Source organism: Excalfactoria chinensis, chromosome 16 (genome assembly GCF_039878825.1).
Source record: "Excalfactoria chinensis isolate bCotChi1 chromosome 16, bCotChi1.hap2, whole genome shotgun sequence".
Taxonomy (NCBI): Eukaryota; Metazoa; Chordata; class Aves; order Galliformes; family Phasianidae; genus Excalfactoria; species Excalfactoria chinensis.
The window spans coordinates 492,675-562,894 of record NC_092840.1 but is presented as its reverse complement, the minus strand read 5'-3'; the positions used below and the strand labels follow the sequence as shown (position 1 = coordinate 562,894).

Sequence of the window (70,220 nt, the reverse complement as noted above, 5' to 3'; positions counted from 1 at the left end):
TACAACCTGGGTGAGTGATCCCAGCTGGTAGATAAGAATCAAACACACACAAATATGGCTCATCTTTCTTAACATATGAAAACCTGAATGGTAGAAGTAGTCTTCATCCCAAGCCCTGCTCACCTCGTCTGCCCAGATGGTGTTTCTGTCCTGGTTTAGCTGTAGTTAATAGATGGGCAGTTACCTAAACCAAACTCAACTTTTCTCTGAGTGTTGGAGTTGTAAGTCCTGGGCATTACAGGGGACTTGGATCACTGGCTGGCTATTCCCTTCTGCTGAGTTTGGGATGCAATCTTCTGGCCAACTCCAAACCACGCTGTTTTCTAGCTGCTCCTGTTTTATCTTTATGCCCCAACTCTGGTATCCAGACAGTTTTTTCCTTGAGTCCAGTAGGTCATGCTGTAAAAGGTATTTCCTCTCTGAGTCATAGAGGGATTTGCCTTTGTTTCAGCAGGTTGCCTGCACAATCAGAGCAGCACCAGAATAGTCTCAAGGCATGCATGCATCTTCCATATGTCAAAATACTTTGCCCTTTACATTAAGATGTAGAGGGGGTAGAAAAATCCCTGATGAAGGGAAAGGGGTAACAGTGTCTAATCACTGCAGAACCATCTTGAGCTAATTGAGTTTGTCTAAAATTCGTCCAGCCTTTAAGGTTTAATAGAAGATGATGGTCTTAATGCATCACATGCCTTGGAGTAAATGGATACTCTGCTTTAAAGGCCCTGTTGATGTTATGTGAAGGGGAACAACAGTTGTTATGATTCTGAAACTCAGATTGAACCCAATTAATCAATGCTGAGATGATTTGAATCATGTGGCATGCATGGTCACCTCTCTGATATTCTATCCTTATCCCTCCCTAGACTGAGACATGATTGATGTCAACTGTACACCGAATTTTCAGGGGGAAGGCTGAGCCAAGTCATTTGGACAGAGAAACAAATTAGATCAAAAGTGTGATCCGGGGAAAGAGAGATCGGTTTCAGGGCGGGAGCTTACATTTATTTTTATACCTTGGGTACTGTGTCCGGGTGCATGTGTGTCTTGGGGACTGCACAGAGCACTACAAGTGTGTGTGTGCATCAGCACCACTTCGGGCTGAGGTGTGTTGCCAGAGACAACTACACGTGCCTCTCTCGCAAAACCAAAGTGCAAATCTCACCGGGAGTCACGTTTGCAGCTTCATGCGGTTCTTAGCATAAAAATAAATCTCGCCGCCATCCTCAGGTCTTAGGTTTCAGTCAGCCGTGGTTACCTTACAACTTTTCTTCGGAGAAAGGGGATCTGGAGCGGGGTGAGGGGGGCGGAGCTGCCTTTGCCCACGAGCTCCCGGTTGTGCCCAGTTCGGCTGCGGGGAGCGGCGGCTCCGGCGGCGGCTGCTTCCCCCGGTGATGCGCTCGGAAGTTCGGATTCCACTCCTTGGGGCCGCCCCGGCCGTGTCACAGCGCGCCGGGCAGCACCACAAAACCATTGGGATTTGCAGGATGCTCGCCCCAAACCTGAGCAAGGTTTCCGAGCTGCCGCCGGTTCCTTCGCCCCTCTTCCTCCCTCATGTTTGAATCTGGGGGTCTTTTCCAACCCTAATGATTCTTTGATTCCTACCCTAAAATTAAACCCAAGCCTCCCTCGTCCTCTCCGAGCTGCTGGCGCGGCACTGAGGGGCAGCGCTAATCGGATGCTTCCCGGTCGTGCCGGGCTCCATGGAGCGGGGAAATGGCAGCAGGAGCTCCTGCGGATCCTGAAGTCATTCCTGCTACACCCCGTACCGCTTTTGGGGCGGAAGAGCTGGGATCGGGCAGCCGCTTCTGCCGGAGAGGAGCGAGGGAGTCTCGAGGCTTCCCAAAATTTCGACCCTTCCCAAAACCCCAAACCTCCCCAGCTCCTTCCTATTGCAGGATGGTCAAACCCTCCTTGCCCACCAAACTTTCGGTGTCCGTCCCAAACTCCCGGCGCTGGGAAGGAACTGGTAATGCTGAAGTTTGTTGATGCTGGGAGCCAAGTAGAGGGGGGGATAAATAAAACAAAAAACGGGAGCTTGTCTTAATTACTATTTTAAGCGATTTCGTCTAATTTTGATTAAAGTGAACGTTGTAACAGTTCAATACAACCTCGTCTCATCTCTTTAATAGCTTTCAGAGCGTCTGCGGGAGAAAGAGACCTTAAGGAAGTTAAATGATGTCAAGATTATTTTTCATTACTACAGTTTTGTTACAGTTAGAAAAGCAACAAATACTGTTAATCTGGTTCAGTGAGGGGGCAAAGCTTTTAAGTACAGATGCTTTTTTTTTTTACTCATTAACTTCATTTGTGAAAAACTCTTGAAATATAATTGCGTGTTTATATTTCCTTAGCTCGTTTTCCTTTCTTTTATTTCTTTTATATATTTATTTATTTATTTACACCGATCGAAAAAAAAAGTCACTGCTGCTGAAAAGCTCTGATTACCCTGACACGTTTCTTCTCCCCCAGTGGAAACGAGGATGTGTTGAAGCAGAGCAAATAGGAAATTCTGACGAGAGATCTATTGTTTTTAAGAAAGAGCTGAACAATATATGCCTTGTAAGGCTCTGCTTGTGTGTATGCGTTAATTAGAGGCTGTATAAATAGCCCCACACAGGTACGTAAGTAGTTTCCGCAAGTTTCCAAAGCTTTGCTATAGGCTGCACTACGAACAAAAGAAAATTGGACTTTTGGGGAGAGAGCTGAGCGCATAAAATGTTTTCGCTTTTCTCACCACCGACCCTTCAGCCCTTCCTGCCTCCTCTTCCGTCCCCTCACCGAAGAAACCAGGGAGATTTGGATAAGTGTTGCCTCTGCGACTTGGAGGTTTGGGGTTCTTCCCCTCTTCCTTCACAACAGCTTTCTGCCCCAATGCCGGGGGTGTGGGACAGAACGCACCCTGACTGCTGCCTACCCAGGCTGAGGGGGGGCGGGGGGGGCAGTTGTGGGAAAGAAGAAGGATTTGGGGGATTGAAAACGGGAAACAGCGTGGCTGGGACGTCGCATTTGTCGGGATTTTTTTTTCCCTCTCCAAAACAACCCCCCCCCCCCAACCCCCCACCCCCGCCGCTGCCCGCTCCCTCGCAGCCTGCACATTGTCAATCAGCGGCAGAGCCCCTCCGAGCTCCGCTCCTTTTGTGTCCTTTCAGCCCTCTGCCTAATTGTATTCCCAATTGCATTTGCTTTGATGGATTTACTTCCTTTTATAATTTCCCTGTTATGGACCCTGGTTTTGCCTTCCCGACACTTAATGTGGAAAAAAACGTCCCTTCTTTGCTGAGCTGGAGAAGCTCTGTGCCGGGCTCGGCAAGGCTCAGCTGGGGTTTTTCTTCTCTTTATCAGGCCTTGCTATTCACCCCTCTTCTCACGGGTTTTACAGTGTCTCCTCGCCCCCTGCTTGATGTTCTTACGCAGCTCGAAACCCTCAGAAGACAGGGAGAGAGCAAAAGCCGTGAGAGCCCTCAAGAGAAAAAAGCAAAGAGTGTATGAAGAGGAGACTGAGGAAACGCAGGAGTTATTGCAGGGCAGAAAATAGCAAAAACGGGGAGTCGGGCCGCTCAGCTCCTCCCTGCAGCTCTCCTGTAAGTGGCTGCACAGTGCTTAATGCATAAAACAGATTGTTATGCAGACTAAGGCAGATAAGGGAGGTGTGCTTGCCCTGGGCGCTTAGGGGACGCAAAAACACCGATGCAGACGGAACGAGTTTCGGAAGCAGGGAAGCAGCTGGGGCTCAGCGGAGCCGTGGGGCTGCCCGGGGCCCCCCGCCGGGTGCGGTCCCTGCGGGCGGAGTGAAGCGCTCGGGGAACCGTCGGGGCCGGGCCCAGGGCCGCAGGGTGCCGGCAGAGAGCTGGGGCCGAGGGAGAGGAGTCTCTGGGAGATGAGCAGTCTGCCTTTGGGAGATGAGTAGTCAGCTCTTGAGAGATGAGCTATCAGCCCCTGGGAGATGAGCAGTCAACCCTTGGGAGATGAGCAGTCAACCCTTGGGAGATGAGCAGTCATCCTTTGGGAGGGCATCAGACATCCTTTGGTAAAGGTATACACATCTTGTAGGAGAGTAGTCATCCTTTAAGAGAGAAGTGCCCATTCCTTGAGAGAGAACAACCATCCTTCAGGACAGGAGTACCCATCCTTTAGGAGAGAATTAACTCTCCTTTAGGAGAGGGCTACTCATCTTTTAGGAGTGGATTAACCACCGCTTAGGAGAGGGGTAATTTACCCTTTAGGAGAGCAAATGTCATCTTTTCTATGTCGAATAGTTATCCTTTAGGAAAAGACTCTCCATTGCTCAGGAGAAGTATCTCCACCTTTTAGTAGTGAAATCCCCTTTCTTTAGGAGAGGAATCCCCATCCTTTGGAAGAATCTCCACCATGGAACAGACCTGACATGGTATTATCAGGGACAACCAGGGCAGAGCGGCAGCAGAGCCCAGCCAGGGCTGCTCACCAGCCTCTGAAATCAGTTTCAAGGCTTTGGGTGCAACCTCCAGCCTGCACTGAGGAGATGGATCTACCCTAGGTTGGGTAGGGTGCTCAGTCCAGGCTGTGGGGGACTCAGCCCTTTAGATAAGGGAGCAGAGTAATAAAGGGATGCTCCCTAAACTTCATTCCTCGGGGGTGATTTTATTCATGTTTCTCGTGAAGAGAGGAGTGAGAGGACTCCCTGATCCTAAGGTAGCATTTCTTCTGCTAGTCCCTTGGTGAGGGAGCTGGGGACAGGTTTCAGGGAGCCTGCTTCCCATCACCATGCTCCTCAGGAGCTGCTTTCTTCCTGTTTTTCAAAAGCTGCCACTTCCTTCCCTGCCCAGCCCTATGTTATCATGCTTTAAAATACTTTGATGATCCCAGGTCCAAGTCTTCTCTTGGCACCAGGAGCCAACCAGGGTTGTCCCCAGCCCCACAGCCTGGCAGTGCCCACTGTGTGTCCCAGGACTGCAGGGAGCGGAGGCTCAGAGGATGCTTGGATGTGCACTGCTTTGTACTTGTAGTAGATGGGAAAGAAAAAACCAAACCCTTGGCACCCCTTTCCCAGTGAGCTGTAAGAGGTCAGACAGTGGGGGGCAAAAGGTTATTGAGGGCTGAAATAAATCCCAACACCCTGCACCCACTGTCCTTTTCACGCACCCCATGCATCAACAACAACAATAACAGTCAGGCTGACACTGCGCCCATTTGGAGAACAATCCTTTTAATCAGGGAATAATCCACAGGACACTTTAAAGAAAAGCTCGAGCATTAACCCTATGCCCCAGTATAATTCTTCCGAGAAGCATCTGGTACTTATATCACAACATGGGATTAGCTTTCTCCTCGCCAAGTATGCCAGATCAAAGGGGCTATCCACATTATACAGGGACCTTATCAAGGTGTCCCCACTCCAAGCTCATGGCAGCAGTGGTGTGGAACACATGTGGGTTCCTGCAGCCTTTTCAGAGGGTTTTGACACGAGGGAACTTCAGTGGGCCTTGCCAAGGCTTCTGCTGGGGTTGATAGGGAGGGTCTGGGTGATGAAAGGATATTGATTATTTGGGGCTTTCTTCTGTCCCCTTCTGTGCTACCAAGACTCTGTTTTGAGTATCATGTCCCAGGATGCCACATCACTAAAGAAGTAAGAAGGGGAGGCAAGAGACACTGTGCTTCTTCCATCCTCGCTCTGTCACCCATCCCACTGCAGCTCCAGTTTAGGCCTCACTGGTGTTCCTGGGTCATAAAAAGATTTACAAGACACTGTTAAACCAGCAGTAAAAACAATTAACTTTAATGGCACTTTGGTAGGATTTTTCTCTCTTCTCCTTTCCCCAAAAGCCAGAAAGCAGCACAGTATCTGCCCAAGCACCATCCCAGCCAGCATCGCCATTGGGGTGGGACAGCCTGCGCTTGGTCCATGGGGGGAAAAGATTTAAGGTCCCCTCTGGCAGCCCTAAAGGGGCTGATGAAGTGGAGGGGCCCCACGGCCAAACACCTGCAGCAGGACCTGTCCCACAGGGATGCAGTGGGAGAAACCTGCTCCTTCCTTGTGCTCTGCCCCAGGCCAGTTGGATGGCTGCACTCTGTAATGTGTCTTTCAAAAGGCACGGAGCAGCCAGTGTGCAGGAAATGCTCTGACGAGTCTTCTACATTGAGCCCTGTCTGCCATCCCGCAGTCCCACATAGGGGTATTTTCTTTAACTTGCAAGGAACTGGAATTGTCAGTGGCAGATATAAAGCTGAAGTGGCCAGAGGATGAGCATTATCCAAAGCAAAGCAATTTAGTAAAAACCATCACTGTCCCTCCATCTTCTTCCCCTCCTCCAATGAAAATCAAATTAGTAGTGCAGCAGTATAAATGATAGTGTGGCAGCAGTTGGAAGCGCTGCTTGGGGTAAGTTCATTAAACAGATGGTTTACAGAAAGACCCAGAAAAACTACAAATAAAAATTGATATTTACTTCTGGCAGTTGTCAGTGAGGGTTTTCTGCCAGCAGTATGATAGCAAGTGTATTTCTTGTAGTGACAGCAGACAGGGCCTTATTTTCTTGGAGTATTTCTATATCTGTGTTTGAACATCTGGACAGACTGTACAAAACGTTTTGTGAAAACATCATTGCTTTATTGATTTCAGGAGTTATTAAAAATAAAAGAGCAGGCAACATAAATGAATCTGCTTGGATTTCAGGCAAAATTTCCAGCCCTGAAATAGAGCCACAGTACTTTATAGAGGAAAGAGACAAACTGAAGCATCCTGCGTGAGAATTCAGCAGCCTGGAGGTTTTGGAGAAGTTTTGCTGATGAAGAAAGTCTGATGGTAAAAATGAATCCTCTAAGTGTGGCTCTTGTGTCTCAGACCCCCATGAACTGCACTGAGAGGCTTCAGCCCCATGTTCACCTGCTCAGGGTTTCCTTCATGGGGATACACACAGCACAGGGTGAGCAGAGGGGACATTGGTAATGTGTTCAGTGGTTCACTCTCTGTAGCTCATTTCTCACTCTTTCCAGTACCAAGGCATCTTGTTTGGCACAGCGATGCCACTGCACAGTTTGCTGCAGCTTTCTGCCTGGAGCTCTGCCTTTGTGCACATGTCCAGGAAAGCAGTGTAATCACAGGCTTGCTGACACAGGGCCACGCAAACACGCTGTGGCCTGCTGCCCAATCACCTCTGTCTGGGCACCTGCTCTTTCCATCTCCAATGGGAAGTCACCCAGAGCAGACCTCTCCTTTTGGAGTAGAGAAAGCTCTGGGGAGACCTCATTGTGGCCTTCCAGTACTTGAAGGGAGCATATAAACAGAAGGGGAAATGGCTGTTTATGAAGGTAGGCAGTGATAGAACAAGGGGGAATGGTTTTACACTGAGACAGGGGAGGTTTAGGTATTAGGAGTTTTTTCACTCAGAGGGTGGTGACACACTGGAGCAGGTTGCCCAAAGAGGCTGTGGATGCCCCATCCCTGGAGGCGTTCAAGGCCAGGCTGGATGTTGCTCTGGGCAGCCTGGTCTGCTGGTTGGTGACCCTGCACATAGCCTGGGGATTGAAACTAGATGAGCATTGTGGTTCCTTTCAACCCAGGCCATTCTATGATTCTGATTCTGTGACTCCTCCCTCCCTTCCTCCCTCATGGGTTTCCTCTTTCTACCCACTTAAAAAAATGCTTGAAAGGCATCTCAGTGAGCAGCATTCTGAAGCAGACAAATCAAAAGAGCTGGAAAGCAGTTTTCCTCCCTCCAGAGCAGACAAACCCTCAACCATCGTTGGTTCTGCAGGTATATAAACTTTTCTCAGAACAGGTGTTCTAACTGCTCGCTCATTTGCTTCTTTTTGCACTGGGCTCCCTTTGAGTGCTTGGCACCCTGTGTGAGTGGAGCAGAGAGCAGCTGCTGCAATCGGCTCTATCTCAAGGAACCCATTACACCCACAGAATAAAAGCACGGACAGGTAGTTGCATGCAATTAGGCTCTGTGAGCTACCGCTTATCAGCATTAACCAGCTAAGCACATGCTCTTGTCCTGCAATTTCCAGCCTTGCCAGCCCTCTAATGCTTTTTTTTTTTTGTTTTTTGTTTTTTCCATGGATCCCAGCAGTGGTTTAGCCCTGGTGACAAGCAACTTGATTTCCAGGTGCTTTTCTCAAGCCTCTTAACACCAGACTCAGACTCAGGCTGGAAGATGCTGTCCTAGCCCATTCCTGCAAAGAGTTTGCTCCAGCTATCCATGGAGAGTGCACATGCAAGACAGTTAATGTGGTTCAGCTAACGAGCAGTAACTCGTTAAGTTTCAGGGACTTAGTCCTTTATGTTCCCCTGCCTGTAATGGAGACCACACAGAAGCAGGGAGCAGCAGGCTTGTTCCTTGCCGCTGGTATCCAGAAGCAGGAGGAGGTGATAATTATTCGCTTGAGCTCTCCTGTTTTAGGAGAGTTGCCTTTTGTTTGTTTTTGGAGTGATCAGCAGCCAAGCTGTGGCTCTGTGAACTTAAAGTCAGGCTTATGAGGGAACAGGAGCTTCACCTTATAGGTCTACGAGTGGCTTTGGTGTTAGGAGCTGCAGTGGATGGATGAGTGCAATGAATGGGATGGGTGCAATGGATGAGATGAGAGTGATGGATGGGATCGATGCAGTGGTTGGGGGTGAGTGTAATGAGTGAAATGGATGGGAAGGATAGAGTGGCTGAGATGGACTGGATGGATGGGATGGATGCCATGAATGGGATAGGTGCAATGGATGAGATGGATGTGACGGATGCAAATACATGACCTCACCAGGAGTCATGTGGCAGTCATAGCAATTGTGTTGCACAAGGGGCAGTCAGCAGGCTTGAGGAGGGGGTCTCCCATGTGGGAATGGGATTAGAGGATGCCCTTCCATAATTCCACAACAGATAGCCAGAAGAAAAAGAAGTATTCTGTTTCCTCATGCCGGTTTTGTTAGAGTTTACAGTGAAAGGGAGCCCAAGCTAAGGTTTAACCCCTGAGCATGTTCTGCCACTGAGCTTAGTGCTTCACCTCCTCTGATTCCAGCTGAAGGCCCCTAGTTCTCCTCCTGCACTATATGTAGGGCTAAGCATGGGGCTGTGTGCTGTGCTGAGATGCACAGTTCCCACCCCACAGAGCATAGGCAAGCCTCTTGCAATGGGAAGCCACATCAGCTTTTTAGATATTTAGATTTCTAGATCTTCTTTGGATTTTTAGCCAAGGGCATGAGCTGTGGAGTTCACTGTCACTGTTGGTAACTGGAACCCGAACTTTCTTATCACCTCCCACGGGAAGGCAGGAGCAGTGTCACACACAGCTCCTTGAGGCAGGAGGGCAACAATGACATGCTGCTGCTTTAAAAAGCCTGTCACAGATCTGGTTCTCTGCTTTTCCTCTGCTGGTTATACAAGAGCTGCTTTAAAAAACAAAAAACAAACAACAAAAAAAAATACATGGAGGCAGACTTGAAACAACTGCACTCTGCTGGAAGGGTGTGCATGTGAGATATGGAGTAGATTACACCCTGACATGGCACATAAAAACACTCTTTCCTTTTAACACCTTTATTGCAAGATTTAAAGGGTAATCAAAATATGTTCCTAGCTGTTTGCTTATATGCTATAAAAGGACACTCATACCTGTGAAATTCCATGACCTACAAATAGTAAAATTGGTGTATTTTTTTTGTGTCCATGACCTTTTGAGCGAGGCTACATAAATAAAACAGAAGAGAAGTGTTGGAGACGCGTCAGGGAGCAGGAGGTGATGGGGACAGCGCTGCTTCTCACCAGCATGGCTGAGAAAAGTACTATGAGCATTTGCTAGAGGAAAATGACTCCGATCCTGGGCAGCATTGCTTCTTTGAAGTCAGTGGAAGGATGCCAGTTGGTATGGGGCCTTGTGGAAACACAGTGTCTGGCCTGTGGGAAGGCACCTGTGCCTACTTGTACATCCTCCCTGTGCTCAGTCCTTGGTCCTCATGTGTTTGTTCCAGGGTCTCCTCAGCTGCTTTCTTTTTCTGGAGGGTCTGGATGGGTGAGTTCAGACCTAGCAGGTTTAGAAAGGAGTAAGTGAAAGGGTAGCAATATAAAAAAGAAGAAAGGGGGGGAAGGAAATAAGCGACTAAGAGGAAGTGATGTATGCTTCTCCCACCACCACGAACCCCTGGCTGATGCTGGAGGGGGATCCCAGTGGCTGTGATCTCTCCCAGACTGCTCCCCCCACTCCCTTCATGCACCCCCATGCCCCACAGCTCACAAGGGCCATAACCTACAGCCTTTGCATTGTTCACAGTGACAACTCACAGCCACTTGCATCCCCTACAGCACTGCCAGGAGGGACGGGTAGAGAGATGACCCTCCCCACAAGATCCATCCTCTGTGCTACAATCTTTGTTTCTGATTCTTTGCATTGTTCCTTGTTTTCCCTTTCTCCTCCGCATCAAACATGATGAAGGGCTGAGAATGAAGCCAAACAAGTGAATTTTGTGGCCTTGCCCACACGAGGTCATGAGATTTTGCAACAGACCGTGGTCTGGAATACCTTGAGCCCTCATCGTCAGCGCTGCCCTTTAATTCCCCAGACATCCTGCAACCTTCATAGCAAGCAGGGAGCAGGGAGCTGATGCGGTGCTTAGGAGAAGGTGCGGGAGCAGTGGCAGCACTGGTTGGGTCAGATGGCGGCTGACTCTGTCCTTCTGTCTGGAAACGAAGCAAATGCCTCCACTCTCACTATCAGCTCCATGCATCACATGATTCATGCTCAAGGAGTCCCAGAATTACAGCTGTAAGGCACGTTGTGCTTAGGGTCACTGAAATCGTTCTGTCATAAAAGAGCCGCTGTTGTGGGTGCGATGGGTAAGAAACAGCAGAAGGGCTGGATGGGCCAGGTGCCAAGCCATCTTGTGCAAGCAGGATGCATGCAACTGTTTCCTTACTCCCAGCATGGGTCTTTCAAAGCACTGAGCTGAGAGCAGAATCCCTGACCCCCAGGAACACAAGTGCTGGGTGCCCACCTCTCCACAACACCCTGCAAGGACTGCAGCCAGCCTTCACCTTCCCTACTAAAATGCATAAACATTCATTTCCAAATTATCCCAAGCTTCCGTGACTCAATTAAAGCTGTTTGCAGTGTTTCACCTCCTCACTGCTGTTTTTCTGTGGACAGCAGGGACTGGGGCTGCAGGAAGCCCCCAGTCCATCACCCTCTTAAGTTCCTCTGGCATTTGCAGGTGTTCTCAACTCGGGCCCAACTTGGCCAAACAATTTAGTTACCAAACAAACACAATGCTTGCTGGCTTCTGTGTGTCATGGCCCGTACAGGATCCTGAAAGGCGGTCTGTGCAGCAAGGGGGAGGGAACCTCAGAAAAATTTATTGCAATCGAAAGCAGAAATAAATCCTGCTCCTCCACTTTCCCACTGCCAGGTACTCTCTGCCAGCGCCACTGGGCCAACTGCGTGAAGGGAGTGTGGGCACCAAAGGGCTGTCAATGGGACGCCTCTTTTCTCACTTTTCTGCTGAATGTATGGAAATAAGGACTTTTTTTTTCCACCTGAAGTGATTAAAAAAGGCGGACAGGTTGGTGTCAATCAGACTCTTCCCCGCAGCACATGCAGGCAATGGACACAAGCTGGGGTTGTTGGTACAGTTCTGTTTGTTATTCCACCAGGTCTAATTGCTGTTAGTCATACAGTCATTCTCACTGTTAACCACTTTCCAAATTCATCCTGGGGACACCTCTCCTAAATTATTTCCATGCTGGTCATTTGCCATTTATTTCCTTCTCCTCTGTTTTCTGTCTCAACAAGTTTTTAATCTATGACAGCACTTTATCTCCCAACCCCATGATTATAAAATTTCCTTCAGAGACTCCACTGAAGGGCTTTATCAAAAGCCCTTTGAACCTCTCCATAAATTAGAATCTCTGCTCTCCTTTTCCTACTATTTTGTTAACTCTTTCAGGGGGTCGTGGGGACAAGTAAGCTTTAATTCACCTTGAGTAGGGCTAGATTCCTCTCTCTCTTCCTGTACTCCCAGTGGTTAATCTACCTCACTCTTTCAGCATTATTCTCTTTTTATCACCCCTCTCTCATCCTCCCCAGCACATCCCAATCTCTGGCCTGGGATCGTGTGTTGGTACTCCCCAATGGGGGTATGGCCTTGATGGAGTTCACAGCTCCCCCCTTCTCTATGCAGCACCAGAAATGGATGAGGTAGAGCAGACCCTGCCAATGCCCATGGGCATGTGACACTGCGTTGGTGTGTTTTTTTCTGGAAACAGACTCCTTAGCCTCAGAAGTATTTGGCATTCTCTGATGGATGCAACAATCTTGTCTCAGTATTTCTCCACTTGCTGCTCTCTGGCTCCTTCCTAACTTCTCAGACTGACATGAGGTGGTCCTTGCACTAGGTGACAGGAACAAAGCAAAGGGGTGGGTGGCGGCAACCCTGTCTGAAGGATAGAGCGTTGCACTGGCACTCTGCAGACTCAGATTATTTCTCCCTGTTTCTGCTCTTGACCAGATAGGTAACCCAGGGTGAGTCAGTTCCATTCTCTTTAACCCTCCTATTTTCCTTCCCACACTCCTTCTATTTCAGCAGCTTAGATTTTAATATATCTAGTGCAGGAAATTGTCTCTTACTATGTGTTTGCACAGTGCCTTTTGCAATCAGATACTGGAGGAAAAATCATAAGTTAACACTGCAGTCTCTTCCTTGAATATCTGAATCTCCTTTCCTTCTTTGACTTTGACTTTCCTGTGACTTCTTCTCTGGCTGCATGTGGATAAGGCACGATCAGTCCCTTTTCTTATGACAGCTGCTAAGAAAAGGATATCTAAGTGCCTTTGGCTTGCCCCTCCCCCCCCCCTCCCCCAGTACTTCGAATAGAAGCAGTGGTTTCAGTCAAAGTTGACCAAAGGGTGGAAGTTCCCGTCTGTGAAAATTGATGACAGTAGAACAGATGAAGAACCCAGCACTGAATCCCACTAATGTGGTATTAAAGTAAGCACACATTTCTGCTCCAATGTCCAAGGATCCACATGGGGGACAGAACCCAGAAAGGGTGTCACTAGGGTCCATGTGCTATGGGATGCTGGAGAAGCTGCTCTGAGGGTCCTTCTCCCTTGCACAGAATCCTGAGTGATGCACTGTATAGTTTAAAGGGGCAATCAGCCATGGAAACCAGGCTAGGTTTGTTCTGCTCTGGTTTTCGTGGCACTGTGTGCTCCCTGTGACAGATGTGTCTGGGGGCACTCAATGTCCGCAGAGCTGTTTGGGAACACCTGTCTCCTATTCACTCATTGCCCACACACTGAGCTCTGGGGCAGAAGTGGGGGAAGACATTACTTGCTTTCAATTCCCCCTCTAGGTATCTCTTCGTTGAATGTGCAGAACGGTTGGGATTTGGGGCTCAGCAGTTGCAAACCCTGTTATCATAAGAGCATAACAAACCACCAGTTTTGGATGCCCTGATTTTCTCTGAGTGGGTGGTTTAGAAGATGAAGGAGTTGACTTTCGGAGTGCCGCAAAATCCTTCCGCCAAATATTTGGCTGCTCAGCAGTCCTGAATACTGAAACCCTCAGGGCATTTTTGGGTTGGGAGTGTGGAAAATGAGGAACCCTGAATGAACAGACTCGCGAAAATTAGAGGTTCCTCTATGCTGTGCCTCAGTTTACTCATAAGTAAATTGGGCAAAGTAACCCTTGGGTTCTTGCCTCAGGGCGCCCCGAGTCAAAATTCTTCATGCTTCAAAGTCCTTAAGGCACTTGAATGAAAGACTCTGGCCCCAGTAATTACAGAGTGTCGTGCTTCCCTATGAGATAGGGAAACGTTTGCCAGGCAAGGTTTTGAAAAGAAAATCAACGTTGCGCTGCCAAATTCTCCAAGGGAAAATGGAAGATTTACTGTGTGAGCATCAAAATGATCTGTTGTCATTTAAGGCCATTGCTAATGGATTTGTGGCCAGGCTTTATTCGCACAAACCCAGCTAGCAGCACATGGCACATGGTGTGGTTGCTGGTCGTGGGGCAGAGATTTGCATAGGGGATGGTTCCGAGGCAGTGCCTGCACAGCAGAGCCACGCTGCTCACTTCCCTAAGCTGAGTTTTTGGCTTAGTTCCTTGAAAAACATCTTCTCGGATAGAGAGAAAGGAGGTCAGCTGTGACAGAGGATGTTTTGCCTGTCTCCCTTAGGACTCAGTTATGAATTTAACACGAGATTTCCTTAAAGCTCTGGGAAAGAAGGCAAGCTCCAAATTGTAGGTCAGAGCTGTGATTCACCCCTTGGCTTCTCCTTCATTTCAGGAGGGAAGGAAGTAACTGGGGTCAGTCCTAGGCTGAGCAAGGGACGTCCCTTCTCCATGTGGCTGTAGTGTAGTGCCAGCAGGCAGGAAGGAGCGGGGCTGCCCTGTCCTACTGCTCTCCTCCTAGCTGAAGAACAAGATGTTGCCCTCGTAAGCCACTTTCACCCCCCTGTGCTGTGTCTGGTGCTGGAGACACAGCAGAGAGGAGCACAGCCCATCCAGTGCTGTCACTCTTTCTCAGTCAAAGCCATAAAACATGCCTCAGGCCCTCCCATGCGCAACTGTAGGAAAAGTTACAAGACCCCTCAATGCTAAAACCTCTTTGAGAAGTGCCACTCAGGAGCACTGTGTATCAAGGAAGGTGTCAGCACGAGATGATAAACGATGAGATGCCTGCATTGTTGCTAAAGGGCCCATTAAAAATGAGACAGCTTTGAATTCGCAGAGTAATAACAGGCATGGGATATGGGTTATTGGCCTCTTTTTCAGCAGGGAAATGATAAATGCTTCTGTAGAAAGAAGTGCCACACCTCCTCAAACAAGACACCCTTCCCTTTCCCATCAAAATTCCTAGGTCAAAGGAAAAGGTTTGATTTCACTGTTAACACTCAGCCATAAGAAGTATGTGCTAGGTGCAAAAGCCACCTGTTCTCAGTGCAAACCTGGCAGGGGAAATGCACAAAGCGCGAGGGCTGCAAGGCAGTTTGCCTGTCACTCATCCTCCTGGGAACTTGGGAGTGATGTGTGCACTCGGATGTGTGTGTGTGCAAGGCACGCACACGCCCCTGGGAAAGCTGTCACTTCAGAGGAAAGCACAGACAACTTCTTTCACTGTTTTCTTTTTTTTACAGCAAAGAAATCCAGCTACTTCACTGCAAAAAGGACAGTCAAAAAGGCAGAGGGTATTTTGTACCCATCTCACACAGAATCACGGAATGGCCTGGGTTGGAAGGGAACTCAAGGGTCATGAATCTCCAAGCCCCTGCCACAGGCAGGGCCACCAATATTTAATACTAGACCAGGCTGCCCCAGGCACCAACCAACCTCACCTTGAACACCTTCAGGGATGGGGCATCCACAGCCTCTCCGGGCAGCAGTCTCCTCATGCAGCCCTTGGAGGTCCCATTGCCAATGACTGTGCGCAGTGCTCATCTCTGCCTCTTTTGATCTTTGTACACTTAGGGCTTGACCTGAAGTCTGGAGAAATTGATGGGAACCTTTTTCTCCCTCTCACTGGGTATTAGCTTCGGGACTTATTGATTGATTTTTAGCTTTGTTGTCTGTGCCTACATCACGGACTTGAAGTACAACATGAAAATTTAATGAAATATTAAAATAGGATATTTGTTGACAAGAGTGACCCTGTGTGTCATGCAAGAAAAACTGCGCATTCTGAACTGTCTTCTGAGTGTCCTCAACTTCTTCCAAACCTGATGTTTCCCAGCCACGTGCTCCTTCTAGGGTAGTATGTTTAGGTTGTGGTTGGACTTGATGATCTTTAAGGTCTTTTCCAGCCTGAGCAATTCTATGATCGTATGATTCTGTGATCTTCAGGACTTCTTTGGCTGGATGAAGTGTCTGATCATGGCAGGTCTTGGTTAGGCATATAAAATGTCTGAGGTTTCTGAGCACACCCTTTTCCATGCTGGGAAATTATGCTTAGGTAGAGCACATCCACATCTCCCAGCAACTGAATATATGCAAACAGGCTGTGCCTTGGGAACACGCAGCACACCTACCACTGCTGGCGTGCCTCAGGTGTGCAGTGTGTGCTCTGCAATGGGGAGCAGCACTATCACAGGCAGGAGGACAGAACAGGCTCCTTTTCCCATCTGGGAAATCCATGTTGGGAAAAAGCGTGTCTCTACCAGGAGGGAAACCAAATGCAGACCTTGGTGAAGGGAGGTGGGGAGTGGGTTGTCCCACTAAGCATCTCTCACTGAACAAAGCCTGCTTCAGCAAACATCTCTGGTATGAACTCCGGCACCTCCAATCATCCCAGCACACTTGGGGATGGGATTTGTCCAAAAGGCAGCATCCACATTGTGTAAAGCAATGACATGTAATAACTACAGCTTGAGCTTGGTTTTGTGGTTGCTCTGAGATCTCCAAACACAGACATAATGTATGCACTGCCTAAAATTCCAGCAGTGATGGCTGTGTAAGTGACTGTTTGGAGAGAGGGATGCACAGCAATGCCTAACCCTGCATGGTCATGCATCTGTATGCTTCCCTTTAAACCACAGAACAGAAGCATAGAATTGTTTAAAATTGAAAGAACTCTTAAAGGCCAACACCCCTGCAATGAACAGGGACACTTACCGCTCCACCAGGTGCTCAGAGCCCCATCCATGACCCTGACCTTGAATTTCAGCCCCTCAGAGTGGCTGGAAAAGGCATGATTCGACATCATAGGATTTTATTCTATCCTCTTCTTCACCCCACCAATTCCAAAGAGCATCTTTGCCTCTCCCCTACAAGGTCTTTCCTCCACAAAGGAGTCCTGTGCAGGCTGCTGAGCCTAAGCATTCATGCTGCAGACTACAAACCAGCCACATCCCTGCTCTGCTGCCCTCTGCGCTGTTATCTGAGCATTGGCTCTCACCTTTGTTTTGTTTGTTGTGCATAGCCTGCAAAAACTGCATCCAAGAAAAAAACATAATGGAAAAATAAATATCCCACCAAACCATTTTCTGAAAGTTGCCAAAGGATATTCTTGGCCTCATTGCTTCCAGCAGTGTCTTCACTGGCAGACTCCTCCTAATAAGCCTCAGCTTCCAGAAGGTGATGCAGCAGAGAGTCAGCTCTGGTCCTTCCAGGCTACAGAGGGTTTAACTCCACCCCCTTTGCCCCTCTCCTTTCCTGATATCTTCATCCATTTTCTTCACTGAAGTGAATCTTACTGTGGAAGAGGAGATTATCTTATGATTACTGTACATTAACAATGTGCACTGCAAGTGAAATGGTGAGTTATTAACTCTTTGTGTACCCTAGAGAAGTCTTTTCACACCTCTTTCTTGGGCCAGAGAATCAAAACTCAGCTATTAAGAGAAAGCAAGCTACAAAATCTATCTCTGGGCATCTGAAGAAACCTAAAGATATTTTCAGAAGTGCCGAACCCTTAGAAGTTCCCAAAGATTTTAGAAGAATCTCGAGTTCTTGCCTCTGGCCATAACCTGAGCCCAGAGCTTAGGGCTGTGGCCATGAGCAGGGGGGACCTGTTTTCAAATCCCCATACTTGCCTCACTTGGGACATGTTTTCTAAACTTTCCTAGCCCCCGGGGAGGTGAGTCCTCCCATCAGGCATTCCCAGTCTTCTCTGTTGAAACCACTTGACTTTGTGTCATTGGGAAATCATTGGGGGGAGAAACAAGAACATTTCTCGTGTGTGTAAAGGTATCACAGCTGGAGAGATGAGGAAAATGTGGCACCTATCAAACTTGAGGTACAGGTGCCTGTTAGAGCAGCTTAGGACTTGGCAGTCACTATGTGCATGGCATCCTGTGTCTGTGCATCCCATGTCCAAGCACTATACTGCTCTGTCCTGGAGAATGTGGGCACCATGGTATCCATTGAGAGAGCTCATTCTGTGCTGCAGCAACATGCCACCTTTATATCTGGCTCATTAAGGTACCCAGACTGGAAGAGAAAACATATTGGCCCTGCTCAGCAGTGTTTGGATGATGAGATGCTGGGCACTTGCTTAAAAGATGTTTTGGGGTAGGGGCTATCAAAATTATTTCCACCTCTCTCTAAAGGAGACAGGACCCTCAATTATGTCCCCATTGCCCTCAGGCTGAGTGGTGGCAGCCAGGAGTGCTGAACATAGGGCTGAGTGGCCCCAGCTCCACCAGACACCACACTTGAGAGCTGGATTTGAGGAGGGTTTTCAGCAGACACTAGAAGGTGGCAACAGGCTCTTGGGGGGAGATGGAGAATGCAGCCTTTGTCCTCTCCGCAGATGAAGATGGCAGCCAGGTCTAGACAGATTCCAGAGGCATCTGGACAGCCTCTGTCATCGAGGTTGGATCGCTATGGGAAGCACATAAGGGCGGTTATCTCCCCTCTGCCTTCTTGCTGGGAGGGGCCAGCTGAGGTTTAGGGGAAGCTGGCGGCTGCACAGGTATAGCAGGAAGGCTGCGGGGTGGTGGTTGCAGAGCACTCATCACAACTCAAGTGCCAAGAAGTGGCTTGCAGGGACTGCTGTGATGTTTGTCTTCCTGGGAGGCTGGGAGACTGCCATCATCAGGGAGATCTCTCTCCACTTCATTCCATGCTATAAGGAAAAGGGGAAAGGGAATAAGAATCAGGAGAGGAAAAGAAAAAAAAAAGGGGGGGGGGGAGGGGGGAGGGGGAAAGAAGAATAAAATAAAAAATAAAAATAAAAATAAAAATAAAAATAAAAATAAAAATAAAAATAAAAATAAAAATAAAAATAAAAATAAAAATAAAAATAAAAATAAAAATAAAAATAAAAATAAAAATAAAAATAAAAATAAAAATAAAAATAAAAATAAAAATAAAAAATAAAAAGCAGAGTGGAACTTCTGGCTTCCCCAGACTACACGGCACCACTGGTCGTTTCTGTAGGCTACTGGGGTTGTCAGAGTAAGATGTAGGGACAGGTGTAAATCTGTCCTGTCATGCCACCCTTACAGCATCTTCTCACCTGAAGGGCTGCCATTTATTGCAGAGAGCAAGCAAATAAACCCAGACATCATTTTGACTCAGAGAGGGGCATGAAAAGATGCCGCAAAACCTCCATTCTCTGCTTCCCCCTCAGAGCAGGGCTTTTACAGCCAGCCTGAAAGCACCCCGCTCCAACTGTTTGTCAAAGCAAAGCAAATAAGAGCTGTTGTGGCTCAGACCAAAATCCACTTGTTAGCAGTTTGATTTTTAACAGTCACTCCCAGCAGAGAGGGCTGGAGGGCAGGAGGCTGGCTGCAGCCCACGGCAAAAGGGGCTGCTGATCTGCAAGGTCTCTTCCAGCATGGGGACATCTAAGAAAAAGTGGGTGTCAGGGGGGTCACAACCACCTGGATATGGTTTTTCTTCCGGCAGGTCCCTCATCTCAGCTCCTTCTTCCCTTCCTTTGCCAACTGTGCTGGGGATTTTTGTCTTCCAATCTGGAGTGAAACTTTTCTGTCCTGCTTTAAGAAGCCATCCTCAGCATCAGTCTCCCCATGGTTTTCATTAAGGAGGGGATGGTGTGTTTCACATCAAAAACAACTTTAATCTTGACTGAGTTCTGAAAGCTAAAGGTTTGCAGTTTTCTTTGGCCACCTTTGATTATTACTTCTTCTGTTTCCCAATTCGATATTATAGATCTTCCCTCCTGGCTGAAGTCCTTAATGGCCCAGTCCAGCCCTGCTCCCCCAAGTACCCATTCTGTAGATGTAGCAAACTCTAATTAATTATAACTTATCTCATGACTTGTCAGCATCACATGTTTGATCCCGTTTAGAAACCATATTCCCAGGGGATGGAAAGACTCGGGAGTAGGTTGATGCTACTCAACAGTGATTTAATGGACGCATTAATGCCGAGACAGATAACTGTGCAGCCATGTTAAGTAATACATCAAGAATCTTTCCAAAGAGTCAACTTTACAGGTCGCTGCAGAACTGCTAACTGATATTAACTCGCTTTGCATTGTGCTGCACATACAGGCACTGGGAGTTCACACACTTTCTATTGTTGTTAAGGGTTATTTTTGTTTCTTTTTCTTTTTCATCTTTTTTTTTTTTTTTTTTTTTTTTTCCTCGAGCAACCTCTTCCCATTCCCCCCCTGGAAGCGCCGGAGATATAAGACGCCTAATGACAATGTTTCACACGCGGGGGTGGGGTAAGGAGGACAGCAGGCTTGTTAACGGAGTTGATTTTAAGTCCTCCCAATTACCGGCCCAGGGCGAGCTGCTGCCCGGCCGGCCGCGGGGCTGCCCGGGGTGTCTCCGGCCGGGCAGCAGAGCCCTGGGAAAGCGGCGGATCTCCGAAGAGCGGCGTGAATACGTTCCGCTCTCTTCCCCACCAAAAAGCTGCGGGAATGGGAAGCGGAGGGTTTGTCGGTCCCGGCTTTCCGTCCTCTCGGCTGTCCCAGCACCAATTGTAAGCTGGGAGAGCCAGCCGGGGGAGTTCCCGTGGGCTGAGGGCTCCCTCTCTCTGCTCCCGGGTAACGCTTCGGGGGGGTGGGGATAGGCGCGTCCAGAGGGATGGGGTGCAGGGGGTACTTTTGGCTCTGTGCTCGAGGTGTTTCCCCCGTAAAGAATCCACCTCGGCGGCCGAGAGAAGCTGCTCCCGGCTCCCCCGTTCCTTTACGTCTCTTTTGGTTTTTTTTTTCCCCCTTCTTTTCCCTTCCTGCCAACCGAGAACCTTCAGGGCAGGCTGCGGAGAGAGGGCGGCTGCTTGGGAATTCACCTTACTGAGTACGAAGGGAAACTCCCCGCCTGCCTCCTTCCAGCAGGGCTGACAGCCCGGCAGGGCCCCGCTAACCCCCGCCCGGGGAGGCACCGGCTGGCAGAACGCGGCCGTGCAGCAGCCGCCGCCAGCCCTCTCTGTCCAAGAATGCGGGGCCCGGCTCCTGCGGGGTGGGGGTCAGCCCGAGGAGGCAGCTCGGAGACCGAGCCCTTAGCTACGAGCACGGGGAAGGCTGCGGGGGGGGCTCTTTGCCTCCCAGCCTCGGAGCGCGGCCTCCACCCACCGGGCTGGGGCCGGTTTCTTTGCATTTGGGTCCTGGACCGGCATCTCCCGGCCGCGGGGCGTGTGCGGAAAGAGGTGGGCTTCGCGCAGGTTGAGAGGGGCTGGTGGTGTGCCACCGCTGATTACACGCTCTCCCCTAAAGATGGTATCCGACATGAGATAATGAGGCTCCGTGACCGGCCCCAGGTTCCCTTTAAGTTTTCCCATGGACTCGAGCTGTCGCCAGTTCACAAAACGGCAGTGTAAGACAGCACCACGCTACTCAGATCCAATTTACGGCGCACAAAGGCTGATCCCCAAATCCCCACTAACAAACCGGGACCCGCAGACAATTCCGATAATGTTTAGTTTTTATTCATTTCTCGACTAATTAACTGGAATCCCACCTCCCCCCACACACACACACTTCACCATCCCTCGTCCCCCACCCCCCTGACCCCCCCCTTAACAGTGCCCAATTAATCTGCAATGTGTGTCAAAGGTCTGGAACCTACTGTAAACTGCTGAACCTTTGCAAAGATTTCTGTATCTCTATATTGATCTGATTAGGACCGGGGTGCTTTTCCCTCGCTCTTACTGAGTGCAAAATAATAATAATAATAATAAAAATGTGGCTTTCCTTTTTCCACCCTTTTAAAAAGCTTCGTCTTCCCGACCTCTAATAGGAATTCTCCAAGTCGCATCCAAACCTCCCTTTGGTGTTTGTGAAAAGCCTCGCTCCTTCTCTCTCTCCGTCTCTCTCTCTCTCTCCGTCTCTCTCTCTCTCTCTCTCTCTCTCTTTTTTTCCCTTGGGGACTCCAAAGGGAATCAAGTGAAATGAAGTGATCTGCGAGACAGGCGGGGAGCGCGCGTTGGAGGGGATTTAGAGCAAATCTGGATTCGCTGTGAAACGTCCCATGCTGGAAAACAAACAGCACCGGGATACAGCGCTAGGAGGCTGGGGGTGGGGGGGGATACGCAGAAGTGCCTTAGGGGAGGATTCCTGTGGCCGCCGGGCGATGGCTGCCGTTCGGGGATGGCTCCGCGCTTCGTTCCGACGCTGGGGCCGGGCAGCTCTTTTCTGATCTTCGGAGGGAGCGAATATAAAAGAGGAATTTATTAGCTTTCAGTCCATCCGAGGAATAAACATTGATTTTATTGACCTAATTATGGGCCAAATGACTCCTTCCATCGATCACGTAAAATACTTCATTTGGAGAAAAACAGGCACGGGCGCCCGGAGGCGGGGAGAGCGGGTGGATGTGCTGCGAAAGGGAAAGAAAAGCAAAAGCCAGAAAATGTATGGAGAGGTTTTAATGCAGTTAACGTGCCCGTCGCGCAGCAGCCGGAGTCCTGTCTCCCAGACGTTGCAGCGCGGACGTTCTGCAAACTTAAAGCTTTTATGTCGAATTCTAATCCGGCCAGTCAATTTGGCTAAAATAGCATTAAACAAATGGACAGCGGTTTATTTATATTCCGTCCACTGTATTTTATAGACAGAGATGAGTTATTCGAAATGTATTTTACAAGCACAGGATAACACGTCGTTTCAGACCGAGAGCAGCGATTTCTCGTAATTAGAGTAGACTCAACACTAATAAAGCAGCAAACAGGCTTTTCTCTGGGCTTAAACCCTGCTACTGTCCTTAGCGCTTTCCCGCGGGCTGGGATTGCAGATTCGTTGGAGAGGGAGAGAGGACACATGAAGGCACCTGTCCGGGGCTTTGGGCTGCTTCCCTGCTCTTGCCGGAGCGGGCAGCGCTCATGAAAAGCGAGTCTTTAATTTTTCCTTGCTGGCCGGTGACAGCGAGACCTGGCTTTGGATTTATTTGTTTGGGAATTGGCGGGGGGGTGGGCGCTGTATTTTGGGGGAGGGAGCGACACAAGACAAGACGCAGTTTTGGCAGGATGTTTGTTCTCTTCTTATGTCACTTGGGATATTAGTTCTCACCTACCTTCCTCCAGCCCTAAGTGCAAGGGGCTCTGGCAGATACTTTCAGCCCAGCTGTTCCACAAAGATCGATCTTTCCCTTTCCAGCCTTTAAACTCAGCTCTGCGTTTCTCTCTCCCCAACACGTTACTACTCCCTCGAGACGAGCTTCGGAGCTCAGGGGCTTCCTCCCTACCCCTGCAGCAAAGCGTGACGGCCACACTCCTAACTCTACGAGTCCCTCGGTCCCATAACCCGGTGCAAAAACACCGGGGCCGGGTCGGTGTTGCGCCGTGCCCGTACCAACCTCTGCTACCCCGACAGAGCTTGGGAGGGCCCGGGGCCACCCACAGGTGAACGCAGGTCCCGCAGGTGACAGCGGGCGGTGGCTGCGCCATCCGGTGGCCGCAGTCCCGAGCAGCCCCGGGCAGCCCCCGGCACCCGCTCCCGGAGCTCGTTTCTGCCGGGCGCGCTCCCTCCTCCCTACAGATAGGACTTTATGCAGAACATCTGGAAGGGAAGGCGAAATAAACGACAACGCTTTTACACCACTTCCTACTTAACTTTTCTTTTTATGTGGCTGCTCTGGATTTTCCGACGCTTTGTACCGCTCCAATCTTGTTTGGATGTTTGTACATGTAATACTCTGCCCACTTCAGCTCTTTGGGACAAGCTTTTCTTCTGTTTTCTTCCTTCCACCCCCCTCTAGACCCCTCTCCACATCCCAGTGCGCACGGTCTTTCGCAATCCGCTCTGCTCACTTCGCTGCCGGGTACGGACGGTCAGGAGCTGTGCGGACTGTGCCTCCCATAACCTGCCCCGGGGCAGAGCGAGCGGCTCCGCGAGCGGCGGGCACCAACCGCGCCCGTGTTTTTCAAGAGGTGAGCTGCCTGCATGGCGCTCCCACCGATTCGCTCCCTAAGCCCCCCATTCTCCTGCCACCTTGTCAGTCTCTTGTCTCCACCGAGCAGAATTTTTCTCTGACCTCGGATCGACACAATTGTCCTAATGGTATATAAAGAAACCGTGGAGTAAGCATACGTGAATGCTTTCTCCGTTATTTAAACTGGATCCTCCAAAGCGAGCGTGCCCGGTCTCGCTAACGAGGCTAGAGTTGTTCGGGGGGCCGCTCCTACAGCCCCCAATATGCTTCGTGAACCCGAATGCTCACGGCAAACTGGGAAATGTATTCCCAGCTGCATTTGAGCTCCCAGATCCCCCTAAATCCGGCATCAAAGTTGTGAGAAAGCACTTTTTCCAAGCAGGAGAGTGTACCCAGCAGCCCGTGGTGATGCCCACTGTTCCCGCGTGTCGTGCCACCCCACCTCCTGTGTCACCGCAACACTTTACACCGCCGCCGCTTTCCTAGACCGGAGCTATTGAATTTTCCTTTTTAATCCCTGCCTTTACGGAAGCGGCTGCGGCAACAGGTGAGCGGAGGGGAGGAGATTCGGGGCCGGGGGCTGCAGGAACAGAGCCGCCCGAGTGCGCACTGAGCGATATGGGGAGCCCAGCGAGGCGGCAAATAGGGTCCGAAGCGAGAAGCGGCCCCTTCCCCTCTCCTCCCTGCGGGATACAGCGAGGGGAAGGATCCGCTCCGGGATGAGGAGCGAGAGCTGCACAAATATTGTTTACACCTGCGACGCGAAGCTGGCTGCTCTCGGCTTTAATTGGAAATCTTTTCCGTATGCCCCAACTCTCAGATCATCTGGGTTTAATAAGTGTTCACAACACCCCCGCTGCTCCGGAGAAACGCCGTGGTAGGAGTCGGCCGTGCCCGTGCTTCTGGATCCCGGCAGTGGACACAGCGGTGGGAGAGCGTGGCCTGCAACGTGCTGCGGGTCCGGGGAGGAGGGTGGGGTGACGGGGAGAGCCATCAGGTGAGGGCTGCGAAACAGACGTATATCCGCACACACCTACAGAAAAGCGAGGAGCAAGCGCGAGATCGAAAACAGAGCCTCTCTTTCCTGCAACCACGTGTGCCATTAAAAGCAAATCATTCATAGTATTTTAAACTATAAAAGCATGAGATCTTTCCCCTTATGATACTTTTCTTTTCTTTTGGAAGGGGGTAGAGATCCCGTCTCCTTCTCGCGGGTGATCTCGAAGGACCAGTTTTTTCACTTTCCCATGTGAGCGCATTCACGCTTTCCAAATATCAATCTAAAGTTTGTTCAAAATTCTAAACTAAAATAAAACGGAGCTGCAAAAACCTCCCACGCCCTAAAGACGGAGAAGAGCCCTTTCATAAAAAACGTTCCCAGCTCGTTCTGCTCCCCACGGAGATGGTCTCTGGAGGGTTTCTCTAGATCCCATCCCTGTGCGTGCAGAGCAATGAGTTTTTTCCCGACGTGCCGAAGGGACGAGGCTGCCGGTTATACTGCCTGGAGCCCCGAAGGCACCGAGGTGCTGGGATCGGACTGCTGGCTACAGGGATTTATCCCCTGGCAGCACTGAGAGCTGGAAAGCGATGAGAGAGGATGGAAGGACTTTCCTCCTCCAATATCACTTTTTGGAGTGCCGGTGGGACACAGCCCGCATCTCCCTCTTCTTCCTTCCTCCCCTGCACGTCCTGTGTCACCTATAGGCTAGCCGCAGTGACCAAGTCGTAAGGGGAAATTCGGTACGTTTCGGTGCCTTTCGCAGTCCCCGGATAGATGCGCTGGAGCTTCGGGCAGATACCTGGGACGAAACAGAGGAGGAAAAACTGTTCCCAGCCACCTTACCCCCCTCAGCGGGGCACTGAAACTAAATGAAGTTCTTCCCTTCTCCCCTAGAAAATCGGCAGGTTTTTGAATTGTTTGTGTGTGTGTTTTCGGTGCCGAGAAGTTTGCGCTTTTAATCTCACTTGAGAGGGGACAAGTTACACGCAGTTACTGCGACGGTGTCACCCCGAGAGTCCCTTGCTCCGAGCAGCCACCCGCAGCAGCCCAGCTCGGAGCTTCTCCGTCCTGCAGGAGAGGAGAGGGGTTAAACACAATGGGAAAACGGGAGAAGGAGAATGGAGAGCGAAGGTAGATGGGGAGATGCACGGCTCCTGGGACCGTCGCACTGCGATCACCGCAGGGATCGAGCCCTACCCGGCCGGGGGAATTGGTTGGGGCACGGCGGCTGCTCAGCTTTGGTGACAAACGTGGTGTACAGACAGGATGTGTCCGATGCCTCCCCTCGCCTGTCTTTTATCTCCTGCCAGGGGGCGTGCGTCGGGGGGTTAGATCTCTCTTTAATTGAAACCTAGTAAGGAAAATAGTAATGGATACCAGGCTCCGATTGAGAATACGTGGCCGCGGCTACATGATGAGTGTTAGTTCAGCAGACTTTAAGAAGCCAATTCTTCTTCTCTGTCATTTCTCTATTGACAGTAGCCCCTATTAGATTTACCATGTCCTTTTGCAACAGCTGTTTCCACTGCCCCCACCCCCCCATTCTCCCCCGGGCCGAGGTATCAATCGATCTCCGGGTGGCTCCGTGGCACCTCGAAGAAAATGGGAGACTAGCGTGGCAGCGCCGGTGCCGGAGGCTCCCGGTTTCCCTCCGTGCTCCGCTGCAGACGGCGCCCGCCGGTGCCTCGGGGGTGCCCGGGGGGTGCCCGGGGGCGGGGATCGGAGCAGACCCCGGGGGAGGTGGGCAAGGTTCCAGCTCCGGGGCTGGGTTGTTAAAGAACACGGCCGATGGTCAAAGCAGATAAAATCGGTTTCTCTCTCCTGGTGCCTTGTTCTACTGGGTCTGCAGGGAGCAGGCGAAGGTGGGGGGGGGTTGGGGAGGAATGCCACATTTGGAGAGCTGAAGGGCTCCTTCGAGAAGCCTCGTCCTTCCTCAGGATTGTTGTTGTGTTGTGTGTGTGTGTTTAAATAATTGAATAAACGTATCCACTCGTTCCCTCTTTCTGTCTCACACGCAGACACACAAAGACAGCATTGAAAAGATAGATCTGTTTGACTGTAGGAAACGACAATTAGTTATACTTCCTGAGCGGCAAACTGTATGTATGCGCCTGGATATTAAAAAATAAATAAATGAATAAATAAAGTCTTTATCTAAATAGCGAACTCTATTTACAGCTTCTGCTTAGCCAGCAGTGGTGGGAGCAGAAGGATAGGTGTGTATGTGGGGCGGGTTGGGGTGGGGGGGGGGGGGGTGGGGAGGCGGGGAGCAGGGCTTTCATTGCGTCTCTGCTAAGAGCATACTGCAGGATCAAGGTTGGGGAAAAGGGCAGCCCGGGCTCGGGGGCGGGGGGGGGGGATTCTGGGGTGGGGATTCGCCTCCGAGTGCCCTCTGGTTTTCTTCTCCCATCCGAGGCAAAATGGATGGGGCTGGAGAGCGTCAGAGCTGTTTGGGGATGGAGACCAGGTGACAGCGGGTCTTGCCGCAGGGATATGAGTGGTTACTGAGTTTGTGAGCTGTTGTCCCAGCTGGCTGCCTTGCTGGCAGAGAGCAGGAGCCAGGCCGTATGCCAGGCCGGGAAGTGCCGAGCCGGTCCGTGCCGTGATATGCTGTGCCGGGCCGTGCCGGGACACTGCAGCCTTTCCTGAGGGAACACACCCCAGAGACGGCTGGAGGATGAGAACCTTTCTCCACCACGCTCTTCACTTGCATTTTTTCTGATGCCCCGAGGTGTGTGTAAAAGCATCTCCAGCTCCGTCCAGCCCTCTAAGTCCCAGCAAAGAGGACCGGTGACCTGGCCAGAGAGAAATGTGTGTCGGCTTGGTTTTTCTTGTTGGTTGCTTTTTTTGTTGTTGTTTTTTGTTTTTTGTGTTGTTTTTTTTTTTCCTGCTTGTATTTCCAATCTCTCGCCACCCGGGCAGGTTATTTTGCAGAGCTCTTAGGTCAGGCTTTCGCTAAAATTCAGCTGGTGACTGCAGGAAAATCTCTGCCGAAGGGAAGGCAAAGAACTGTCACGGTGACCCCCTTCCCTCCCCCGCAGCAGTTCATAAGGTTTGAGTGTACAGACTCGCCCCATAGAGACCCATTTCATTGTGCCCGAGGCCTGCAGTGCCGCTCTGGGATGGAGCAGTGCCAGCACCGGCCCCAGCTCCTGACACCTTTCTCTGGGATCGAGAACAACCCGCACAGACAGGGGAGCAGCACTCGGAATAAGCGCGTCATCGACGCACCCGAGTATTTACTGCAAAACTGCCAAAGTAAACGAGACGACTGCATTTTATTTAGGATAAACATAGCCCGGCCGCGGCTGCGTGTTGCCTTCCGAGGGCTGGGGGCCGAGCAGAGGTTGCGGCAAAATGAGATGGAGGTGCCTGGGATGCTCGGACTTGCAGTGCCATAAGAAAACACATCGAGAGAATGGAAACTCCCACTGGTGAGGTGTGCAGGACTGCAGTGTGTGCTGGCCGTGCTTCTTCCTGCACAGCACCCACTAGCACCGCTGTCAGCCCGGCACACACGGGGTGCAAGGAGACTCCCCGGCTTTAGCTGCTGGATCACGGATTTACGGTGCACTCAGTGCACAGCCCCCCCCTCCCTGGGGCGCGCACACCCACACAGCCTCCCCTGCACACGCACACGAGGCTCGCAGCACGCACACACGCCTTGGAGTGGCTCCCGCAGGGTTGGGAGAGGACGTGTGGGTTCATCAGTCGCACTGCCATTCTTTTTCTCCTGCCTTCTCCCTCCAGCTGGCTCTTCGGGACAGCGGGAGAGGCTTGCCGCATGCCCCGATCTCTAGAGCAAAAGCTAAAAAGTTGCTTAGGAGAGCGAAATCTGAGCGAGCGGAGCTCTCGCAGCCGCTCAGCAACCAGGGCAGCCCTGCTTTCCCTCCGGCCTGCATTGAACAGGGGAAAAGCAGGGATGTTGCTGGCTCGGGAAGTGGCCCGGCGAGCCGCTCCCCCAGCCCCGGCCTTTGACTCCTGCGCTCCGAGATTAGAGCCGCGGCCCGGGGAGCCAGCGGGGACCTTTAACGGCTCTTTGAAGCGCCAAGATAGTGTCGGCCTTGGTGCAGCGCGGCCTGCAGACGGGCCGGGGGCAGCCGGCTATCTCGGCATGCTATCACCCAGCCTCCTCCTGCCACAGCCCCATTCCCATTTCCACCTCTGCTCCGCTCCCGGCCCTTTTTTATTTATTTATTTATTTTCCCCCCCTCCTTACTCTTTCCTCCTCTTTCGCTCTTCGTTTTTGCGGGCTTCCTTATTTATTTATTTCCGCACGTCTCTTATTTATTTGTTTCTGGCAAAGAGGCGGCTAACAAGTAGCTGGAACCACTGGCCAATATTTAACTAAGATGGCTGGCCATCAGGTCCCCTTTTGTTTGCTTGCAAATTAATCATCCAGCGCGCAGTCGGCGCCAGGGTAGATTTATCACACACAGGAGGGGGAACGAGGCGGCCGAAGGGAGACAAAGGCTGTTCGCACCTTCCCGCTTTTGATCTTAGATTAGTGCAGCCTCCCTTCATAATACGAGTCTCCAGGGGGCTTCGTCGGGGAGGTCACTCGGAATTGGCGGAAGTTTGAACGCCATCAGCCAGACGCTGACATTGGAAATCATAAGCGGCAAACGCTTCGTTTCCCTCCGCGGGCCGCTGTGCGGGTGGGTGCCGAGCAAAGTACGGGGCGGGCGCGGAGGGCACCGGAGGCTCCGGCCTCCACCGCGGCCCCGAGGGCGAGTACCGGCGGGGCGGGCGCGGGGAGCGGGGCGAGGCGGCTCTGGGAGCGGCTGCGCTTGTCCTGCGAGAGCCTGCGGGCACCTCCCGGTCCCCGGCAGACATCTGCGGCCTGCTTGGGGCAAATTGCGGCCAAGTTTCTCTGAGCCGTTCCACCAACAAACAACAACTTCTTCGGGCGTTTGTTGGGGGTTCCATAAGGGGAAGGTTCTGGGGTACCCGTTGCGGCTGGAGGCGGGAGCCCATGCCCCGGTTCCGAGAAGGGCTCTAGAGAAATCTCACTCCCTCCACCGCGCAGCCGAGGCGAACGCTGCACGGGCAGCTAAGCTCTTAGTTCCTTGAAATACATCACGCTCCCCCCCACCCCCGCCCTTGTCTTTTCCCTACATCTTCTTTGAATGCATTACTCCCGCTTCCTTTCCTCCCTCCTCCTCCCTTCTCCCTTCCACCCCCACCCCCTACCGAAGGGGAGATATTTTGGTGAATGCAAAACGATCCTAGACGCTGGTTACTACAGGGACTTCACCAAGCTGGCGCCAAGCGCTCTTAACCATGTGCGTCAAAAATGCAATGCTAGAAGAGCTAATCACTTTAGAGGTTCCGCTCCCATCTGCGCGCAGGCAGCTCTCCCCGCTCCTCTCCCGCAGGATTATCAGCCCCTCTTTTAAGGCACGACGTGGGGAGCGGGAGTATCCCCCTGGGGGGGATCAGGCACCTCCTGGTACCGCCCGAAACGCGCGTGCCCTGCGAACCCACGCCCCCACCCGACACGCACGGCCACCCGCAGATGCGCACCCACGAACACGCACCCCCCGCACAAGCTGACACGCTGACACTCGCACGAGCCCCGTCTTGCTGCCCCTGCATTGTCACCGCCCTCCCGGGAACACGTCTCCCAAAAACTCGGCAGGCGAATCGGGGCAGACAGGGACCCACACGTACGGGCTGCCCCGCAGGGAGCGGGACCGAGAGGGGGGACCGGGCCTGACCCCCCCGCCCGCCGCTGCCCCGCACAGCGGCCCGGCCGCGGGGAAAGCCGCACTTCCCGTCTCCTCCCCGCGCACCTCATGGAAGAGGAGGGGTGTGGGAGCGTTAACCCTCTCGGCGCCGGGGCCAGCAGAGCGGCCGCACTCCTCCTATCTGTACAGAAAGAAAGAAAGAACGCTTTTTAATTTTTTTTTTTTTAATATATATATATAATTCTATTTTATTTTTTAATTTTTCAGCCCTTCCCAGTCGGGGAGTGGGGGTGGTGCTTTACCGTCCGCAGGCGATCAGCAGCCGCCAGGCTGAGCGGAGCGCGGCCCCCGGCTGCACGCAGCCATCACCCCGCGAGAACCGCGGCCGGGCCGAAGCGCACAGCCGAGCTCTCCCGGGCCGCTTCCCATCCGGGTCTCGGTCCCGGGTACGGGGAGATCGGGAGAGAAACAGCCTGAGGTCAGGCCTTGAGCTGTTTTCTGCATTAAAAGCAGCGACTTTCCGGGGCGGAGGGCGGGGGGGAGGGGGGACGACGGGGACGGACACCGAGTCAGCGGCAGAGGGGCAGCGGAAACCGGCGACAGGAGCGGCGCAGTGGGGACGGGTGTGCGGTCCGAGGGGCTCCGGAGGCCCAGGAATATTTTTTTTGTGGGGGAGTGAGGGGGAGAACACCGAGGTTACCGCGGCCGCCTCCCCCCACCGGCCACCCCCGCGGGCCAGGCCAGAGCTCCGCTCGTGGTGGCTGAGGTGTGGTGGGGGAACTCGGGGCTGGACCCCCTGTTCACCCTGCCTGGTGGCCTCCTCCATTCCACTCCCCACCCCCGCCCCGCGCCCTATCCCCCCCTTGGCTCCCGATCCGCCCCCGCCGCCTCCCCAGCTCTGCCGGGAGCCGCAGCGGCGGGAGCTCCTACCGAGCGCCGGCAGCGCCCAGCTGCCATCTCTCCGGGGCCAGGGCCGCTCTCCGGGCACGGCGGGGGGCGAGGCGGCCCCGAGAACCCCCCCTAGAGGCGGCTCCCGGCCGCCCGGCCCGGTGCCGCCTGCTCCCTCCCCTCTGATCATGTTGACATATTCACACGGCACGGAGTACTAGTGATGCTTTGCTGCAGCGTTACAGTTTCCGACACCTTCTTTTTATAACTCGGCTCTGTCCCCCTTCCACTCGACCTGTCAAAACCACGCCTATGGAGCCACACAATTGGTCCGAAAGCGTCAAAGAGCCAATCAAGGAGGCTCCAGCTCCCTTGTAACCCACAACACATCCATACAATCTGGTGCACGCAGAGCACAGACTCACAGGGAATTCTCAGAGCTGAGAGGCTCCTTCTCTCCCTCTCCTCTCTCCTTCTCTTTCTCTTTCTCCCCCCCCCCCCCTCCCCCTTCTTCTTCTTTCTCTCTCTTTCCCTCTTTCTTCCTCCCTCTCTCCTTTGCTGGAGCGGAGACAAGAGTATCATTCTTCCAGGTTTTTTTGTTGTTTTGGTTTGGTGTTTTCTTTTTTTTTTTTTTTTTTTTTTTTTTTTTTTTTTTTTTAACGCAGAGTGAAAGAGAAAGAGAAGGGGAAGGAAAAAAAAATAGGAGGAGGGTGAAAGAAAGAAGAGATCCTGATGGAAATCAGGGCACTGTGACCAGCTCCTGCTCGGAGCAAGGGAAGGCGAGGCAGAAACGAGATTTCCCTACAAGTTTTGCTGCTGCCGCTGCCTGAAGGTTGCTGAGGAGCCTTCCCCGCTCGGCGAGGGGGGGTGGGTTTGTTCGCTTCTCTCTTCTTTCCCTCCCTCCCCAGCCTCTGCTCTGCAGCCTGCCCGTACAGAGGAAAGGTGGAGGGGTGGGGGGGAGGGGGGGGACACAGCCGACCCAAAAAGCGAGCCCGGCTTCCAGCCACCACCCTCCGCGACGGAAGAAAAGAAAAGGGACTGAGAGCAAGAGAAAAAAGAAGAGGAAAAAAAGATCTCGGCTTGTCCAGCCCTTCTGTGGCAACGGGAGAACACAGCGAACCCGGTGGATTTTTTTTCTCCCCTTCCTCGGCATTGCTTTTCAAGCGCAAGGACTTCCACTCGGGGAAAAAAAAAAAAAGCCGCAGAGAAAGCACAACACAGAAAGCAAGACGAATAATGAACAGTCCTGTTACCTCGCTGTCCCGAGGGCCGAGGATGTGCCCCGGCTCGGGAAGGTGTAGGCTGTAGAAGTTCTGCCTCTCTCCCATGTACTGTGCTGTTTAGAGCTTGTTTCCCCCCCCACTTTATTTTTTATTTTTAATTTTTGTTATTATTTTTTATTTTTGGTGCTCTTTGTTATTGTTATTATCTTAATTTTTCTTCTTCATGATGTGCTGTTAGAAACCACTCCAGGACTACTCCAGCAGTAGGAAGACCGAGGAGTGGAGTGGATGAATATACCGATGAGAGATCCAGTGATCCCTGGGACAAGCATGGCTTATCATCCTTTTTTACCTCACCGGGCACCGGACTTTGCCATGAGCGCCGTGCTGGGACATCAGCCTCCCTTCTTCCCGGCCCTGGCTTTGCCCCCCAACGGGGCAGCCGCCCTCTCCCTCCCCGGGGCCCTGGCTAAGCCCATTATGGATCAGCTAGTGGGGGCTGCAGAGTCTGCTATCCCCTTTTCTTCCCTGGGCCACCAGGCAGCAGCCCATCTGAGGCCTTTAAAAACTCTGGAGCCAGAAGAAGAAGTGGAAGACGACCCGAAAGTGCACCTGGAAGCTAAAGAACTTTGGGAACAATTCCATAAAAGAGGCACGGAGATGGTGATCACCAAATCGGGAAGGTAGGTGTGGAGCGAGGGTCGTGCTTGGGTTTTCGGGCTCCCTCCCTCCCTCCTCGGTCTCCTCACCCGGTAGCCTGCTCCGATGCAAGGCTTTATCTGGCACTGCCTCCATCGAACTTATTTCATCTAGAATTAGGAAAAGCGCGAGGCAGTTGCTTAGCCCCGCTGCAGGCAGCGCACTCTGGGGAAAGGCTCAACTATTGAACCACGAACCGGCCGCTCCCGGTGCGTGCTCAGGGGGCGAGAGGGGCTTTTCATGGTTCAGCAGCTTAATACTTTCTGGGAGCAGAAAGAAAATAATTTGGGACTGGAAAAGGCGCCGGCCTGATTGCAGCCTTTGCTGTACGCGGTTTTCTTTCATGGAGAGAAGGGGAAATGTAGCAAAAAATATTTGTTGCGACGTATCTCTGCTGGTGAGGTGGTAGCTGCAGGAGGGCAGGGAGATTCTGTTTATCAGCTGCCTCGCTTGTGCCTGTGTCTCTGCCGTGATACAGGCATGCATTTCTGCTGACTAATTATGTCTGGAAATGCAGAAATAGGGGCGAAAAGCACTCGCGCTGCTGCAAGGGTTTAAAGCTCCTGCAGGAGTGTGTTGCATGTCCGTGTATTTATATAACCTTCACGTGCGAATGAATGAATGCACACAGCGCGTATCACGCTCCGCATTTTGGCATTTTATAGGTTTATACATCTGAAATCCCTCTCTATATTCGCTCCTAATTGACATCTGCGCTCTTTTACAACTCTGTCTGTTGGTTGTGATGCCACGCAGCGAGCGAACCCTTCGCGCTCAGCCGTGTTTGTAACGCACGCCCTGGGGAAGGCAGCGAACAACCGGGAAAGAGCGGCCGGGAGGGAAACCTCTCCTGAGAGCCGCCTCGGGTCGCCGTGCTGCGGCTCCAGCCCCGCACAGCGCCGGCTGCAGGCTGCTGACTTAGGGAAAGAAAGCCCCGAGAGCAGCAGAGGGAAAAAACCAAACACCTCAGCCCGCTTTCCTGCCTTCCCAAGTTTTCTCTTTTAATTGTGGTCTAAAGTTTTGCTTGAAAGCCTCGGCGAGTGTTAGGCGCTCTTACACGCTGCAAAGTCATGTGTTTCCTTTTAAGTTGGGCTTGCTGAATGCCAACCGCTCGATACAATAAACAGCAAATTTGTGGTATCCTGTTGCAGTTTGGAACCGGACTTGGGAGCAGAGGGGAGCGCGGTTCTCAGGGAGCCCTGTGCACAGAGGTGTGAGCGGCTGCTGGGATCTCGCAGCTCTCACCGTGGGCTCCTCTTCTCTTTGGTTAATTAAAAGAAAGCCCCCCTCAGCTCTCTAATAATGGAGCCAGTCTTAGAAGTGAGGAATATTTTTTAATTGGAGTGCAATCTGCTCCTATAGTTTAACAGAGGGGAAAATATATGTATATATAACGAGAGATCCGAGGGGGCTGAATGAGGCTTTGCTGTTTAGGAATGGAGAGGTGGGTGCCCACCAGGGGTATGTTCTGTGTCCCACCTGAGGGACAGCGTTCTCCTGCAACTTGGGAGCATTGGAGAAATCTTTGTGCTGGGGGCGGGGGCAGATTTCTGCTTCTGGTGGACTGAGGGTCACCAAGCTTTAGGAGCTCACTCCAGCACTATGGTTCTTATTATTTTTTCCCTTTTGTCTCGTCTTTTCTTTATCTCCTTTTCTCTGCCCATAGGAGAATGTTTCCTCCGTTTAAAGTGAGATGCACTGGACTGGATAAAAAGGCCAAGTACATTCTATTGATGGATATTGTGGCGGCTGATGACTGTAGGTACAAATTCCATAATTCCCGGTGGATGGTAGCCGGCAAAGCTGACCCTGAAATGCCAAAGAGAATGTACATCCACCCGGACAGCCCGGCCACTGGAGAACAATGGATGTCCAAAGTCGTCACCTTTCACAAGCTGAAGCTCACTAACAACATCTCCGACAAGCACGGATTTGTGAGTCTTTTTCCCCTCTTCCCAAGCAGCATTCCCCCACATTGCCCACCCCAGAGTTTTCCCAGGCACTGCAATTCAGACACCATATATGTGTGGAAAATGGGGAATAAACAGCCCCTGCATGCAGCCTGCTGGTGTGTGTATGTCCGGTTATGATGTTCCTTTCTTTTTCTGTTGCCGAGGTCAGGATTAAACCAGCAAGTTTATTCTGTAAGCTTTCCAAACACCCAATCTGTATCATTCAGGATAAACTTTAGAGATATGTTTCCAACTCAGAATATCTCAGAGCTGTGTTGGCTCAATATATATATATATATATATATATATATATGTAATATATTTTTAATAGAGACGATCACACTTTTTAAGCATAGGAAAATGATATGCACATGTGTATAAAGGGCTTAAAGGCCTAAGTATGCAAACATTTAAATATATATTAATCTGGATAATGTAAAGCAAGCCCGAGTGAAAATAAACAGGAACCAAAAGCAAAGGTCAAGTTGCCCATTCATGTCTATCCACTCCTTTACATTTACTGGGTTTGCAGAGATAAAAAAGCTCCCCCTGCGAGTGAAATCAAACAAACTGCTGATAAGCTCCCGCCTCTCCTCGCCATTTCTTTCTATTCCTGGGAAAGTCTGGAGCCGGGGCTGCAGCGGTGGCCGCGGTCGGGGAATCTCTAATGTGCCGAAGATTGCATTCGCTGCCCGTGATTTGATTAGACGATCCGCTCTTGCCTCTCGCAGGCCTTAAGTGGATTGAGGCGAGCAATTAGACCTGACCAAGGCTCTCGTGGTGGCGTTTCTATTGTAGATGCTGTCTCTGCTTTATTTTTATTTTCTTTTGGTTCGCCTTGAAATCTAAAGCCGACGCGTCCGAAACCCAAATAACCCCCGTAGAACCCCTCCCTCCCCTCCTCCCCCCGCGGGAGATCTCAGCTGGCGTCCAGCGGGAGAGTCGGAGCTGTCAGTGCTTTGTGCTGGATGCTGAGCGGCGTGTGCGTGTGTTTGCGGCGCGCTCGGGGTGCACAAATGAGGAGGAAGCGAGGGGCAGCGCGGGCGGGTGCTGCTGGCTCTCACCCTGTTCTTTTCCCCCCCACTCCAATCCCCCCGGCCGCTCCGCACCGCAGACCATTTTAAACTCCATGCATAAGTACCAGCCCCGCTTCCACATCGTCCGAGCGAACGACATTCTCAAGCTTCCCTACAGTACGTTCCGGACCTACGTGTTCCCAGAGACTGAATTCATCGCAGTGACCGCATACCAGAATGATAAGGTAAGGAGATTAAGAAAGGATTTGTTTTACGTGTTTTGGCTTTTCGGAGAGCTTTTACTCCACATTGTTCCCTTAAAAATCACTGAGTTCGTCCCTCTCCCCTCTACCCCCACTCGTTTCCCCCAGATCATCCCGCTCCGACTTTGGGACGGCCCTTGGGGGAGGGGAGAAGGCACTCTTCTGCAGCCGACCCCGGGCAGGGCAATTAAAAGGAGGGCTGTGTGCATGTGGGGGTGCTTTGGATATACATATATTTTTCTGCTTCTCAGTGTGGGGAAAAGGGGCAGGATGGGGTGGGGATCGCTGCTTTCAGTGTGGATTTAATCTAAGATGCATCAGAAAAAGAATCTGATCCGTGTGTCGAAAGACGGGGGGGCTGGGGGGGGAGAGCAGCGTGGCTGGAGATTTTGTAATTCTTCCTGGCCTTTGTGCTGTTTTAGCTCCTCTAACAGCAATTGGCAATAAGGCTGGAGCGCACGTCTGGTTCCTATTATTATTATATTATGATATTTTTTTTCATCCTGCAGTGTTTTATTATTTTTTGTGGTGCAGAAATATGCTCTGATCAGAGAGGAGTATTTCACTCGAATTGAGCTGGAAGGTCTCACAGAGACAGGGCGAGAAAGTTTGCAGCACTGCAGAGGCTGCCTTCCCATTTCTGCCACTTCATTGTCGCTCGCAATGAAGGTGGTACATTTGGGAGCCTGGCAAAAGGCAAATTTACGATAATTAAGTCAAGTGGAAGGAAGTGAAAGAGCCAAAAAGGGGCTCTTATTTTGCTGTCTATAAATTAGAACTTGGTGTGCATGTGCCTGAAGAGCAGAGCTGCACAGACACCGCTCGCTCTGTCCTTCTGTCCGCTGCCATCCCCCACAGCCCACAGCCGGGCACAAGGAGGGGCTGCACCCTTCCTTTCCCCAGATCCCCACTCTGGTGGTGCTCGGCATGCGTTGCTCTCGCTTTGCTCACCCATTTGCAAGGAAATGGAAGGTGAACGCGTGCAGAGGATACTTTGCTTTGGGAGTTACACGCGGGGCTGTCTGGCCCGTCCCGCAGCTGGAAGCACGAAGCAGCGGCTCTGGCCGAATGCTCTGATATCTCGGGGGGCGGGGGACGGGGAGTGGAGGTCAGGAGCACTGCCCAGATCGCATAGCTGAGGGTCTCGCAGCTTCTGGTGTGGGTTTTCCCTGCTCTCTCCTGTCTGTGTGCGGGGGAGGAGTTGGAAGGGGAAACCTGGAGCCGGTGCTGCTCAAGCTCCAAAGCTGTTTGCTCACCGGGTCTTGCTCTCCTCCCAAATTGGAAATTGTGGAGCGAGCCCAGATCCCATAGAATCCCCCAAACAACCACCAAAATTCCTGCCAGCCTACCCCCAGCCCGAATCAGCCTGCTCCTGGCACCCCCAGAGCCCCAACACATGCACACGCGCGGGGTATAATGCGATTATACGAAGTATTTTATTATAGCGAGGGGGTGGGTATGATTCCTTTGTGGTTTAATTATGGCATTTAAAGAGTTTAAGCACAGGCATAACTTGCATGGATCGCGTTGCACGGATAACTGAATTCCGATGCGGCGGTGGCAACGTGGGGCTCTTCCACTGCCACCACCGCCTGCCTCACCGGCCAGCCCCAGAATGCAAGGATTCACCCCCAGATCCCTCCATGTGTGCTGGGCGCTGCTGCCTGGGCAGTGGAAAGCAGGGAGGAGGAGGTCGTGTCAGTCATTCTTTTACTTTAATCTCCTTTCTGCCCCAACCCCGCTTTGGTTTTCTTTTTTTTTCTTCTCTCCCTATAGATCACTCAATTAAAAATTGACAACAACCCCTTTGCCAAAGGTTTTCGTGACACTGGGAATGGAAGGAGGGAAAAAAGGTGAGTCTGGAAACATTATATATGGGTGTCTCGTTTGGTTTTCGTGTGCAAGGCTCAGAACATGACCAGAGGTCAAAATCACCTCGCGTTTCCTCCAAACCACACTCCCCCCCGCCAAAATTAATAAGGATCTCGTCGTTAATAACGCCAAACCAATTGCATGTGAGTTCCTCCGTGCTTTCCCCGTTTACTTTTTGCATTGCACGGGAGGGCCGGTGAGAAAGCAATGGCTGCAGACGAAGGGGAAAGAGGGCGAATGCCTTTGAAGAAATGAGTTCTCCTTTAAGTTCTGGCAGGAATATCGCACCCCCACACATTGTGGCTGGGAAGGAGCAGGGAGAAGTGAGGGCAGTTCTGATCTCCCCCAGCATTTTCCCACTGGCCCTCCTGAAAAGAGTGGGGAAGAAACGTAAAAACAAACTGCATTGACAGGACCCCAGGAATATGGAAATAACACTGATAGATCACTTGGAATAGTGCACAGAATTATTTTATTTTTAAAAAAAAATTGGCCAAAATAGAGAAAGGGAGCATTTTTCAGCAACAACCCCCTGCCCCACCTCCCCCTGATGGGGAATAAGTCTTTGCTTTGTTTTGTTACGGCAGACAGGATATTTTAGCCATTTGCACTCTGTTTTAGATAATGAATAAATATGTCTGTTCCTTTTCTTTCTTAAAAAAAAAAAAAAAAAAAGAAGAGGGAGAAGGGGGGTTGTAATGTTAAACAAGAGGCCTTTCTCCATGCCCAGCAATGAACCCGGCATACCACACACGCACACACGCCAGCTCCTCTTGTCCGTCAGTGTGAAAATAAAGCCAATGCTGGAGCCACAGGACGGAAATGATTTCTAATTTCTCTCTAAATATAAATAGATTTTACTCCGGGTTAATTGTTGGTGAAAAGATTACATAAAGTGCCTAACAAAATAACCACTTCCTAGCAATCTTAGCAACCATTAAGATGGCTCGTATCTCTGGAACACCCTCGCGTTTTAAAAGCTAATCTCCAGGGAACTGTTCCTCCTGCCGCCAATCCCCCCCCCCCCCCCCCCCCCCCCCCCCCCCCACCTCCCCTCTTATTCTTTAATATCTGCCGTACACGGGATCGCTGCTAACAGCTTCCAAGAAATCTCCTCTCATTAGCAGCCAAGCTCTTGGCTCTGCTCTCAAGCAGTGCATTCCCCCAAGCCTCCAGCCCTAGTCTCCCTGCACACCCACCCATGGGCTCCCTAAGGGATATGGGATCCCCTAGAGGAGATCTCTGTGGGGTGTTGGGAGCTCGGGATGGGGGGGCAGGGTGCTGGGAGAGCAGCAGCTCCATATACCCGGCAGGAAGCAGCTGACCCTGCAGTCCATGCGAGTGTATGATGAGAGGCAGAAGAAAGAAAACCCCACTTCGGACGAATCATCCAACGAGCAGACAGCCTTCAAGTGCTTCGCGCAGTCCTCCTGCCCCGCTGTGCCCACCGTCGGCACCTCCAGCCTCAAAGGTGAGCGCTGAGCCCGGTCCCGTGGGGACAGCGGGGACAGTCAAGTTCTGCTCGGGGGCATGGAGCCCGGTGTGCATCGCTGTGCCATGGCCACAGCCCCCTTTCTGCCTCCCCTCAGTTTTCTCTTTTCTCTCCTTTCCCTCTTCTCCCTTTTCTTTATTTTCTCCCACTCCTTTCTCCCACTTTTTTTCTTTCTCTTACTTTGTCTTTCCCAGTTTCCTTTTTCTCCTCTCTCCCTCCTCCTCTCATTATTTCTCTTCTCTCCTTGCTCTTTCTCCCCTTTCCCTCTTCCCCTTTCCTCTGTCCTTCTCCCTCTTCCCCCCCCCCCCCCTTCTCCCGGCCCCTCTCCTGCTCCTTCCTCCTCTCCACGCTTCAGAAAGGAGCCAGCTCCGAGTCAAGGGAGCAAAGACAGACCACGGGGCAAAAGTTCAAAAGTGGAGTCACTCCATTAATATTCCTCCCAGAATCTGTTATTAGAGGAAGGATCTTTCCCCTGGATACAGTCCCGAACTTTGTTATAGAAAAGTCCCTCTCGCTTTCTCTCCGTGCGGGGTTGGAAGCTGTCTGCAGCTCTTTCACATGTATTAATCCATCCAGGGGCCGGGGGATGATGGGGGTGGGGGGGAAGGAAAGCGCAGAGGGAGGAGGAAACAACCTCTTTTTTTGTTGTTGCTTTACTCGTTTGTTTAAAGTCCTGCCGAGCCGAGGAGAGCTGGGAGTGGACCCGAAAAGCAAACCAGATCTTTACACCTGGGGCTCTGAAATTAGGAGATGAAGTGCAGAGGAATCCGGCAAAGCGTTTTAGGGAGGAAAACAAGGGGGGTCCTCAGCGTGTCGGAGGCCGAGGAGGGGGAAGGCTACAACCTTCGGCCGTCGAAAGGGCTCCAAAGTTTGGAAAAGTTGATAGGAGACGAACCCCGACGGGGCGGGCGAGCGGGCGGGGTTTGCTGCTCCCGCGGGGAGCGGTGCCGCAGGCCTCGGGTCCTCGGGCTGCGCGGAGTCGGTGCACTGGGACCAATGCTTACTTACCGGAGCCGGGGCGGGGGGCGGAGTGGTCCTATTCATCTCCTAAGAAGTGATCTCCAGCTTTGCCATTGGAATTACCAGGGAGTGTCCTCAGCCCGGCGGGGGTTAGGGACGCGCCGTGCCGTCTCCCAGCCCGGGGCTGCCTTTGTCTTTCAGATCTCTGTCCCAGTGAGGGTGACAGCGATGCCGACAGCAAAGACGACCCTTTGCTAGAAGCCAGCGAATCGGGCAAAATCAGCACGACCACAGCCACCACCCCCGCGCCGGCCAGCTCCGGGGCGGCTGCGAGTGACGACCCCCGGGACAAGGGGGGCAGCCCTTCCAAAAGCCACTTCTTCCCTAGCGAGTCGGCGACGAGCCGGAGCCGGGAGAGGACGGAAAAAGCCCCCCCGGACTCCCGGCACAGCCCGGCCACCATCTCCTCCAGCAGCCGAGGGGGAGGCTTGAGCGGCGAGGAACTGAAAAGCCCCCTCCGGGACGGCCCTAAAGTAGACGAGAACCGGCTGCTGGGCAAAGAGCCCTTCACCCCCCTCACGGTCCAGACCGACAGCACGGCGCACTTGAGCCAGGGACATTTACAGAACCTGGGGTTCCCCCCGGCCCTGGCCAGCCAGCAGTTCTTCAACCCGCTGGGGAATGGGCATCCGCTGCTGCTGCACCCTGGGCAGTTCGCTATGGGGGGAGCTTTCTCCGGCATGGCCGCGGGCATGGGTCCGCTGCTCGCCACTGTGTCAGGGGCTTCCGCCGGCGGTTCGGGACTGGACAGCACGGTGATGGCCACGGCGGCGGCCCAGGGACTCTCGGGGGCATCCACGGCCGCTCTGCCCTTCCACCTGCAGCAGCACGTCCTGGCCTCTCAGGTACGTCCCGACGGCCCCAAGTGGGCAGGTTCCGACCGCCCAGTGCCCCTCAGAAAGAAGGAAGGGGTAGCGGGGCACCTCCCTTCGCTGCATAAGGAGTTGGATCCGGGGGTGGGGGTGAAGTAAGGCTTTGAGGAAGCCTCGCCGGTGAGGAGTAACCTAGCTGTAGCCCCCCCAGCTCCTTGTGCCCCACTCTGGGCTCAGTGCTTCCCCGGGCAGCCTCGGTGCAGGGCGAGGCTGGGCCCTCGAGGGTCCGGGGGCCTGGAGCAGGGGACATACCCGGTTTCGCGGTTCGTTTTGTGGGTGGGAGTAAGGAGCAGAAAGCGGGCACGCGCTGCTAACACTTTCTCTCCCTCCTCCCCCTCCCGCAGGGCTTGGCCATGTCTCCCTTCGGTAGCCTCTTCCCCTACCCCTACACCTACATGGCGGCGGCGGCGGCGGCTTCCAGCGCGGCCTCCAGTTCTGTGCACCGGCATCCCTTCCTCAACGCCGTGCGGCCCCGGCTCCGCTACAGCCCCTACCCGTTGCCCGTGCCCCTGCCCGACGGCAGCAGCCTCCTCACCACCGCGCTGCCCGGGGCCCTGGCCGCGACCTCCGGAGAGACCAAAGGCAGCGCTCTGGCCTCTAGCCCCGGAGCCGTGCCCCTGGACTCCTCCTCGGACCTCACCAGCCGCTCGTCCACACTCTCCTCCGGCTCCGTATCCTTGTCCCCAAAGCTGGGAGCCGACAAAGAGGCGGCCACCAGCGAACTGCAGAACATCCAGCGCCTGGTCAGCGGCCTCGACCCCAAGCAGGACAGATCCCGCAGCGGTTCCCCGTAGCCGCCAGCTCATTTCAAACTAGTCTCGCAATGCACTTTGTTTGAAAGAAACCACATCCTCCATCCCGCGAAGCCTTTCAGCGCCCCCCCTTCTCCCCTCCCCCCCCATCTTTCCCCCCTTTCCTATCTTTTCCCCCTTTCCCCCTTTTTATTTTATTTTATTGTTTTTAAATTTTATTTTTAATATAAATCGCCCTGCGTCTTGTGGGCGCTGATCAGCAAAAAGTGTCGAGCTGGGGGAGAGGGGCCGGGGAGGGCCGGGCTGGGAGCCGGGCCGAGGGCTGCCGCACTGAGGGGTTGCCGGAATGAGTGTCCCACCCCTCCCCCCCCCCCCCCCCCCCCCTTCTTTTTTCTTCACCGTCTTAAAAAAAAAAAAAAAAGAAAAAGAAAAAAAGAAAAAAAAAGAAAAAAAAAAGCTTAAAAAAAAAAAAAACAGAAAGGGAAAAAAAAAAAAGGAAAAAAAGAAAAAAAGAACCGCCTGAAAACTAAATAAAGCGAAAATAAAGCGAACACCGAAAGGACGTATTGAAATAAAAGAAAGTAAGCAAAACGATTTTTTTTTTTCCTCCTAAAGAAAACTGTATAAGAAACTCTCCTATCGGTCATTCGCCAGTTGTTTCCTGGGAGGGTTGGTAACGCCAGCCCTCTGCGTCGATATTAAGGGAAGCTGTGTGTTTCAACTATTATCGTGATGTCTGAGAACCACTCGGTGGCTTTTTTTTGCATGTTCCGTAGTAGTTTGCTTTTATTTTGGGGGAGGGGAGGGAGGGTTATGTTTTTATTTCGTTGGGTTTTCGTTGTTTATTTCCGATGCTCGTTTCGAATCCCAGGGACAAAATAATAATAATAATGATGATAATGATAATAATAATAAAAACGAAAAGATGACCCTCTTCCCTCTCCCTTAAAGACCCTCCCCGTAGCAACAACAGTAAGAAGTGTAGCTGGAAAGAAAAAAAGAAGTGGATTTATTTTATCTAAAAACCTCTGTAGCTCGACTGTAGGTTTATCACAGCTTTCCCTCTTTCATTGTATATGCAATAACAAGGTTTAAACACGCTGAGAAGAAGAAAAAAAAAGCGGACACTATTATTAAAGCAAAGTATTTATGTAATTATTTGATAACTCTTGTAAATACGTGGAATATGAATACTCGAAATTAAACTTTAATTTATTGACGTTGTACATATCTCTGTAAATACGGCTGCAGCTGTCTTTTGTTTTCTTCTCTTTTCATTTCAAGTCGGTTCTCCTTTACCCCACCTTCCCCCCTCCCATCCCAGACCCGACTCAGAGCGGCCCGGGCCGGACCTGCGGGTTCCGAGCTCAGCTCCTCGCCTTCAGTTCACCCCTCGCAAAGAGTCGCGGCTGGAAGAGGCAGAGGGGCAGCAAACAGCGTTCATCAAAGAGCTCGCAATGAGAGAACAGCGAGAGAAACCGCGACGTGCCGCGCTATGGCTTTTTAAATCCTCGTTCTCCCCGGTGTTCAAGTGCTACTTTCAGATTCAAATTTCGACCACGGGAGGAAAGAAGAAGAAAGAAAGGTTTTCTATACGTTCATCCACGACAACGGGCTTCTGCAGGCTGCTCGGGCGAAAGAAAAGATGAGAGCCGGAGAAATTTCTTCACTTTGCGTTATTCTTTCCCATTTCTTCAGTGTGTCAAAGGGAGAAACCAACAACCACCAAAAGCAAAGGAGTTTTTACTACTGTCTTGCTGTTGTCTTTGTTTGAGTGGGTGCGTATTTTCTTGGCTTCAAAGTCAGGTGTTGGTTCAAAGGGAAGAAAAAAAAAATGAAGGCGTATTTAGTGCGATATAGATGTCGAGAAGGTTTTTTTTTTCTTTCTGTATTTTTTTCCCGTTTTTTTTTTTTTTTTTTTTTTCCCCTCTCTCTCTTTTAAACACCCGCCGAAGTTTCAAATAAATTTTTATTGAAACGTGCCGGGCGTCCCGTGCTGTGCCTCCAACCCCCACCTGCCTCCAACCCCCACCTGCCCGGCAGCGGAGACCGAGCGCTGCCCCCCCCCTCCCCTCTGTCCGCCCCTCTCAACCTCTTGGTGCTTCTCGGTGAAGGATCCCACACGGATCGGCCGGGGAAACCCGCGGTTTAAGCAAGCTGCTTAATGTAACTTTCCATATCCCCCCCCACTCCCCACACACACACTTCTTTTAAAGCGGATCCAGAGGGTACTAAGTCACCTCTTTTAATGGAATGAGATTAAGTGGCGTTTGAAAAGTTAATGAGAACGGCTCAGCGATGCTTTTATCTGTCATAAATTAATAAAGCAAAAGTGAAGAATCGGAGAATAGATCAGTTAAAATTTAATGCAAAACCCTCCCCTCAAAAGTTTCCAGGTAAAGAGTTCCCGAACCGCTGGGGTTATGGCGCTGTCCGGGCAGGGGATGGATCCTTCCAGTCAGCATCTGGCAGGGGAGCAAGGAGGGTCCTCCTGGGGTTCGCCCCATTGCGCTGTGGGGCTGAAGATACGCTGAGAATAAGCTCTGGAGCTGCGTGGTGCTGTGGGGGGACTTGGGCAAGGCGGTCACCGGGAGAAGAGAGAGGAGCTGGAAGCCCCTGCCTACACCGCTGCCAGCCCGTGAGCACATCCCTAAGCAGAACATATATATTCCTCCTCGTTAAAGAGATTTCCCCCCCTTCAGCAGTTAGTGGCCCGTATATTGGAAAGTGATTCATCCTCCGCCAGTAATAAATATTATAAGGATGTACTTCCAGCCCGGATCCTGTTTTATGCTCTGCCTGCCTCTCGGCCAGCGGCCTCTGAGTTCTGTGCCGGCGAGAGAAAGAGGTGCTCAGGGGGAACGCGGCCACGGAACTTTTTCCCCCTTATTTTCAAAGCAACTTCGCCTGGCTCAGCCGTGCGGAGTGGTGGGAACCCCGGGCTGCAGCCCCCCTCCGTCTCTCCCGGCCAGCCCCGCTTGTTTCTGAGGCAAATTCTGGCAGAAAGAGACATTTCCCCATCTCGAATTGGGAGCAGTTGCAGGGGGGTCCCTAGCCTTGAGAGCCGGGGGCTCACGGCAATGCTGAGCACATCGGCTGGGCACACAGTAGGACCCTTCTGCGAACCTCGAGCCCTTTTGCTTGTTCATTTCTTATCCTTTGCTTCTCTGGGGGATTATTCCCATTTTAAGGGGTGTATTTGAAACCCGGGACACACAGCCAGCCAGGTCGCCGGGGATTTGAATTGAGATGCGTTTTTCTCTCCCTCTCTCCCTTTCCCAGCCTGCCCAAGGTGAGGGCTGGAGAAATGTCAAGGTATGCCGATGTGCCTCAGAGCTAGGTGGGGCTTTTATGGACGGAGAGGTGGCGTCGGGGCTGGTAAAAACAAAACTACAACAAATCAAACAAGCCAGGCTCCGGGCTACATCCCCACGAGATGGATGTCGCTTGTCACCCAGATCCTCTGCTGTCCCCAGGGTTGGCAGCCCCGGGTGGGGGACGCTGCGGCCCTACCAACCCCCGTGGCCGTATGATCACCCCGCAGCCTCGTGGTTCAACTTTCTCCCGTTAGAGAAGCACCGGCAGAGAGGCGCCTTTCAGCTCCGCACTATTATCCCCCCTCCATGTCGTTCATTCAATTTCACGAACGCCTGTTATTTTTTCTCTCCCCTGCTGCTTGTCCCTCCGCAGTCTCTAGAAAAGTGAGGGCTGTTGTGGTGTCTGCGTGTGCGTGTGCGTGTGTGTGTGTGTTGGGAGGTGGGGGTTCGGGCAGAAGATAGATTTTGGGAGTCGGAGAGGAAACTCAGCGCTGATCCTGAGCAACCCAGCTGCCTCCGCCTCCCTTTGCAGGCACCAGGTAGCCGCTTTGCAGGCACCGGCGCTTACCGTTGTGTTTTAGGCACTGGGGGTGAGGCCTGATTGATTCAACCCCCCCTCCCACGGGCCTAACGCTGACCTCCCCCTCCCCATGCCCTTGCAAGAAATCCGTGTACCGCAGGTGTAACTCTGACTTGCAAATGGCTTTATCTCTTGTGTATCTTATTTGTATATAGTAACGTTAATGAGTAACTCTTGTGGCGCTTGTGGATGGAGGTAAACAGCGAGCAATCTCTCTGGATTATCCTGTCTATTACTCACCTGGCGCCTGTCTTGATATCCTCAATGGTTTTATGGCTGATGCAGGCGACCCGGCGCTGGGTGGGGGTGGGGGTGCTCGGCGCCGGGGGGGTCCGGCGGGGCGGCGGCGCCATCTCTTGGGCAGCCTGGGCAGTGCGGGGAGGTCCCGAGGGGACCCTGAACGGGGGACACGGGGACATCCACCGGGGATGGGGGCCCCGTGGGGAGATGGAGAGCGGAGAGGGGAAATGTGCCCTCCCTCCCTCCCCGGGCAGCGGAGCTCGTCGCAGGTTTTGCCAGGTTTTACTCGAGGGAATTTTGGCCGCCGGTACAAAGTGTATGAGAAAGTGAGGCTTGGGCGGTGGGGCCGGTCCTGGAGAGGGGCAATGGGGCTGGAGCAGCTCGGGGATGGGTGTGTGGGGTGATGAGAGAGGCACGGGAACCACCTCCACGGGGCCTGACTGCTCCCACCGTCGTCCTGCCAGGCCCGTTCGGCCCACTCTATGTTATTAGTTAATTATTGATTGATTACAAGTGCAGATTTACTGCCCTCTTTCCCCCTCCAGGCTGCGCTCCAGCCCCTCGTGGGCACACACGCCGCTGCCCTCTGCAAACAGCCGGCGAGAGGTGGGTTGTTGCTTTTGGACTTGACAGCTACCAGGAATATGAAATATTGGAGCCCTTCAGTCGATCCCCGTACTCTGGCAGTCTTTTTATTTTTTTTCTTTTATGTCCCGGCTGGGGGGGCTACCACAGCCGACAGGCCCCTCACACACGCGGGCTCACAGAGCGCCAGGCCTCGGAGATCAAAGAGACTTCGAGAGAAAGGTTTCCTTCTTTAAGGATTGTTCGGAAAACCTTGGAAGCGGTGATCATTCTGCCTCCGCCCTCGCCCCGGGCTGCGGGGTTGCACCGGGAAGAGCTTTTGGGAAGGCAGAGAGAAAGGGCTTGAGAGAAAGGAGAACAAAAATGAATATAGAAAAGGAGGAGAAGAAAGGAGAGGAGAAAAAGAAAAAAAAAAAAAAAAAAAAAAAAAAAAAAAGAAAGAAAGAAAAAAAAGAGAAAGAATTGCCTGAAATTCATCAGCCGTGTGCACGGGGAGAGTGTGCAGAGCCGAGGGGCTGAGTGTCCCGGTGGGCAGCAGCCGGGGTGGAAGGGACGGGGGTCCAAGCCAGGGGCTTTCCTTCAGGACTTGGAGATCCCATTGGGGGAACGCGCAGGTGGCGAGCGCTACTGCCGCGCCGTGCCCTTGTGAGAAGCTCAGGGATGGTTGAATGATGGACGGATAGATGGATCAGTTTGTTGTCTCGGGGAAGGATAAGTGAGTTGTTGTGGCCGTTTCCTCGAGGCTCTAGCAGAACGGAGAGGGGCGGGGGGGGGGAGCAGAAGTGGCTCCCTGCAGGCACGTCGCTGCTGGCCGCTCGCCACCGCACCTCGAGTCGGGCCGCAACCGAATGGGGCCGGGAGCTCCGGAGGCACTGGGTCGGGAGGATCCGTGATGGAAACTTCGGGAATACAGGGGTTGGATTGAACCGTGGGGAAATGGAGCAGAAAAAAAATCGAAAACTTGTTTTTTTGCGGCTTCTTATAAAGAAACCCCGAGCCCTCACACACCGCGCCAAAGCAAACAGACATGCATGGGGACATTCCAAGTTGTGTCCTGGAGGCTGGCAGCGCGTTATCTCCCTGACCCGTCGACCTCTCCCTGCAGCCAGACCCCTCTCACATCCCCGGAGCTTTCACAGAGCGGCCGTTTCCACCTGAAGCCTTTTGACTCCGAACAGAGAGAAAAGCCGATAGCACCGAGATCGGCTCGTGGGGTTGCTTCGGGGTTTTTGTTGATTTTTCTTTTTTCTTCTTCTTCTTTTTTTTTTTTTTTTTTTTTTTTTTTTCCTTTTCTTTTCTTTGCAGCCTGCCCTGTACTTCCCACGTGCTTCTCCCAAACGCCGCATTATTAGCGAACAATTAAGGCGTGTAAAAACACGGCGAGGCGAAGCCCTCAGCTTGAAGTGGCCATTCAGGGAGTTCGTACTCCGGCTCCGGCTGCTCGTCAGGGGCCGCAATGGGTCCTCCCCCGGGGCACGGCGGCTATATGGGCTGCTCCGGTCTCAGATCCCAGGGCTGCTCCTCTTTCGGGCTTTCCTTTTGCTAACCTTTTATTTATTTATTTAAATTATTGAACGATTCTGGAGAAAGTGCTATTTTTTTTTCTCTCTGCACTCTTTCATTTATTTATTTCTTGTTGTTCACTCTCGGCCGGAGTAACGCCGCAGCTCACCGGGGATGTAATTCCTGCTGAACTTCACGCTGTTCTCACTAGAGTTAGCTTTCCATCACTCCCCCCAGATAAAGCTCTTTCTAGCGAAGGACCGTATTTAACTCAACACTGAAAAAACAACAAACAACAAAACAAATACCGAACAACCGTCAACAATCCAACCGCTCGTATCGGGCTGTGCTTTGCTAACCCAGTCGAGCTTTAACGCAGCCGGGGAGCCCCTACCCCATGGGCATCCCGATCCTTCCCTGCCCGGCACCCCCCTCTACCCCCGGCTTCTCTCCGTTCCGAAGTCCTTCCCAACTTTACTTCCTCATGAGCCTCCAGAGCAAAATAGAATGAGCAGGGAAATAAGCCCTACAGAAAAAGGCGGCGGTATTTTTTCCCATGGACTTACTCCATGGAAAAGGTACGAGCGGGGCGGTGGAGCTGGGGGTTCCTCACACCGCCTTGGCCGTGGGATCGAGGAGATCCAGAGCTTTTTCTCGGTAGAGGTGCGGGAGGGAGATGAGGGCTTTGCAGGTCAGGGCGCACGGTCCCGTTTCGGGTCGCTCTGCGGGCAGGGCTCTCTTCCCAGCCGCCCCACTCGGAGCACAGGGCTCACCCTTCTGCCTCACCCCGCCACTCCAGATTTTGTTTCCGACAGCTTTCTTGGTTGTTTTTAAGCTCTCCATCATTGTCACTTCGGGCCCTTTCCCGTGGACTTTGAAAGATGTTTTTCAAACTCGTTCGCTCTCCTGTGTCCTATTCAGTCCGGTTTCCATTTATCCCAAGTCCGAACTAAAACAAACAAACAAAACACATCCAAACATTAAACACCGCCGAACCTCAAACACAAACGTACGCAGGTAGGGACGCTCCCCCGCTTCGCTTGCCGGAGCCGATGGGGGCAGGGGCTACCCCAGGAAAAGTGAAAAGCTTGGTTTAATGGCGGTCATTGCTAAATCTCACCTTAGGGCCAAAACAACTCGCGACCCATTGCCCTCCTTACGATGTATTTATTTGTCTCAGTGGCACCAGCCGTCAGTCATTAGTGTGTGTGTGGAGGGGGGGGGTTAACCCGAGAGCCGCACGAAGGTGCTGGTGGTGGTCTCCTTGGTTTGTTTTAAATGTGCTTTCTCGCCAGGAACGCGGCCCGAGGCGAAGCAGCGCCCTGTCCAGGATGAGCCCCCGCGGCAGCGCGACCAGCGAGGGCTCCTCCGAAAATGTATCGCGTTCGGTCGGAAGAAAAGTGGGCTTCGTTTTGCAGCCCGAAGCGGCGTCTCGGGCCGGTAGAGACTTCCTTTGATAAACCTGGAGACTTTAGTTGTTTTGTTTGTTTGTTTTCTTAACAATTACGAGGGAAAAAATAAAAATTAAAGAACCCCAAAGGGTGGGAGCAGCTGGAGGAACCGGCCGTGCGCTGGGAGCGGAGCGGGCACGGAGCAGCTCCCGGCACCTACGTTTCTGCCATTGCGCTAATACCGCCTCCGGAGCTCCGACTTTATTTAGCTGTACTGGACTTACACTGTACGGAGTGCTATATAGCGCTGAGCAGCTCTAGTATGTTTCGAATACTTCTGCAGTCCAAATCCACGTACGTGTGCATATGGCGTTACATAAAGCCGATGGGAAAGGATGAGGTTGTATGCGCATTCCTTTCACTTTGATTAAGACGTGCACGACACACGAGACATCGGGCACGGCGCGTCCCGGCCTCCAATGCCCTCCCTTGGCCCCGGCAGGCGCCAGCTCCCCCGGAGGCTGCAGCGGAGTCCGACTCCGTCCGAGAACAGCCGGGAGGCTCAAGCGGCTGTGTTCGGTATCTGCCTCTTGGTTAGCTCGGCGATATCGGCCCTATCGCGTGTCGCGGGTGAATATCTCTCTGTTGGCCACATGTGAGAATCATCAGCTCTCCCGTTGCCCCCGCGCTTCTCCTTCGGTCTCTCGTCGTTCCACAGAGACCGAGGACCGCTCGGGAGAAACTCATCCCCTTTTAGGGACAGACGGCTCTTTGCTTTAAGTCTACCGAGTGTTTAACCGTGGGCGGAGTGGAGAAGAGAGATAAAACGTAAATGTGATCCTCTCGTCCTCTCCATCCCGGTATCCCACACCTCCAAATTTCTGCCGTCGGAAGAGCTTTCCCTTACTCTCGATTTAATCGCGGCAGACTCCGGGCAGAGCGATGCACGGAGGGAACCTCCATCCCCAGATATCTCTAATACCCCGAAATCATGAACTCACGAAGTCCTTGCAACAGCAGGACCTGCAACAGCAGCCCACATGTTTGAGTGGAGTGGAGGAAGGGGCCGAGGTCACAGCGCCCGGGGCCGCGCCGTGCCGGGTGCCGCCGCTCCGCCGCTCCTGGAGTGCCACCTGGTGGGGACAGCCCGGCAGCACGACCGGGAAGCGGCCCCTCTTCCCAGGAAGCCGCTCTTCGGGACCGGCGGGGGGAACCTCGGCGTTGCGGGAGGCCCCAGGTGCCTGGACATGATCTGGCTGCGAGACAGGGCAAATAGAAGCAGTATAAGGAAAGGCGCAAATGGAGCCTGAGGAAGAACTGTCAATACTACGTGCCCACCTTCTTTCTTCTATAATGGTGTACGCATGAATGCCATCAGCACTGACAAGACAGTTCCTAAAGGTCTCCATGAACTCCACATGAGAATCCCATTGCTGGATATTTATAAGGAAGCAGCATTAGGCCTGGCATTTTCATAGTAAACCTCCCAAAGCGTTACAGGTGTGTGTGGCTGTGCTTTGAGAACGGGTGGGGTTCTAGTGAATGAGCTAGTTTGCATTGCACAAGGCCTCCCTTGCTTTATCTTGTTGCTTTCCTGTTGTCCTCCTTCACATATCCACGTGCACACACTGAGCTGTTTTGCTTTCCTGTTTTCTTCTTTTTTTTTTACTTGTTGTCCTCACCTGCTCACTGTTATGCACACACAAACACGTGCATACAGAAAACATCTCCTTACATTTTGTTTCATAGTTTTATTCCTGTTGCTCCTTACGCTTTTTGCTCTTGTACACACATGTAGCTGTTCTTCATAAGTGGGTTGCCTTATTATATGCTTACTTACACATACTCCTTCCTCGTTGCAAGACTGTTCTGCACCAGAAACTGCCATTTTGCATGAAGCACTTCTCTCTGAGTGAGAGATCAACTTGCTTTGGAGGAACCAGGGGCACTAAAATGTGAGAACAAGGATGTAGAAGCAGGAAGATACGCATCAAAGTTCAGGGTAAACAATAGGAATGATACTGATTGTGTTTTAATGTGCAGTGGTTACACAATGGGGAAGAAAGACTTCCCAGGGAAAGAAGACACTCACCTCTTAAGAAACTGGAAGCAGACATGAAACTTCTGAACTAGCACAGAGGGACCCTTAGGAAAGAGCTTTCCAGGTCTGACAGAGCTTCCAAATCAATGCTGTCCTACTTTCTGACTGCCTCTGATTAGTGATGAGTGATGCCCATTGTCCCTCTCCATACTGGTGACCGCCCTCATTAAGGAGCCTGAATTGTGTGTGTGCATGTAGGCGTCAGAGCTGGTTTGTGGGGAGCAACAGGAAGGTAATTCCCAGGTTCCAGGGGCCTGAGAGACTTCTGAAGGAGTTAAACTCTTGGAGCCTGGTGTTAATGCTTGCAGGATGGGCAGGAGAGATGGCTGTCGTGCGAGAGAAGTGCCAATTGTGCCACAAAGGCTTAGTGAAGCTGTGTGAACAGGGCTCTGGAGGAATTCACAACTTAGAGGGCAGCAGTTTTGCTGGGGGTAGAAGGATTCAGTCAAGATACAGTGGAGGAACAACACTTGGCTCCTCAGTGATAGGTTGTTAGGAAGTCTGGAAAAGAGCAGTCCCTGCTGCTTTTTAATGAGTTTTCTGAAATCCAAAGCATTTCTAGTGAGCAAGGTGCAATGCACAAGAAAAAAGTGTCAGAAAATATGAAGGCATGGCTGCTCTTTCCACTTGAGTAGCTGCAATCGGTTTGGATAATGGATATTCTGTTCAGATCCTTCCAGAGGAACTTTGGGTCTCCAGTTCCTTGCTAAGAGGAGACACGCTGATTTATCATTTATTTATTGGATTATTATCCCGTTTTATGGGTAATCAATTACTGTTTCTTCTGCTTCCTCTTCAGTCACATTACCCCGGTGAGATCAGGGGGTGAGACCACTCCAAGAGCACAAAAATTTCCCTTTGAAATGCATTTCTGTCAGGTTTTTAGGTGTGGATATGAGCAGCTGATGAAAGGTATGGCAGCCATGCTTCAGTTTGGCTGTGGCATTGGGTTGGATGAGCACCCTCAGGTCCATACCCTGAGTAACTTGAGGACTTTGATGCTTCCCCTGAACCTTTTCTGAGCACTGTGCACATGTGGCTCAACCCGCTTGCTTGCACAGAAATAAGTCATAGCTAGAAATAAAGCCAACTTTGGGACTGAACTCTGGTTTAAGAAACCAGAGGGAGATGGGGAATGATGGGTTCTCAGTAAGTGCATCCATGAGGTGCTCTGGAGAAGGCTGACCTTTATTAGCGCTGCATAATTTGTACCCTCCACATGCTTTCTTCCACCTTTGAGGGGGGATCTGATACTTAATGGGCCCTACACTGCAGCCCTTGTGTCTCCAAGTTCTGCGGAGGAACACATTCTTTTCTGTGGGGCCAGAACTGGGTTCAAATGATCCCAGACTGATTTTTGCTCCCAGAGTACCAGTGTGGCCTTGCAGAGAGCTCTTAGCCAAACTATGGTGAGCTGAAAGTGGATAGGAAATGGCCTGAGATACAGGCCAGGTCCTGTGGTATCAGCCTCTCGTACTCTTTGATTTTTGGATTGATTTTCTGTTTTTTCCTTGTCTGGGGAACAAAGATAACCTGGATTTGGGAAGATGATGAAACTCAGGGGTGAGCATGGCAAAGGCTTAGGGTTAGGAGTGTAGCTGGAGGGGAAGGAACTTGCTGAATGGGTGACACACTCCCTCTAGCTGGGCTGGCAGCCTTTTGTCATTCTGCATGCATCCGCCAAGCAGGCTGGTCCATTCAGCACCTGCTTTCCTATGTGAGAAGTCCCAAAGCTACCTATGAAGTTTCCTTACTTTAAGGACTTCAGTCAGCTGAAGCATCAATATGTAATTTTCTATTCCAGGCAAGGCACACCCAGTCCATCTGGGACAGCACTGCTGATAAGGAGTGTCACTCAAGCCTGTGAGTTCTCTGGGGCAAGCACTGCGACTAAACAGCACACAGAAATAGGGCAGTCACTGTGGCAGCAGTTTCTGGTTGTTATTTTATATTCTATCACTGTTTGGTCTGAAGTGAGTAGAAATAAACACCACTTTAGAGCAGTTATTCCCAGGAAACTGTGCTGGACAGAGACTTTCTAAACAGCAATCTTTGATCTTTGAAGCCATCTGTTATCCCATCTGGAGATTTAATGCAGCAAAATTAATAAAACTTGGAAGGATGTGAAGAGAAACACAAAATGAGCCCATTTTAATTTCTGGTGACTGTTCTTATTAGTGCTTGCAATTCTCCCACTGCGGCTTGCAGCATTTGCAGAATATCCTTACCTGCCTCTTCATGGGTAGGCTTGTGCCCAGGTTGTCTAGTCAATGGCCCTTTTCACGCTGGGAAAGTGAACTAAGGAGAGGACTGGAAACTGTGTCACAGTAATTGACCTGCACTAGAGGAAGCTGGGTCTGAGATATGACTCAAGGTCTGCAAAGCTGAGCTGAAATGTGTGCTGCTCGAGTTGGTTTGTCACTGCCCTGGGGTGATGGGCTTGGTGGCATCAGCCTCCAGCCCTGCAGAGCCAAGCTCCATGTCCCGGCTTTACAGAATGTGGGGAAATAACCACAAGGTTTCCTTAGATTTCCTATATGAGGATTTGCATGAATACAAATACTTGTTTATGTCAATTTTGCTGAAAATAAGCCTTATTTCTGCAGTATTCTGAAATCTACTTTTTCCAGAAGGTACAAGGGTACGGACTTGGGCTTAGCTGCAGTTTCTGTCTGGGAACCTACTTGTTCTGGCATCTGTGCTGTGATGGAAAGGGGGTTTGAGGATATAATTAACTTGTGGGACGGGTTTTCCTCTTTTTGCACTGCAGAAAATCAGCATTGTATGAGTGAAAACGCTGGTGTCTTTGGTCAAAGCATTAAGCAGTTTGAAAGCATGAGAGAGTTGACCCAAGAGTGGTCTCCATGACCAAGTAGACTCCATTTGCTTTTGCTCAGCTCTCAATACCATGAGTCAGCTTCCTGAATGCAAGCAGCTCTCTTTTGACTCACTGCTTGCCATGGGCTTGGCAAAGGCTCCAGAGCCATGGGCAGCATGACTACATCTGTCTGTAACAACTTTAACAAAGACTGAAGTCTAAAGCTGCAAATAGGCTTGAACTGCAGATAGAAGGGTAAAAGCTGTAGCTGGGGGTCTCCCTAATAGGTCTTGAGGGTGTTACCCTTTAATGGGTCCACGCTGGAATGAAACACTGCAGGTAAGTTATGTTTGTCCCCTTGATGGTATCCAACAGCACTCTCAGAAAAACAGACGATGTTCTTTGGGTTCTATCATACAGATTAGTCTTCTGTTGGATATGGAGATTGCTGAGATAGTATCAATTAGAGAATGTGAAAGCAGTTTTGGCTGGGTGGCTCAGTTCAAGCAGGATAGGCCAATATCCTCCTGTCACTTGGGGACAGAAGGTCTGCCTTGAGAGCTGAGCTTGAACTGATCCTGAAGCCAGACCCAGCTAAATCCAGTTAACCTGTTGTCTGGTACTGGAAAGGGATGGATTCTGAACCTGACTAAGACCTATTCATGGCTCAGAAGCACTGGGCTGGTGGGTAGGTAAGGGATGATGCATGCTGTAGCTCCTGCACACAACTAACTACTTGGACACAATGTGAGAAAAGCAGGGATCCAATAGTCACGTGCAACTCTTGGGTGTTATTCCACAAATAGTATAAGATCTAATAATTAAGCATTTAATCTTCAAATCTTTGCCACAAGGCGACACCAGACACTTGGTCGCTGAAGAAATATCTTTCTCCCAGAAGGAGCAAGTAGTCTAGATTAAGTCTTCATTTGTTCGAAAATGTGGTGTTATATGCAGGAAAGAACTATGGCAGCCTCCTTAGAAAAATGTTTGTGTTATTTTCCCAGTAGTATCCTTCTGTATAAACATCAGTGAAAATTAGGAGGACCATAAGTGTAATATTCATATGAAGAGCCTATTTTCCTTCCAGAAGGACCTGAAGAAAGACCAGTCCCCAGTACAGATGCTGGCCTTATAATGACTGTTGACCTGTCAGGTGGGAAGGAGGGAGTTTGTTATGAATGTGCCTTATTGCTGAAGGCTGAAGAGCCAGCTGCAGAGCTTACAGTGAGTAATTGGCCTTATGGCTCTGCAGTGGCACAGAGGCAGCAAACAGAGCAACAGGAGGGGGTCAAGATCACAGCTCTGGATGTTTTGGGGCTCAGAAATCAGTCTCCCGTGCTCTGTGAGATCTGGCTTGCCCATGAACACTCTACAAGCATCTTTTCCATCCCTGCTGACATCTCTCTGTTTACTGTGGGAAGAGCTGTCTTGAGCCCCATGTTGCATGGCTGCAGCCCACATCTAGGAGTAGGGCTGCCCACATCCTCCTGCTTTGTACCTCCAATGACTCTACCTGTTGGGACTGGCCCTCCTGGGGCCCAGATTTGCAGGTGTGAGCCCTTTGCTCCACCACTCTGGGGAAGAAAACCATCATCACTTCTCAGATTTGGTATTGCTGTAGCCTCATTTGGGTTGGGGGATGTTTCTTCTTCCTAAGCATGAGAAAGATTTGTAGGAATCTTTTGTTCCAAAAATCAATTTTAGGCCAAAGGCTTTTGACACAGGAGTTTGTGCAGAGAAACAGCTCTCTCTATTTCTATTTGCAAAAAGTAATTTGGAAAAATCTTTGGATGTAGAGACCCTGAGTCAGAGGGGTTCGTTTCTAACTCTGAAGGACCAAAGCCTTGGAGTGACCAATATTGGCACTTCTGCCTTGGCTGTGAGGTGCTGGACTCAGTGGCCCAGAAAGCTTTATCGGCCAGCCACTTACCTTGGTGAGAGCATCTCTTGGGTGAAGAAGCCTCACATGTTCTGTCTGTGCATAGATAGGAAGTAAAGAAGTGGGAGCATGTGCTGCTCCAGGCCTGCCAGAGGGGCTTGGGGCTGCTGCCAGAGCCGCTGGCTGTGCTTCACATCCTGGTTTGCTCCCGGAGGCACAAGGATGCACGTCAGGCTCTCAGAGCTATGTTTGCATAAACCCTAGGCGAACGCACTTATGTTTTAAAGTACTATATTAAAATATGCCACTAGATGGCCCCAGGAAGGAGCCCGTTGAGGCTGTGGGGCCCAAGGGACTGAGAGAGGGCAGCCTCCAGCAGCCACCTGGCCTTGCCTTGGGGCTGCAGCTCCTCTCGTTTCTGTTTTGGGAAGGGCTGGGGCTGGTGCAGCCCAATTGCTGAAACGCGAGTGGTGGGAAAGAACAAGAGGAAGGCTGAGGGCTCCCACACAGCCTTATCTCTTGCGGCACCTTCTGCTGGTTGTTGCATCACAGGGCTGTGCAGGTGTGGAGCGTGCCCAGAGGAGCAGTGCAAGCTCCTGTTGTAGCACCGTGCCCTATCTGGGCACCCATAGGGAAAATGAGTGGCTGCCTGGTGATGCTGCCTCTGTGTCCTATGTGGAGATGGCATTTCCAAGTGCCAAAGACCAAGGCAGGTTGGAGAACTAGCCAGGTTCCTTGGAGTCCTGTGTAAACTACAGGCAGCTCCCTCCATCCTAAACCAGACCAGCAGCTATGTGTGAAGTCCTGTGTGAGGGTTAATGATGCATGCAGCTTTGTGATAAGTGGGCCTGTGATGTCTGCTGGCCTGAATGATGGCATTTGGGCACAAGGTCGAGCTTAAAGTGTCTATCCTGTAGCTGAGATGGCAGAGTAAGGTGACTTTCCCTTCTGCCTCCTATGCAGGGCTGTACTGGAGGCTGGCCTTGCAGAGAGATGCAAAATATCCTGTATTCTGGCTACTCCAACTCAAAGCAGGATCCAGGTTGACATTTAGGTCCCTGTATAACTCCAGGTCATTTCTAAGGCAGAAAATGGCTTTTTCTGGGGTTAGGAAAGTGCCCTTGGCCCATGCTTCAGTCCTAGGTCTCTGCAGACCAGGAGGGATATGAGGCTCTGAATGGTGACATTGGAGCCATTCTCTCTGGAGTTGATGAGTTCTTGTGGAGGTTTTAATGAATGGAGCCTCAGTGGTGATGGAGAGAGAGAAAGTCACTAACCTGGGGAGGTGTAAAACAGAGAATGGGCCTTGCCATGGAACATACTGCTGAGCTTGGCCTGATGGGCCTTTGGGAAGAGCTGGCTGCTGTATGACTCAGTTGGGAGGGGACGCATGGGGAGGGAACATGTTGTGTCTCTGTCACAAGGCCAGCTTTCTGGGACGTGCCAACACAAAAGTCTGCTCTAAAATGAGATCTTGGAGGCTTTGTAGTGCTGCAAGATGAGTGAGTGCTGCTGGGGAAGGCTGCAGGGCAGGCTCCCCTCAGGGCTGCCAGGGCTCCATCCCCACTTGCATCTCACTGCAGACTGGGGAAGTACCTGCTCTTGCAGACAGGGAAGTTACATCCTCTTCCCTCTGATATGGACTTCTCATGGGGCCCTGGGGAAGCTGCTCTGCTCTTCCATGCCAGGCTTTGCCCCCCAGGCAAACTGGTATGAATCCAAGGGTTTGTCGAGTTTCCTTTCTAGGTTTCCTCCCATGTTTAGTGGGTTTTATAACACCTAAGGGTGTCAGAGTTAATTACTCATTGGGTTTCAAGTGCTCTGAAAAAACCCATAATCTATTGTTTGAGTCTGCTGCCTCCTGTCTTCCAGAGAAATGACAAATGTGGAAAGACCAAGATCCCTTGAATTGACTTTTCTTGTTGGAAGACAGACGAGGAAGTCCTCAAAAGGACTGAAGTGCTGCCTGCTGTGCCTGCCTGATGCTAGCAAAGAATGATGGTGCACAGGAGGGGGTAATGGCGCTAGTAAGAGTTATTTGATTTATGAGTTGGTCAGAGAAAGGATGAGGGCTCCCCCACAAGACCTCTTGCTCTATTACACCAGCCTGTCTTCAGACAAACCACAGGATGAGCTGCTGTTTCACATGGGGCCATTGGCTGACAGTGGAAAAACTCCAAGATACAGTACAGATCCCTTTAGGGTGAGATACATGGTTTTCCTCCTATGAAATTCCATTGTCTGTGTGAACTGGTGTGATTGACTTCGCTCAGTTTGGGATGTTTTGGGGCAAATATCTCTCTTTTTAATTTATTTTAATTTTATTATTATTATTTTGTTATTATTATTATTATTTTCCTCAATACAACAGTGAGCTGAAATAAGACTTGCTAGGAAAAGAAGCCCTGGGTAAACATGGATGAATTCAGCAAAGCATGTTCCAGAAATAGATGGGCAAGTCTGAGATGCCTTCTTCTCTAGACAGGAGCTTTTTACCTGATAATCTTCATCTTATACCTGTTGGTACCCAAATACCAATCCAAAGCTTTCATTTTCCTCCCAGTTTCTAGAGACCATTCTTAAAAATAAAAAAACAGACATTTCCTGGTATAAACTTCTTTTGTGACAGACAAACTGAAACCTGATACTGGGCCCTCTGGGGCTGTGTTTGGATTTTGCTCCTTTAGTTCCACTGAACCATGGAAAGTAGCTGCTGAGTCAATCTTGCTGCTGTTGTGTTGATGGGAAGGAAAAGGCACTGCCTGACACCTGCTGAAGATCTCAGCCAGGGTTTCTACCTGCAATAGGAAGAAATTCTGGAAGGTGAAAAGCGAAGAGTGCAGTGATTATTTCTGAGCATTCTGAGTCGAGCTGAACCTGCTCTGCAGGATGCAGGTCCTGCTGCAGTACTTGAGCTCACACCACTGATTTGCTTCATGGGAGTAGCTGAGTGAACCTAACAGTGCTCCGCTGAGAGGTTTTTGCTCACTGACTTTGTAAGGCTGGTTGCTGCTGATTCAGGTGTCTGTGGTGCTAGACTGGGATCCCTGTGTGGAGATGGGGAACTGAGTGTCTGTAGTGCACTTGTTGGATGCAGGAATGCAGAGGGAAGTGGGTGTTCTGTGGGACTCTGGGGATGGAGAATTGCGTGCCTGGAGGAAGCTTGGGTTGTGTTTTCTCAGATGGTTTCTTGTGGTCCTTGTGGCCTTATATTTTGTCATTCCCACCCTATAGAGTCAGTGTGAAGGCAATTGGACTCAGTGCCCAAGTCTCTGCTGGGAGCCCTTGGTTATATCACTGTGAGGTGGAGAGGAAACTCTTGCTAAGGTGGAAAATAATAAAATAGCCTGTAAATACAGGCTCAGCTGCACCAAAGGGCCTTGCTGCATGGCTGCTTGTGCAGCTGGTGCTGATGTTTCTTGTCTGGCTGACCAGAGTGGGGAGGTATGGGACAGGGGATGAAGGGGCCATGCTGGTGATGTGTCTGGGCTGGAAGGAGGGATGCCAACCCCTGCCAGCTGTGTTGCTCCCAGGCTGGGCTAACACTGACCATGCTTCTGGAGGAGCTCTGCTCCCTTCCCATTCCCATCCCTCAGTTAATGAGGGTAGTTTTGTCTGGGTCACCCATCTCTTTGCAGATTGCTCACAGGGTGCAACCTCCACCTAACGCCACATATCCCTGTCCTCCTGAACTGTAGTCTGGGGTCGAGGTAGTGGAGAAATGAGTCTTGTTTGGCCTCTTCTCCCCTGAAATGTAGAAGGCCGGTCCGTGGGCTGGTTGTAAATCAGTATGCATGAGGAAGGCAATTTTCTGCAAGTGAAACCTGCCCTAACCAAGCCCTGGGGGAGGGAGGAGAACAGCAAGTGTCAAGGTGAGACGGAAGAGCAACAGAACAAGATTTAATTTCCTTCCCAATAATTTTCTCAAGCTGTATAAACTTTCCTTATTTAAAATAAATACTCCCTGAAAACACATTCTGTGTCAGTGGCCCTGTGAAAACACCCCCAGTCACAACCTGTGCCTGTCCTTTGCTTGCAGCCTCAGCCAAAAGCCAGCAGTTTTACATTTTGCTCTATTAACTCAAGTTGTAAATTTACTTGTGCAAAGTCTCCCAGGCTGTGGAATGAATTTAAGTAAACAGGGCATACAATAATAGACTTGTGTTAGGGCAGGTTTTTCAAGTGGCCTGTAACTCTTGGGGAAAATTCTTCTAAATCTCTCCCTGTTACATTGGAGAGACTGAACCAGAATAGAAGGTGAAGGAAGACATAGGCAAGACCTTTCTGGTAACTGTCTCTGGTATCCTGTCTTGAGGTCCCATCTGTGATTCAGGAAAGAGGATCCAGCATTTGATAAAGAATTGTGAGACGATCTCTTGCCTGGCATTTCATCATATTTTGTTCAAGGCTGCTGAAGTCACTCAGTGTGAGATGCTTATAAAGGCTCCAAGTTGTCCTACAAAGTACTGAATGCCAACTCTAAAATCAATTTTCCAAATGGAAAATGAGCTGCCCAACAGTTTTCTTCCTTGGTGCTTCTGCAGTGGGTCACTGTTTGTATGTTAAGAAATTTCCCCTTGAACTTGTTAAGATGCAGATAGTTTTCCACCTGGTTGCTGTGCCTGAGCCTTCTTGTAAAAGATGCTTGATCGTTAGAGTGGGAAGGACCTTCTGGCTTAACAGACAGCCCTTTTCTGAGAAAGAAGATTGTAAGCAATAACTTGGTACAGAGGCCCACAAATAGGGGTTTCTTTGGACTCCCATGTGTTTGGCTGCATTGTCTGGTTATTTAACCTCTTACCAGCTGCCTCCTGTAAAAGTGCAGGCAAAATGGTTCTGACTTCTTCCAAACTGCAGAACAAAGAAAAGAAAAGAGAAAAGCACAAACAACACATCTTGAAGGCCCTTCTCCAGAACTCTCTAAAACCAATGGAAAACCTCTGAGTCTGGAGGGTATTGGATCATTTCCAAAGCACAGAGAGCATGGTGGAGAGTCTGAACTCAGTTTGCCTTAGATCTAGAAGGTGAGGGAAATTCTCAGCTCCTGGGAATAGAAAAGATCTCAGCAAAGCCTGCATCTTACTGCTGGAGTGAATGACCCAGAATGGTGGAGACTGAGATTTAGGGGATGGGAGGAGTGTAAAGCCCCATCTAGTGGGGGTACTTCATCAGTTCTTTGAATTGGGTATTTCCTCTGGGTGATTGGATTATCCTCTGTTAGGTAAGAGTGAAAAGAGTGACTAATGCTTTATGGCTTCTGCTTGCTGGCTTGGCCTCTACTACAATACATTGATTTTCCCTCTTTGAATAAGTGTTTGGACCCATAACTGTTCTTGTCTCCAAACAGGGCAGTGATACTGCAACAGTTCTCAATTCCAGTGTTTTTGCAGTAGTCAGCCCAAAAAGATACCAAGAGGTTCTTGTGGGAGCTGGTGGTCCTGGGCCTGTAGTGTCAACATAAGAACAGATCTGTTCAGCTAAATGCAAAGTTTTTTTAGGTAAAATGAAGTATTTGCTTTGGCATTCAGAGGCATGAAGATACTGCAGATGGAAAACTGCCAATTGGCTGATCATTAGCTACTGAATCATAATGTAGAAGTGTAGCACAAGCCCCCGGTTTTCCTTTCTTGTCAAACTTTACAACTGGATTTTTTTTTAGGAGGAGGGAATTCTCAGAGCTTTAAGCAAATCATAACCTGAGCCCAAGGGTGGAACAGCAAAGGTCCAGTGGATTATATGTCCTGAAACAACTAGATACACAGATCTTGTGCTGTGAGGATTGTCCTATTGATCAGATTCTTTTCCCTACTACTTTCTGGTTTGTAAACTGAGATCTGTTATGGCAGGGTGGCCAGCATTTAATGGTGTGAGTGTTTAAGCCCTGAGGAGCAGATACACCCTGGTGACCAGGCATGGAGGGGAGGACAGCCCACCTGTGGCCACCTGCCCATGAATCTGTCAGTGTTTGGATGGGTGGACAGGTGAAGACCTCTATAGGAACTCTTGTCTGTAATGTGCTCCTACATGTGTTTCCAGCTGTCCCAATTAGTTAGGACCTGCTTGATTACATCTCACTCTCATAGTCCTAACTCCTGCTGCAAGGTTCAGACTTGTATCGAGGGCAAGAAGATGCAGTTTGGCCATTTACCATCTCTCCTGTCTATTTGACCTTCATTGACTCTGTTCTGTGCTGCCAAAGTCATCACTACCCACAGGGTCACCCAGCAACTGGTCTTTCTGAGGACAGTAGTCAACTGCTGCTCAGTTCCCCTTTGGGTACTGCTGGTTCCTGCTGTAAGCTGGTTTTCTTGCCACTCTGTTCATACAAAGGTCCAATGAAGCTGTGTTCTTATTATAGGCCCCTATGAAACCAAGGGAGATGCTGCTGCTGAGTGACTTGTCAGGTTTTCAAGGACTCCAGGGAAGTGTGTTGCCAACTCTAATGTGAGAAAGCAAAGGCCTGAAATGCAAGGAACTGTTTCCCAGTCAGCTGTGGCAGCAGGAATGGAGCTGGTGTGCACAAGAAATGCCACAGCTCCCTGCTCATCCATGTTGGTCTGTCAGGTGGAAAGCCCTTACCAGCTGCTGTGCTTGCATGTCAGATTGTCAATAAGCTCCTTTTGGAGGCCAGTTAAGGTTATGCCTCCCCCAGAAGCTTCTGCTGTGGCTTCAAATACAGCTGCTAGTACAAAATGATTCATGTCTGGAGGTGACATCATTGCACGGGGTGAGATAACTATGAGAAAATGCTGGTTCCCTATTGCACGCCCAAGTCTGCTAAAAATGTTGTTTTAAGGCAGAATGTTAAAGCAACAAACTTGCAACACTTTCCCTTTGGGTGGAGTCCTGGACCTGCGCAGTTCTGCTGGAACTAGTGAGGAATGCTGTGTGAATATATGGGTTTATTTGCAAAGAGCTGATTTGCCTGATTAAGGTGGTGTGCGATGAACACAGCTGCTTCTTGATGCATAGCTTTTGACATGAGTAGCATTACACCAGGGGTGAAATTGGCCTTCCCTATATTGTTGCCAGTTGCAAGAATTTATCATCCACCTGTGCTCTGATTTACGTGAGTGTAAATCCCGAGTAACTCCATTAACATCAATAAAGCTGCTTGAAGAGATCCCTATCTGAATTGCGTTCTGAAGACTTCTCATGTTGCTGCTAGCTATGCAGGTGCAGGGATGTGGTTGGGTTCAGCTGGGAAACATGATGCCATCCAAGTGTGTGTCTAGCATGCAAACAAGAAAATACTGAGCTCAAACCACAATGCTCATTTAAAGGGATGCTGCTGAACATCTAACGAGAGTTTTCTCTTTGCAATCTTAAAACATTCATACAGGGAGAACTTTGGAAGGTTGTTTCCCTGGACACTTGGAGGGGAAGAAAATGTCCTGTTCCTTTGTGACGGAAGGGACAGTGCAGAGAGGAAGCTGTGTTAGTGGAACTGGTTGTGCTGTTGCAGCAGAAAGGAAATATCAGCTGGACAAAACTGTTGCAGAGATGGTAACTTAGCTCTTAGATAAGCTCTCCTCGCAGTACATCCCAGCTGGTCGCTCTGACCTCAAACATATGGGGCCAGTAGCTCTCATGAACTACTTGTCGTATTACTAGACTCATATATGTTTCAGAGACACACTGAGAACCTCGTCAGCATCCTTGTGACTGTGATCTTTTGGTAGGGAGGTTTGGAGATCTGAGGGTCGGTCTGCTGGCAATTAAGATGCAAAAGCTTATCAATTGGTTTTGGTTTTGGAGCATGGAATGCAGCTCTGCTGGCTCTGGTGGGATTTCTGCTGATGTTAGCAGATATGGAAGGGCTGGAAACGTAGCCTTCAAGGTCAGCATGAGCACTGGCTCATTTCCAGAAATATGTTTGTATTTTGGTGACATTTATGTGTGAGGGAGAAGAAAGGGACTGCTGGCCAAATTTTGTGTACATTTTTCAGTAGGTAAGAGTGATTTGAATCTTTGGAGTGAAAGGCGGCATCTCCTGTGCACTTGCAGCATGCTTTTTGCTCTCAGTCTGGCCAGGCAGAGGGGCAGCTGCTGCATGCTCTCTGGTGATGGTCTGGGGAGAAGGAAGTGAATGGCCAGGCTGTGATAATGCATCTGTGTCACTGAGGCTGTAGGTGCTCGTGAGCATTACTGCTTCAGTGTAGTTGAGCTGTGTCCTACAGGTCTCCCCTTGGTTGCTTTCAGACATCTGCAAAATGAGCATAGTGGTGTGGATTACTTGACTCAAAGTTTTACTACCTTTTTGATTTGATAATAACATGTGTCCTTTTGAGCAACAGAAACAAAACAAAGTGAAAGTGCTGTGTCTCAACCTCCAAATCAAACCGTGCTCCTTCCAGAACCCTTCTGCCCACAGACAACTGTATATCTGTTTTTGTGTGTGCTTTTAGGTTGGAACCTTGGGAGCCTGCAAACACTGAATGCTCTGAGGTGTTGGAGTACTTCTGTTTGGAAATGATACTCATCCACCTCGCAGCCCCCCAAACAAACAGCACAAATGTTGCAGTTCAGGTGCTTCATATGCTTGCTTTTCAATGAGCAGATTTCCCACCTGGTCTGCATGTCCCATGGCAGACCACTGCTGTAGGTCTCCATTGGGTATTCTGGTTGGTTTTCCCACAAACTAATGCAAATTACCATGGGAGATGGAAGGTGGGCAGGAGTCTGGCATGCAGAGCAAAATGGAGGCCTGGCCAGAAGCTTGTCTGTAACTACATTTTTTGTGCCAAAGCCTTTTGTCTCCATATTTTTTGCTTTGGTGGAATGTGTTGCAAGTAACTTTCCATGGGGTCGAGGCAGAGCGGCTGTTCTGGTGGATATATCACCTCCAAGCATGTGTGGAGGGGATCACTAAGATGAAGAATTTCTTCCCAGCCCTGGTGCTCCTGTAGGTATATGTGGGTTTGCTAAAAATAGCTGCCTTATGCTGACTGAAAATGGGATGCCCCAGGCGACTTACACTGCACTGCTCCCCTCCTTTCCCTGCTTTTGAAGTTGAATGCTTATGGATGTTTTTTAGCTTATCGCAAACCCATCACAACTGGCAGTACTCCACTGTTCCAAGGTTGAGGGTTTTCTTTCTCAGCCTCCACCCATGCATTTACTTCTTGGGGAGAGATCCTGTGAACTCCTCTACCTGCCTTGAAGAGAGGATTGTCACTTCTCCATAGCTTAAAGCTCATGCTTAGCATTTCTTTCTCTGAGAAAATTTCCCACCTTCTTAAGGACCTCAGACACTGGCTGTGCCCTTGATCTCGGCAGCTCCTACCCCGTGACAGATGGTCTCCCCACTGAACCCTTGGGCTTGTCCTGGGGGGCTGGACTGACTTGTGAAGAGGACAGTATTTCCAGGAGTCCTTCTGTTTTAGGCATTTCTCTCCTGGAGATCACAGAGAGAGATTTGATATCAACACCTTTTAAGCTTTAAAGAGCTGTTGCACCATCATCAGCATTAGCTGAAGGGGTCTCTTGCTGACCGCTCTGCCTGGAGCTGTGCTGCAGAGCACAGATCAGGCTGGGAAATAGCCTGACAAAAGGAAAAGGTGCTTACAAAGTGGGGTGCAGCCCACGGGAGAACTGGACAAGTACAAGGCCAGTGTGGAAGCTGTGGATGCTGTGGGGTGGGCAGCAATCCAGCTGGTGTTGCCACCAAGAAATTGTAGGCGGAATAACTCAACTTTAGCAGATAGGTCTGTGCTGAAACATCTGAGTTGGAATCACACTGGGAGCTCTGAAAGACTGCAACCACAGACAGCTGGAGGCAGGGAAAATATTGGGAAAGAAGTGTGGGCCCCAGCATAGCTCCTGAGTGTGGGCTATTGCCCTGGCTGAAGGTGGGATGCTTGTCTATGTGGACCTTGACTCTGATTGTTATAGCTGTGCTTAAGAGGTCTGGCTGGTAGGCTGTAATTCAGGGAGTGAAAGGCACTGGTTTTGGCATAGGTGTGCTCTTCCAAGTTGATTATGGTGAGGTCTGCAGTGGTGTGGAGCACCACAGAAAGGAATAGAGTAGAATAAGCAGGGAAAAGGTGAAGGCAGCGCTAGCATGGATATGATCAGGTGCAGGGTATGATCAGCACTTCATTCACATACCTTATAGAGAAGGGGCATCCTTGCAGTGTGAACCATGCAGCCCTACAGAGATGTGGAATAAAAGCACAGCAAGAGGGATGTGCAGGAGGAGGCAAACCTGAAGCTAACATGCTTTCAATGCTTTGCAATCATCCATGTCACTTCAGAAGTGTGTCTGCAGATTGCAGTGGCTTGGCTAGCTATGCCAGCCCCTGTCACTTTGTCTGTGTGACCAGCATTCCCATTAGAGAAAGGTGATGTCATCATATAAGACTCCTTTGTCCAGGGAAACAGCAAAGACTCCATCTTTCCTTGAGTGCCATCAATGTGAGCTCTTAATGAGACAGTAAAATTCTCAAATCTGTGCTCTGAAATGTCTTCCTAAGAGCATTGCTCTCCAGGTCAGGCTCACAGATAACATCAGTGCTTATAGTTGAGGGAAGAATGTATTTCGTGGATGGTGCATTGCTAACAAGACAGATAAATAATAGCAATCCATGTAGACAGAGGTAATTAAAGTGACAGCCACACTGACAAATAGCTGAGTAAATAGATGGGGCAATTTGCTAATGAAATGAATATAAGTGGATATATGGACATGCAAGATGGGGAAAATGACAGAAATATGAATTTGTGATATTCCCAAAAGATACTCTCAGGGCTGCCATGCATGCTGTGCAGTGGTTAAACGAGGCTTCATGTCCTAAATCACGAAGTGGTTACTGATTGAAAGTGCTGTTTTTTTCCGGTGTCTAGATGCGGGATTGTTCCATAGCTGGGAGTTATGGGAAGTATAAAACACCACCCCTTTGAGAAGAAAAAAACCTGTCAATCCCAGTGCTGTGCCAGGGCCTATTGGCCAGAGAGCAAAGGACCATCAGCATAAGGAGATGTGTAAGTAAAGGAAGGAAAACACTAGGAAATTACCCTCCTGTGCTTCAGTCCTCTACTGCCTTAGTGAAAGGCCAGTTTGGCAGTATTGAAAATGAGCTGAAATGAAAGTGTGGGAAGCTAAGTTGTTCTACCCCCTGCAAGTTCAAAAATGATACTGAAGTAGGATAATCCTAAAGATGGTGCCACCAACTACTTAAGGGTGAGAAACTGATGTGCATCAGCCTTTCTGTAGCCCAAGCAAGGGGAGATTACTCTGCTTTGCCTTAGGACCAGTGCAAGAATGATTTATGCTCTCTCCTTTAGACAAGTGGGAATTCATTTCATATCATGGATTATAGACAGCCTGGCTATAACTGGATTGCCTGCCTTGTCTTTTTTTTTCCCACCTGTTCTATCTATTGGGAAATGTCTGAGGCTGCTCTGGATTTCTGAGTCTGAGAAATATCAGTTGTGGTTTGGAGTAGGTTGTGGATGCTCATGATCCTGTTGTCATAAACAAAATGCTTGTTAAAGACAGTGGCTAACAGAGTGATGTTTGTGTTTATCTTGTTCAAGCAGTTTGTGGCTTTCCAAAATGTCACCTTTACAGCTTGCAGATGCTCCACATGTAAGGCCAATTGACAGGAAAATCAAAATGGTGCCATTTTACAATTGGAGCTAACAGTAGTCTCTCTGACTGAATGGAATATGAGCAAAGAGCTGTTTGCTGAGCAGTGTTTAAACTCCATGTGTTCGGGGTGGGGAAAAATAATCCTTTAATATTGAAATCAGGTGAGACTTTTCTACAAATAGGTTACGGGACATGTTTAGAAAGTACACATTAATCTTCATAAGGTTTATGTCCTGGAAATTGAGGTGAACAGAGGTGCAGAGAGGTACAGGAGTGGGAGGAGATATGGCAGCAAGCAGCTCTAGCTCAGTAGCACATGTGCCCTGCCTCTTTGTGCATCTCCCAGCATGAAAAGTGGTGCCTGTTGGGACTTGAACTTGAGTTTTATAAAGGGGTAAGAAGGAGGAGGCAGGAGAAGAAGGCAAGGTAACTTCCCCAGAGGTAACATTTCTGCTTGTAGACCTTGTTGTTTTGGAATGTTGTGCCCTCCTTGAGGTTAGTTAATTTACAGCAGTGGGGAGGCTTTTGAGGGCTGTATGGTGCTACAAGCCATATGTCACAGGACAGGGAGGTAAAGAGCATTTCAAACTGTTCTGAAGTTGGAGGCATGTGTGGGCCTTTGCATTTCCAGAGAGGAAAATAGCAGCAGGTGTACAACGTCCTCTGATTATTTGAAAGCTCTGCCCACAGTAGCTCAATGATCGTGACGGTCCTTTCCAACCTAAGCCATTCTGTGATCCTATGGTTCCCTTCCCAGCTGCGCCCAGTGCAGTCCTGGTGACAGGGATGCCTCAGCTGGCATGTCAGCCTTGTGCACTGAGTACTGCTGCTTGCAGAGAGCAAAGGATGAAGCAAGAGAACGCATAACAATGTCATGAAGTGTCAGGTAGACACTAAAGCTGCAGTGGGGCTTTTCAGAACACAGTCTGTATTGCTAGCACTGAAAGAGCAAACACACTTGGAACTGTGGAAAACTCCTTTTTGCTACAGTGGCTGGATCTCTGGGCCATGCTACATTGTTGTATAATAGTGCAGCAGGGTTTGCTTTCTTCCTCTTAGTGTCTTTTCCAAAATTCTGCTAATGCTGGAGCTTGGAGTGAAATATATGATTGAAGGTATGTACAATATGTGCTGTAAATAACACGGGGCTTGCTAACTGTCTGAATATGGACTTTAGGAGTCTAATCCGTACATAAAGTGCAATGCAATAAGGCACTCAATTTACAAAACAGACTGGCATGCACATGTCTCTTCCTGACCTTAGCCAAAATTTGCCTGCTGGGTTGGCACAGGCTGCTTTATTTTAGAGTAATGCTCAGAGCAGCAGCGAAATACATGGTTTTCCAACTGACCATAAAGCAACCAATAAGAAATCCAGAATGCACATTCGATCTTCTGGGATACATCCTGAGATGAATCTGATGCAAACTGTCCTGACCTCTTGGTCTTTATGTCTTTCTGGTGCTGTTGAAGAGCAATGTGTTTTGTGCCAAGCATATTCAAAGCATGACCTATGCCCCCAAATCCTGCTGCTTTCATGTCAGAGCATGGCTCATTTTTGTAGAATTTTGGTGCTCAAATCAATGAATGCTGGGTATTAAACTGCTGTCAGCTTGTTTTTCAATGAAAATGGAGTTGCTTAACCTCTTGCTTTCAGACATGCTTATTTTAAGTGTAATATTGGCTGTAATATATTCTGGTAAAGAAAAGAAGTTTGTGCCAGCTTAAGATCTCT

General features: G+C 50.6%; 1 protein-coding gene across 2 annotated transcripts; it reads left to right on the top strand.

Annotated features, from left to right (window-relative positions):
- The first annotated feature begins 32,003 nt into the window (after nucleotides 1-32,003).
- TBX3 (T-box transcription factor 3) lies at nucleotides 32,004-42,746 on the top strand. 2 transcript variants are annotated; one of them, XM_072351052.1, is made up of 8 exons: nucleotides 32,004-32,181; nucleotides 32,776-33,220; nucleotides 34,903-35,170; nucleotides 36,303-36,449; nucleotides 38,244-38,320; nucleotides 39,653-39,810; nucleotides 40,993-41,696; nucleotides 42,068-42,746. In XM_072351052.1, the coding sequence occupies exons 2-8, from the start codon at nucleotides 32,826-32,828 to the stop codon at nucleotides 42,515-42,517; spliced, it is 2,199 nt and encodes a 732-aa protein (XP_072207153.1). In that variant the 5' UTR covers nucleotides 32,004-32,181; nucleotides 32,776-32,825; the 3' UTR covers nucleotides 42,518-42,746. The 2 variants fall into 2 exon arrangements, with proteins under 2 accessions (XP_072207153.1, XP_072207150.1); XM_072351049.1 differs by having other exon boundaries at nucleotides 32,004-33,220.
- Nucleotides 42,747-70,220: the final 27,474 nt, after the last annotated feature.

Coding starts and splice junctions, on each gene's coding strand:
- TBX3 (XM_072351052.1), top strand. CDS start 32,826: ATGAATATACCGATGAGAGATCCAGTGATCCCTGGGACAAGCATGGCT. Junction 38,321..39,652: donor AATGGAAGGAGGGAAAAAAG/GTGAGTCTGGAA, acceptor TATACCCGGCAG/GAAGCAGCTGACCCTGCAGT. Junction 39,811..40,992: donor CGGCACCTCCAGCCTCAAAG/GTGAGCGCTGAG, acceptor TTTGTCTTTCAG/ATCTCTGTCCCAGTGAGGGT.